At 37.1% G+C, this 71,647-nt stretch overlaps 7 protein-coding genes and 2 non-coding genes across 11 annotated transcripts; 4 read left to right on the top strand and 5 right to left on the bottom strand.

Annotated features, from left to right (window-relative positions):
• Positions 1–14,635: 14,635 nt before the first annotated feature.
• Positions 14,636–14,709, bottom strand: TRNAI-AAU (transfer RNA isoleucine (anticodon AAU)). The gene has a single exon. It is a non-coding gene; the product is annotated as a tRNA-Ile (tRNA).
• A 737-nt stretch (positions 14,710–15,446) lies between these two features.
• TRNAI-AAU (transfer RNA isoleucine (anticodon AAU)) lies at positions 15,447–15,520 on the bottom strand. The gene has a single exon. It is a non-coding gene; the product is annotated as a tRNA-Ile (tRNA).
• Positions 15,521–19,548: 4,028 nt separating this feature from the next.
• On the top strand, positions 19,549–23,050 carry LOC141601569 (isoaspartyl peptidase/L-asparaginase 1). The gene is made up of 4 exons (XM_074421868.1): positions 19,549–20,019; positions 21,102–21,335; positions 21,510–21,596; positions 22,324–23,050. Exons 1-4 carry the CDS (start codon positions 19,849–19,851, stop codon positions 22,795–22,797), a joined length of 966 nt encoding a protein of 321 aa, XP_074277969.1. The 5' UTR covers positions 19,549–19,848; the 3' UTR covers positions 22,798–23,050.
• Positions 23,051–25,865: 2,815 nt separating this feature from the next.
• Positions 25,866–33,440, bottom strand: LOC141601554 (hexosyltransferase GAUT11-like). Of its 3 annotated transcripts, none has more exons than XM_074421856.1 (3): positions 32,721–33,440; positions 28,101–29,553; positions 25,866–26,787 (listed from the first exon to the last, which is right to left on the bottom strand). In XM_074421856.1, exons 1-2 carry the CDS (start codon positions 32,871–32,873, stop codon positions 28,105–28,107), a joined length of 1,602 nt encoding a protein of 533 aa, XP_074277957.1. In that variant the 5' UTR covers positions 32,874–33,440; the 3' UTR covers positions 25,866–26,787; positions 28,101–28,104. The 3 variants fall into 3 exon arrangements, with proteins under 3 accessions (XP_074277957.1, XP_074277960.1, XP_074277951.1); XM_074421859.1 differs by lacking the exon at positions 25,866–26,787 and adding an exon at positions 26,835–27,868 and having other exon boundaries at positions 32,721–33,343; XM_074421850.1 differs by lacking the exon at positions 25,866–26,787 and having other exon boundaries at positions 27,874–29,553; positions 32,721–33,342.
• LOC141601565 (trifunctional UDP-glucose 4,6-dehydratase/UDP-4-keto-6-deoxy-D-glucose 3,5-epimerase/UDP-4-keto-L-rhamnose-reductase RHM1-like) lies at positions 26,307–27,687 on the top strand. The gene has a single exon (XM_074421862.1). The coding sequence runs from the start codon at positions 26,307–26,309 to the stop codon at positions 27,444–27,446; it is 1,140 nt and encodes a 379-aa protein (XP_074277963.1). The 3' UTR covers positions 27,447–27,687.
• Positions 33,441–35,307: 1,867 nt separating the features above from the next.
• LOC141656644 (uncharacterized) lies at positions 35,308–36,343 on the bottom strand. The gene is made up of 3 exons (XM_074463643.1): positions 35,938–36,343; positions 35,782–35,867; positions 35,308–35,678 (listed from the first exon to the last, which is right to left on the bottom strand). Exons 1-3 carry the CDS (start codon positions 36,266–36,268, stop codon positions 35,391–35,393), a joined length of 705 nt encoding a protein of 234 aa, XP_074319744.1. The 5' UTR covers positions 36,269–36,343; the 3' UTR covers positions 35,308–35,390.
• Positions 36,344–54,248: 17,905 nt separating this feature from the next.
• On the top strand, positions 54,249–55,565 carry LOC141601551 (protein C2-DOMAIN ABA-RELATED 7-like). The gene is made up of 3 exons (XM_074421847.1): positions 54,249–54,591; positions 54,867–54,965; positions 55,048–55,565. Exons 1-3 carry the CDS (start codon positions 54,484–54,486, stop codon positions 55,345–55,347), a joined length of 507 nt encoding a protein of 168 aa, XP_074277948.1. The 5' UTR covers positions 54,249–54,483; the 3' UTR covers positions 55,348–55,565.
• A 429-nt stretch (positions 55,566–55,994) lies between these two features.
• On the bottom strand, positions 55,995–59,287 carry LOC141601546 (putative UDP-arabinopyranose mutase 2). The gene is made up of 4 exons (XM_074421841.1): positions 58,819–59,287; positions 57,355–57,605; positions 57,049–57,217; positions 55,995–56,639 (listed from the first exon to the last, which is right to left on the bottom strand). The coding sequence occupies exons 1-4, from the start codon at positions 59,143–59,145 to the stop codon at positions 56,307–56,309; spliced, it is 1,080 nt and encodes a 359-aa protein (XP_074277942.1). The 5' UTR covers positions 59,146–59,287; the 3' UTR covers positions 55,995–56,306.
• Positions 59,288–60,887: 1,600 nt separating this feature from the next.
• LOC141642244 (uncharacterized) lies at positions 60,888–61,385 on the top strand. Its single transcript, XM_074450973.1, has one exon. The coding sequence runs from the start codon at positions 60,888–60,890 to the stop codon at positions 61,383–61,385; it is 498 nt and encodes a 165-aa protein (XP_074307074.1).
• The last annotated feature ends 10,262 nt before the right edge of the window (positions 61,386–71,647 follow it).

Genomic DNA, 71,647 nt, shown 5'->3' with positions numbered 1-71,647 from the left:
TTACATTTACACTCGTATATCTTTACATTTACACTCGTTAAAATTATATAGATTTGCACTCATATTTTTTGTGGATATGAGTTGGTGGTGAAGGACGACAGTGGTGGTGTTTTTTGGTAGTCGGACTAAAGTTTTACTCGTAAAGGACAAAAGTGACACTTATAAAGGACCAAAGTTACACTCAAAGGACCAATTTACTCTTAAAATACTACATTTACACTCTTAAAATGTTACATTTACACTCGTAAAACTTCACATTTACACTTGTAAAATGTTAAAATTATATAAATTCAAAATTTCCGTCACAAAATATCAAATTTACACTCTTAAAAATGTTGCATTTACACTAGTAAAACATCACATTTACACTTGTAAAATGTTAAAATTATATAAATTCAAAATTTCCGTCACAAAAAATCAAACTTACACTCTTAAAAATGTTACATTTACACTCGTAAAACTTCACATTTACACTTGTAAAATGTTAAAATTATATAAATTCAAAATTTCCGTCACAAAAAAATCAAATTTACAATCTTAAAAATGTTACATTTACACTCGTAAAACATCACATTTACACTTGTAAAATGTTAAAATTATATAAATTTAAAATTTCCGTCACAAAAAATCAAATTTACACTCTTAAAAATGTTACATTTACACTCGTAAAACTTCACATTTACACTTGTAAAATGTTAAAATTATATAAATTCAAAATTTCCGTCACAAAAAATCAAATTTACACTCTTAAAAATGTTACATTTACACTCGTAAAACCTCACATTTACACTTGTAAAATGTTAAAATTATATAAATTCAAAATTTCCGTCACAAAAAATCAAATTTACACTTTTAAAATGTTACATTTACACTCGTAAAACCTCACATTTACACTTGTAAAATGTTAAAATTATATTTCCGTCACATTTACATTTACACTTGTAAAACTCATACAACATTACATTTACACTTCAAATCTAAAACTCAAAACCGATTAATTAGGGGCTAGAGAGAGAAAGAAAAATTAATTAGTGTGTAGAAATTTGATTAGTGGTAATTTTTTTTGGTAATTTTCAATCTCAACCATCCATCTCAATCCAACCATCCACATTTTTTTCCTTTTCTTTTTTAATGGCCTTTAATCAAATTCATCCCAACCTTCCATTTAGTCCATCCAATGGCCCTTAGAGGGACTTATGGACTCAATGGAAGTGGTGGACTCATTAGATCTTACCTATATATATATATATATATATATATATATATATATATATATATATATATATATATATATATATATATATATATATATATAGTGTAAAGATCATGTAAGTCCACCTCTTACATTTGAGTCCATAAGTCTTCCTTAGAGCCATTGGATGAGGAAGATGAAGGGTTGAGATTGGAAGCAAAAAAAGGAGGATTAATGCCTAATAAAACACTCCCCCTCTCTACTTTACTAATCCATACTAATCAAATATTAATCCACTATATAACCTTTATTTTTCCACCAACTTCTCTCTCATTCACACAATTCACTTCTCTACTCCCTCTCTAAAACCCAAATTAATTCAAAACCCAAATAATTCTCTCATCCTAACAAATCCAAAAAATACCAAATTAATTTAGCAAAAAAAGGAGGATTAATGCTCTATATAGTGTAAAGATCATGTAAGTCCACTCGTAAAATGCTAAATTACAATAACTTGTGATAAAATGACAAAAATTCAAAATATTATTCGTTAAAATCACTCGGAAAAGATTGAAGTTAAACTTGTAAAATATTTTGAATTTTTGTCATTTTATCACAAGTTATTGTAATTTAGCATTTTACGAGTGTTATTTTAATGACAAAAAGTGTTATTTTATTCCAGGTAAGTATAATTTCAGTCCAATGAGATTGTTATTTTGAGTCAAGGAGAATGTAATTTTAGTCCAGCAAAGTGTAATTTTAATCCAGAAAAATATAATTCCAGTCCACTGAGAATATAATTTTAGTCCATTGAGAGTGTAACATTAGTCCAATGAGAATATGAGAATATGACCAAGTCCATGGAGAGTGTAACATTAGTCCAATAGAGGTAAGTGTAATTCTAACCGAAAAAAGTGTAATTCTAACAACAAAAAGTGTAATTCTAACAACAAAAAGTGTAATTTTAGCCGAGAAAAGTGTTATTCTAGCAAAAAAAAGTGTAATTTTAACAGAAAAAAGTGTAATTCTAACAACAAAAAAGTGTAATTTTACCCAAACAAAGTGTTATTCAAGCAAAAAAAAGTGTAATTTTAACAGAAAAAAGTGTAATTTTAACAACAAAAAGTGTAATTTTAGCCGAAAAAAGTGTTATTCTAGCAAAAAAAATGTATAATTTTAACAGAAAAAAGTGTAATTCTAACAACAAAAAGTGTAATTTTAGCCGAATAAAGTGTTATTCTAGCAAATAACAACAAAAAGTGTAATTTTAGCCGAAAAAAGTGTTATTCTAGCAAAAAAATGTATAATTTTAACAGGAAAAAATGTAATTTTAATGGAGAAAAGTGTGATTTTAACAGAAAAAGGTGTAATTCTAACAACAACAAAAAATGTAATTTTAGCAGACAAAGTGTAATTTTAGTCGAAAAAAGTGTTATTCTAGCAGAAAAAAGTGTTATTCTAGCCGAAAAAAGTGTTATTCTAGCAAAAGAAAGTGTAATTTTAATAAAAAAAAGTGTAATTTTAATGGAAAAAGTATAATACCTTAAAAATAAGACTATATTTTAAATATATCTAAGATTAAAATCAACAAATAATCTTAGATCTATTTTGTACATCTAAAACTAAAATAAAAATATCTCACAAAATAAAAATAAGAACTAAGAAAAAAAATATAAAGAAAATATTTCATATTTAGTAGATTTAATATTAAAATCAAAATATAATTTATAATAACACCACCAAAACTGAAAAACAAAAAAAAATACAAAAAAAAAAATGAAACGAGATCTGAAAAAAGGAGTTCACCCACAACACCCGTACCACCACCGACATCCAACAACACCAACATTACCGACAAAAAAAATGAGAAAAAGAGAGAAGAAAACCATGAACACAAAAAAAAACAAAAACAAACAATGTGACCAAACCAAACACATGAACACAACACCCAGCCTACTAATTCTTTTAAAAAAAAAAAAAAGTAAAAAGGTACATCTGACAGCCGAGAGATGAAAAAAAAAAAAAAAAAAAAAAAAAAAAACGAGAAAGAGGAATACAATGAACACAAAAAAACAAAACACAAACAATGTTTGACCAAATCAAACATAACACCCCAGCTCACTAATTTAAAAAAAAAAAAAAAAAAATGGCAGATCTGGAATCGAAAAAGGAGAAGAAAGGGTAGAGGAAGGCAATGGTTGGTGGGTGTAGTGGCAGGGAAATGGTGTGGCGTGTCGGTGGCGGCAGGAGGAAGTAGTGGTGGTGTGGGTGGCGGTTATGGGGTACCGTGGTGGTGTTATGGGTGGCGTTGGGTCGGACGACAATGGAGGTGAGACGCGGGTGGTGGTGGGTGGGCGTAAGTGGTGCGTGGGGTGGTGGGGCGTGGGGTAGGTGGTGCGTCGGGAGGTGGTGGCCGGTGGTGGTGGTGGTGCAAGGTAGTGTGGGTGATAAATTAATTTGGTATTTTTTGGATTTGTTAGGATGAGAGAATTATTTGGATTTTGAATTAATTTGGGTTTTAGAGAGGGAGTAGAGAAGTGAATTGTGTGAATGAGAGAGAAGTTGGTGGAAAAATAAAGGTTATATAGTGGATTAATATTTGATTAGTATGGATTAGTAAAGTAGAGAGGGGGAGTGTTTTATTAGGCATTAATCCTCCTTTTTTTGCTTCCAATCTCAACCCTCCATCTTCCTCATCCAATGGCTCTAAGGAAGACTTATGGACTCAAATGTAAGAGGTGGACTTACATGATCTTTACACTATATATATATATATATATATATATATATATATATATATATATATATATATATATATATATATATATATATATATATATAAAAGAGGCTTGTTTCAGGCAATCCTAGGGACTCTATGTTTTTTGAAACACTCTAATTATAATAATAATATTCTTTTGTGATAAGATTTATGTAGTATATTTATCATCACAATATAAAAGTCGTCAAATTGTTAATTATGCCAGCATATACTTCCTAGAGTTTGTATTTGAATTGGAAAAACCAATTGGTGGCTGTATAAAAAAAATGTTTCAAGCGTTCTATTTCTACGTGCTTGTGCTTGCCTACTTTAATTACTTTTTTTTCTTTGCTTATTGCTAACTATTATGATTATGATGATTATGATATGATATGATGTAAGCCTAGTAAGTTCTTACTTTCTTGCCTAATTTTTTTATTTCTAATATCTAATGATGATTTTTGTACAACTTTTCTAGGTATATGCTGAACCGTTTAGGTACAAGATTGTGCAGTCATCACACAAGTAGAATAACAAAGATTGTCTCTTGCCTTACGTGTAAGTAATTTCGATCTTTTTTATGATAAATTTACTTTGAACGGTGGAGATACTGTCTGAATTGGTTAAAACGTACTTTTATTTAGCTCACATATAGGTCATGCTACATAATTTCATGTGTACAAAAACCAGTAGAGATATGACAAAACATCAGTGTCAAAACAATATCTTTTAGGAATTCATTATTCTGTCTAATACAATATTGATGAATATATAAGAGTAGGTGTAATGGTGGGTTTTAGTCTCGAGTTTGTCAATAAGAACTTTAAAAATAAAGTTCTCAGCATTGTTTTTGTTTAAAAACCAAGTTCTTTGATAATTCTAAGAAAATTAAATAGTTTAATTAATGCACATAAAACAATTCGAATTGGTTTCCAAATAAGAACCAACAAAAAGTTCCTCCATTGCATTAAAAAGTTCTTAAACTTAGTAATTGACAAAAAATGACTTGGCATTGGAATAACTTTTGCACTTGCTCTAAGGGCATTAGCCCTTAGAGCAATATCTTTTAGGAATTCATTATTCTGTCTAATACAATATTGATGAATATATAAGAGTAGGTGTAATGGTGGGTTTTAGTCTCGAGTTTTTCAATAAGAACTTTAAAAATAAAGTTATCAGCATTGTTTTTGTTTAAAAACCAAGTTCTTTGATAATTCTAAGAAAATTAAATAGTTTAATTAATGCACATAAAACAATTCGAATTGGTTTCCAAATAAGAACCAACAAAAAGTTCCTCCATTGCATTAAAAAGTTCTTAAACTTAGTAATTGACAAAAAATGACTTGGCATTGGAATAACTTTTGCACTTGCTCTAAGGGCATTAGCAATAGAGGTTCATGAAGAGGTTTGTAGGATGACATGTCCATCTTTTTAGAGGTTTGTCTACAAACCTTCTATTGTTGGTGATGAGGGTTGAGGTTCATGGATGAAAGGGGTTACAAATTAGTATCCAAGTTTGCAAATGAGTTTGCATATTATCTTATGTGGCATGAGAACAAATTTATTGAAAGTTTGTCTATTGCTAATGCCCTAAGACTCTAGCAGTTGTAAAGTGACTAGGATACATTGGTTTGAGTAATTAGTCTGCATAGGAGATTAATTTCGAGTCTTTACTTTGAAAAGTTAGACAACTATTTAGTAAAAAAAAAAATCACCAAACAATTATCTTTTATATTTTCATGTTAGGCCTGTGCACATGCATTAATGAAATTGTAAAGGCTGAAGCTCGGGTCTTCACTTAGAAAAATGGGATAATTATGAGCATGCTAATAATCCAAATTTGTATCTTGATTCCGTATTATTACTGACGTCTAATTTATCGACCCTGTTTGCTAATAGTTGAACATGCGAGCGAACCAATTATATATTCTTGGTTAAAACTTAATACTATTATATTGACGACTTGGAGTACTTATTCCAAGAAAACTAATTAAAATATTGTATGCTCAATCGATCATGGATAATTCCGCATTATTCCTGCATACGGTGCCATGTATGTGTTAGTCTTCAAGTGTAAAGACTATAAACTAAAGAGTTTGACTCTATACAAGTCAAGTACATATACTGAATTATATAGTGAAATCAAATAGATAAGCATTTGTGATAATATGAGCTGTTAATGATTATGCTTATCACCAAAGTTCCAGAAGTTCTATCATGTTTGTTGGAGATAGTATCCTGCCTTCAAATTGATTCTCGACTTGATATATTATTTTAGTTATTTTTATCTTTATTTTTATTTTTTTATAGTTATTGTTGTTTAGCATTATTTATTTTATCGAGATGTTTTGCAAAAGTTGGAGATTTTAACATTGCTCGAAAAATCTTCCTTAAATTCCATCATAATGTAATGGTTCAATGGTGTATAAATGAAGTACGGAGTATTCTCTAATCTCTTTGGTGAAGCACATTGATACTTAGGCACTCAAGAAACGCGAGGAAAGTATCTTATTTTTGTCAATTATTCTCTACTCAGATAGATCATATGAAAATTAAAGCGACCAACTAATATAGTGTAAATGCATTGCTTAAAAATAGTAGTATAAATACTTGAGCAATAATGAGACGCCTTAGTTAAATTGAAGTTTGGGTGCAAAACAAGTTGTATGGACTAAGTTGATACTACAAGAATAATGATATTGTAAGAAGTTATCACGATAGGCCTCAAACCACGACGAAAACAACTTCAAAAACAATAACAATAATGATATTAATATCCATAATTTGTAGTTGTAATATACGGAGTTCATAAGTTAAAAAAAAAAAAAAAAAAAACACAAATATTGTTAAAACGACAAAAAGAAACGAGTCTTAGAATACACATTAACAATTGAATCTCTCTATTTCATAAACTACAACGTTCTCATAGTAGTTACGATAACCAATTATGTATTAATGTATACACCTTAAAAATATATTAAAGTTTGCTCTCTCTCCATGTTAGAGTCTCTAACTTTTATCAACTACTAATACTAATACTAATCCTAATACTAATATAATATATTTCGAACAAAACTACCGCTATCAGATATTAATTGAAAGACTTTAGGATATTCGTTGTACATAGTATACAATTAAATACAATATGGGTCATACTTAGAATTATCTTTCCATTTTAAAAGGGAAAAAACCAATTACTAAATGACAAGTGGAATAAATTAAGTGTGAATGATCAAATTACTCATCAAATTTATTCTTAAAATAGAAAGGACAACAAATGACTAAGACACCCCAAAATAAAAAAGGACAACAATTAACCGAGACAGAGGGAGTAGCATAGAGTATAAGTGTACAACTGCGTATTGCTTTGAGATATTTGAGGTGACCTCCACCATTTGGCATTGCATTATGTTGTGATTTTTTTTTATAAATAATAATAATTAGGGGTGAATACTTGATACATGTGGTTGGTTAGACTTGAATACTTATACATTAGGTTGGGTAATAAAAAAAAGTAATTTATTTATGTTAATATACGAAGATCACATCAATTAAGTTCCTGTTCTTTTGGACTCAAAGTTAATTACTTTAAGTTTAATTCAGCTTTTATAAACTCAATTCAGACCGTTAAACTTCTACTTCCTCAATTTCAATGAATTCTATATATTAGTTTTTTGGACACTATTCATGTGTGAGGAGAATCTCTGATATAACTTCTAAACTATAACATAAGTATTCAAATTTTATAAGTTAAGTTTATAAAAGTTAAGCTTCATTCATACTCATTTTCCTATAAGTCATTCAATTGATAAGTTTGATTCAACTCTTATAAGCTAAGTTCAGCTTCTATAAATTCACTTCAGAAACGTTAAGTTCTCATAGTTTCAGTTCGGCAAAATTAAGTAAAGAAAAACAGTTCCTAAACAAGTTTAAATACTTCTACGAATATATGAGTACATGAGGATAAAATTTTAGTACAACTCCTAATAATACTCGATACAACATCCCTCCAATTTTTTATGATCTTCCCTCTTTCTCTTTTCAAACAAGTTTGATTATCTTTCGTCTTTCCTTTTTTGATAAGTTTCATTCATTTTCTATTATAATACTTTATTTTTTCTTTTTTCCTCTCTTATTTTTTGTGCCAAAAAAAAAGGAGGAAGATAATAAGAAATTGGAGAAAGTACAATATTAATATTACAAAGTACATTATACATAATTTTGAAGTCATTAGTTACTTACGACAATATAATTACATTTTTCACAAATTCACCTTAAAAAAACAATTTTAGTAACCGTGCAACGTACGGGCACTAAATCTAGTACATCTGCAGACACCAAAATTTTATATTTTGGTATCTATTTATTTTATAATATCTTTAGTATTTTAGAGATAATTATCAAAAAATATTGTGATAATATCTTAGAATATTCTAGAATATGCCGTCTTGCCCTCCAAGCCACTCTACTATAAATACAACTATATATTTAGGGTTTTGAGGAGAGCAGAGATGGATTAAGTCAAACAAACGACTCCGTCTTCCTACTACCAAATTGTAGGTAGGATGGAATAAGTCACAAAAAGACCCCATCATCTCCCTACGGAATTAAGTCGATAAGACCCCGTAGTCACTATCAAAACCCTAAATACCTTACAGATGGAATCAAGAGAGTTACGGAAATTGTAACCCTAAATATTTCAATAATAAAATAAAATCTTGTTTTCCGTATTATTTGTTTTCTTTATTTATTATTGCAGGTATGAATTTTTATGGTTTACAAATTGGCACGCCCGGTGGGACGATTTTCGCTCTTCATCTCCATTCTCCAAGGGTCAAATTCTGTAGCAGATTCGAGACCAAGTTGCAACCGACATCAAAGTCTCTACAACCAGTCTCGAGGAGGCATTTGTAGACACCAAAATTTTATATTTTGGTATCTATTTATTTTATAATATCTTTAGTATTTTAGAGATAATTATCAAAAAATATTGTGATAATATCTTAGAATATTCTAGAATATGCCGTCTTGCCCTCCAAGCCACTCTACTATAAATACAACTATATATTTAGGGTTTTGAGGAGAGCAGAGATGGATTAAGTCAAACAAACGACTCCGTCTTCCTACTACCAAATTGTAGGTAGGATGAAATAAGTCACAAAAAGACCCCATCATCTCCCTACGGAATTAAGTCGATAAGACCCCGTAGTCACTATCAAAACCCTAAATACCTTACAGATGGAATCAAGAGAGTTACGGAAATTGTAACCCTAAATATTTCAATAATAAAATAAAATCTTGTTTTCCGTATTATTTGTTTTCTTTATTTATTATTGCAGGTATGAATTTTTATGGTTTACAACATCTTAAACTAGAGTAACATTCAATAAAATTATTTTTAGGCAAAATTACAATTTACCATCTATTATGTTCCCCTTTTTACAATTTACCACCTATTACACTACTACAAATCCAGGCAACTAGTCTATAACGCCCCTTTAACAACGCTTATTCACGAAAATCACAATAGACGTTGTAGAATGTATGGCGCGAATTTTACTAAAATTAATTACAACGGGTATGGTTATATAATCGTTGTTATAAGTTTTAACAACGGGTCAAACATGCACAACCGTTGTTAATAATTTGGCGCAAAATTGGCTTAAAGTTAGTGAAAAGTAATCACAGCGGTTATTTTTGAAACCCGTTATTAAAACTTATTTAACAACGGTTTTTGTTTTAAAACCGTTGTTAAAACGTTTTAACAACGGTTTTTGTTTAACAACCGTTGTCAATACTTTCCATACTATAAACCACACAAACACAGATCAGCTACAGCCACAAAACACAAACCTTAACACAAACACAAACACAAACACAAACACAAAACACACACTTTCTCATCGTCTCTTTTTCTCTTTCTCATCGTCGCTTTATCATCTCGCCGTCACTGTTGATTTCATCGTCTCTTACTTTCTCTAATTATCAGGTAAATCTCGCCGTCACTGTTGGTTTCATCGTCTTTCATCGTCATTATTTTCTTTTTCTAATTATTTCATTTGCATGTATGTGTTTTTATCGATCATCATGTTATTTTTCTAAGTATTATTCGCTTAATTAGCTAGTAAACAAATTAAATAAAATAAAACAAAGAAGAAGCAAGATGATAGAGAGGAATGCATGATAAACTTAATTAATATATATATATATATATATATATATATAAATACATAAATTAAAAAAAAATTACATTAATAAAAATGCAATTCTTATATTTTCATAGAGAGTCTTATTCTCTTCTATGATATCTGTCCTCTCCTCCTTAGCTATTTGGAGGTTCCGTTCAGCAGTTGATATATCGTCATATAGCTGCAACAACTGCTGCTCTGTCAAGCCATCTTTCTTGGCGTCCTTGAGTACGGATCGAGCATCCACAAGGTAGCTCCTAAAACTGTCCTCAATATGGAGCAACCGGCGGATGAAACTGTTGTTGTTCTCGATCATAGTAAGAGTCTTAAGGATGATATCATTCATTTTGTTGATGAAGTTTGGAGTTTGTTTGAAAGATTAATTAGGGTTTGGAGTTTGTTTTAACAGTTAGGGTTTGGAGATAGTGAGATAATGGAATGGTAGTTGAGATAATGCATGTATTTATACTAAGTAATGTGTGGTTTAAGTTGTTTTTTAATTAATATATGTTAGGAAGTTGTGTCATAATCATCATCATATCTCTCTCTGATGCTTCAAATCTTATTATAACCCTTCTCATTCCATATTGTCCATTCATATGCACAGGGATGGCAGTAATAATGCATGCATCGGAATTATAACGGGCCGTAATTATGCATGCATCTAGTAATATTTAATTTAATTTTTTTTATTTTTTAAAAACAAACAACAACGGTTATTGAGAAACAACCCGTTGTCTTTAGTTATAACAACGGTTTTGTATATTACAACCGTTGTTATAACTTTCCCACCAAAATTGAGTCACACTTTCCACAACGAGTTTTTATACTTAAAACCGTTGTTAATAGTTTTAACAACGGGTTCCTTAAGAAAACCAACCGTTGTTAAAACGTTTTACAACGGACGCTTTAACAACGTCCGCTTTTTTATATAACAACGGTTTTTAACCGTTGTTATAGCCTGTATCTGTAGTAGTGTTATGTTATACTTTACAAATAATCAGCTAACTTTCAACAAATTCCACACCATTCCCACTTATTTTATAGGGACATGCTAAATCCAACACACAAAATACTATATCCTACACACTTTTTTCATATTTTTCCGACTTTATCCCTCCCATTTCTCACCAGAAAAAATATATAAAAAAAAATTAACAAAAAATCCAAAACAGAAACCTACGGACTACGACTAACTCCCCACCTGCTGCCACACCGGTCATCCCGACGGCGACCGCCCTCCCCAATGGCCAGCGCCGACCAACCTTCCTCCTCGCTTACTCCCCCTAATGCAACCGTCCCTTACCTTCGCCTGCCACAACTGACGCCCTTCTCAAAACGGTTGGCTGCCGCTTTCTTAAAACCACAACTGCAATACAACCACCGCCTCAATCGTCTACCACCTACCACCGCTCTCCCTCGGACAGTACTTCGACCACCCTACCACCGACTAATTCGCAACCACTCACAACCGCCCTCTTCAACAATCCATCCAAACCCTAATTGTTTGAAAAACCCCTTTTTTTTTAAAAAAAAAAAAAAAAAAACTCATTCAATCGATTAAAAAATGCGTATTAATAAATTTGTTATTAAAACGAAGAAATTAATTGTGATATATGCGAATTACGGTTCATAATTGTCAAACTATTACAAATTGTGTAGGTGTTGAGAGGGAAGAGAGAAGATAAAGAATTTTTTTTTTACTTGGTACTTTTTTTATGTGGAGGGTAGTGATGGAAAAAGAAGGTAAAATGTGTAGCATAAAGTAAAACAGCGTGCGGGATTTAGCAATTGCGATTTTATATTCTTGTGACGGTTTTGTGTAATTATCGGCTCGAACACATTTTATCGTCTTGCGTGAATTTGCAATAACCAATATACCCTTATTAATTACTTATCCTCCCTAATTATTCCACACTCAATCACATTCATCCAATAAAAACAAACAAAACCCCCAAACAAAACCCAAAAATCCAATTGAAATCCAATCACATTCACAAAACCCCCAAACAACCTCTAATAAAGTGGGTAGGGGGGACAAGGTATAGACGGATACCATTCCCCTCACAAAATACCCATTTGTCATAAAGTGGGAAGCACATGGGGGTGCCCCACCTTGTCTCCCCTACCCATTTTATTAGAGGTCTTTACCGTCTGTTCGTCTCACCCGTCTATACCAAGACCTATTATTGAATTAGAGGGTATGTAATTAACAAGGGTATATTGGTCATTGCAAATTTACGCAAGACGATAAAATGAGTTCAAGTCAATAATTACACAAAACCGTCACAAGAATGTAAAATAAGCAGGAATTGTTTGGGTTTTGTTGAAAGTTAGGTGGTTATCGGTCAAGTATAACATAATAGGTGGGTTAATTGTAAAAAAAGGGAATATAATAGGTGGTAAATTGTAATTTTGTCTTGTTTTTACAATGGCACTCGATATTTTGAAACTACAAACTAACTTCGACAGTTACTAGAAAGCCAAGGAGTGCAAAGACTCGGAATCATATCATTCCCAATGGCCGCAGCTACATGCTTCGACTCCGCCTCTGTTTTCCCTTCTGGTACCTTGGACAGTTTGTACCCCAACCTGAGGTCGCCCGTGTATTTCTTGGATGGCGTTCCAATTCCATACATTTCCAAACCTACTCGGCCCATCTGTCTGTCGGTTGTGATAGATGATGACACGAGCTGAGACACACTAACATACAAAGTACCAAACCGCTTGTCAGCAAAGCACCAGCCGCCCTCATTAAAGATTTGAAAGCGCAGAAAATCAGATTCCAAATTCACGTGTTTGAAGTTCAAGAAGACGCTTCCTTTGGCATCAAGGCCTGTGATATGCTCCTCGGATGCTGAAGAATGGTCACGGAAGAGTGTTGTAATCATGTAGGATTTCTTCTTCATCCTTTTCAGATTTTTTTCTAATGTAACCACGCAATCTAGTGCAAGCTCATACGTGGTTATACACTCCATTATTATTTCTTTCTTCTTGTTGTTGTTGTTGTAATGAATTGAATAAATCCTTGAAGGGTTATCGTTGAGGGTATATATATTATGAAGGGTTTCGGAAGGCGAAACAAAGTAGGAATAGGAATTCTTAAGAGTCCTGCTCGAGCACAAATTATACAACTGGATTAACGTGTATAATGCAAATAGAGCATCCATTCAAGATCAGGCCAAGCTATTCTAGCTTCAAAAGTTCTACTGCTAACAGAATGCTACGCACTTCTGCAGCAGCATCCGCGGTCCAGTTGAGTCTAAGTCCGAATAACAGCCCTCAACTCTGTGCGATGATTCGAGCATGGTCTTCTATGACACTATCTACAATGGGCTCTTAAAAGACGAGATATATAACTGATTGAGGCCTAACATTATTGGTGATTGATTAGCTTACGAAGTACTTTGGTAGCAGCATCCACAGTGGCAAATATTAAAATAAATAAGAACAATAACTGATCGAGGCCTACCATTATACTCCTTGACTGTCGTGGATTCTGAAATAAAAAAGAACTCCTTGACAAGAGAACGCTTTAATGTAGCCCTTTTCTTGTATGTAAAACAACGCTTTAAGAACCTTCTAGAGTTCTATCTAGTTTTCGCTTCTATCGTTCATACTCCTTGACATATCATTAACTCCTCCAATTAATAGAAAGCAAAGGAGCACGAAGACTCGAAACCATATCATTCCCAATGGCCGTAGGTACATGCTTCGACTCCACGTCTGTCTTCTTTTCTTGTGTCTTAGACAGTTTGTACCACAACTTGAGGTTGCCCTTGTATTTCTTGGATTTCATCTTTCCAAATTCATACTTTTCTAAACCTACTTTGTTCACCTGTCTGTCGCTTGAGATGGATGATAACATGAGATCAGACACACGCACATAGAGATTACCAACTTGCTTGTCATCAAACAACCTGTTTTGATTGATAATTTGGAAGCGAAGAAAATCAGTTTCCTTATTCACGTCCTTGAACTTCAAGAAGGCGCTTCCTTTGGCATCAAGGTCTGTGCTACGCTGCTCGGCTGCTGAAACATGGTCATGGAAGAGTGTTGTAATCATGTAGGATTTCTTCTTCTTTTCCAACGAAACCACGCAATCTAGTGCAAGCTCATAGGCTGTATACTCCATTATTATTTCTTTGTTGTTTCTTTTTGCTTGTTTATTTTTTGCTGTACTGTTGCAAAGAATTGAATAAATTCTTGCCAAGGGTGATAGTTATAGGGCAGTTAGCAGTATGTCTGCAAGGTTTCGGAATCCGAAACAAAGTAGGAATAGGATTTCTTAAGAGTCATGCTTAAACTCAAATAGATCATCCATTGAAAATCAGATTGCTATTCATAGCTGAACCTTTTTATATTGATCTTTCCGTCTCTGTTGGCAGATGATTGAGGACACGAGCCCACGCAATTGAAGTTGAAGCACAAAAACATGAATTCATTATTGAAAAATTGAAGTTGAAGCACAAAAACATGAATTCATTATTGAAAAAATGGCCTATGCAGGTCTCGAACCTGCGACCTTCGCGTTATTAGCACGACGCTCTAACCAACTGAGCTAATAGGCCATGCAATTGTTAAGACAATTTGTTCTTATTTACTTATCTAAAAAGGGAAAATTAAAACTCAATCCATGAATATGAAAAAACTGAAATCTTCAAACGGCAATTAAACATGAAGTTCTAAGATTCATAAAATTAAGTCATTGATATATAACTTTGGATTAGTGTAATCTCATCTTTATCATAATACATTGATGGAAGGCTCATATTCTTTTTAGGGGCCATCTTGAATAAGCCTATGTCGTTCCCAATGGCCGCACCAAGGCGCTTGGACTCCGACTCTGGCTTCTCATATCTTGGATTAACTGCTGCCATATCTTTTCTATGCATATATAGGACAAGTTCAAGTGTTCAACTCAGCCTTATTCTGCTTCTTCGACAAATTTACCAGTTCATACACAGCTGAACCTTCTTCACTTCTTGATTGACCTTTCCGCAACTTTTGGCAGGTGATGAAACTAGCTCAGATACAAGAACCTTGAGAGTACCAACATGCATGCTTGTCTGGGAACAACATGCGACCATTGAATATCTGAAAGCGGAGATAACCAGAATTCACATTCACATCCTTGAAGTCCAAGTTAGATAGCGAAATCAAAGGAGTACGGAAACTAGGGACCATCTTAAATAACTCTAAAATGGCTGCAACAAAACTCTTGGACTTCACCTCTGGCTTCAGATACCTCGGAACCAAAATCATGCACACGTATTGACGCTGGAAAAAAGGAAAAAAATAAATGAAATGGCCTATGCAGGTCTCGAACCTGCGACCTTCGCGTTATTAGCACGACGCTCTAACCAACTGAGCTAATAGGCCAAGTTGTTTATGTTTGCAAGGTTGTCTTATATGAAATGAATTCCTCTCTTAAATACTGTATTTATTTCCGTGATGTGTATCTCAAGTACTTACTCCAGCAAATGATTCATGTCTATCAGTATATATGTAATCGTAATCGTTCAAAAGTAAGCAATGATTTGCCTTGTAAAATGGCTATATTGTTTTATTGTTAGACGGATTCATGATAACGTAAAACTGTTGGACATCAACCCAACAACAAAGTTTATATGCTAATAGTTTGATCATGGGTCACGAGTTTAGGTAAACTAATGACTTTACCACTTTCAAGAAATGAACATAATCTTAGGATTATTGATTGGGAATTTAAATCGAAGGACATTAGCCTCTACCATTTTAACTACTCGTAATTAGATGAATCATTTTGTAGCCTTTTACGTAACACTCCGATAAACTTTAGTGTTAATGATAATTTTGTTTGGTGAACATTTTACACAACCAAGACAATTTTGGTTGACGTTCACTTTGATTGTAAGTAGGCGCGTCTGACCCGACACATTTGACCCCTTTTTTTAGGGTCAAGACTCATAAAATTTCAACCACCGACCCCTTCACCCCGAACCTGAAATAATGAGCTAATTTATGGTCAAAACCCGACCCGTTGAGTCAAAAAAGATAAATCTAAAAGTTTATTAAAAATATTAATATTTATATATTATATTTAAAATAATAATTATAAAATAAGTAATTTTTCTACTATTAATCGTAAAAATAATTAAAAAACCAATATTATATACGAGTAATTTTTATAACCTTTAACAATAATAATATAATTATTAAAATAACTTGATTTCTATAATATTTAATATAACTAAATTTTTTTAAAAAATTTTCTCAATTTAAAAATGGTAGAAAAAATGCGGTAGACACTATTTTTTGACCCGTATTGTTACCCCACCCCGACCCATAACCTATATGCCCTGAACCTTATTTGACCAAACCCATATGACCCGACCCCCTATCCGCGGGGGTTAAATTTTTCGAACTTTTTAGTTAAAATTTTTGAATTTTTTAGAGTGTGCCGTTTATTATTACCCATCGGCTCCCCTTAAAAATTTTCGCTCCCTAAGCTCAAATCATGGTTCCGCCACTGCCTATACGCGAGCCAAGTATTCGACCCACCCGACCTGTTTGAGTGTTTACCCGGTCTCTAATTGTAAGGGAATTTCCTCCTAATTTAAGATGAAAGTATTTCCGGATAATTTGTCAAATGAAAATTGTCTGTCAAATAAAAAACGAAAAATACAATAAAGTTGGATTTAAAATATCACTATATTTAACGAGTCCGACCGAGTAAATCTCGATAACATCAACATGACAAAACTCGAAAATATTAAACCATAATCGACTCAAACCAACCCGATAATCTGATTAAGGTAATCCCGAAACCGAACCCAACCACCCGAGATGGCTCGTATCGCGAGTCATCCTGATACTTATTTCGACCTAATTCCAACTTGACCCTACTAGGCAGCTAACCCAACCCGAAGGATAAACCGAAATTGAACAGAGAGTTTACCCGATCTAAAAGATTACCCGACACTAGTAGAGGTTTATTTGTCATGTAGTCAACTGGTGTAGCCATCCCCTATTTACTAAATGAATAGATGAACTCACAAGTTTTTCCTCCAAAAAGCATCTTTTTAATTAAGGAAGCTATTGCTAATTTAATTGTATTCATTAAAATTAGGAAATTAATAATTATAATGTATTTTGCTATATATTTCTTTTCATTAAAATTAATCTTTCATCAATATATATAATTTTCACTAAATACTAATTTATAATATTTTAATTAAAGTATACACGATATAAAACTATAAACCATTAGTTTTTTTTTTTTTGGTTTCAACGGATAAACCATTAGTTTTGTGGTACAAAAAAACTTTTTAAAAATATATATATATATATTTAAGCACATTACTCAATTCACTTTTATTAATTTTCAGTTTAAAATTTTTTTTTTGCTCGAAACAAAATACAACGAGAAAAATGAACAACTAATGAGATACCACTATTATTTTACAGTTCAATATTACTCAATTTTCTTGAATAATTTTACGGTTCAATTTTTTTTTTTCTCATATCATAATATAATGACGCGAGATATGATTTTTTTTTGTACATAAATATAAAGAATTAATGAGGTGGGATTGCGCGGGATTACAGTTCAATATTACTTTAGAAAATTATACATAAGTTCAATTAAATATAAATTGGTTGTAATATTAGTCATTGTTTAATAACTACTAACATTAGTAACACAAAGGTTTGTTTGTGATGAAGTCAATTACTACTAGTCATTGTTTAACAAGTAACATTAGTAGAAGTTTGTTTGTGATGTAGTCAATTGCTAGTCTTTGTTTAATAAGTAATCATTAGCAAGTGTTTTAAACAAATATTCATTCATTTTCAAGTATTTTGAAGAATATTTATGAAAGTAATATGAAAAATTCGACTGTATAGATGAGTCAAAACAAATAAGTTGTGACCAAAACCCAACATAACCCGACAAATTATCACAAAAACATAACTCGATTATGTACCCTATAATGACCAGACTTAACAATGATCCTGCTTGATACAAACCTGACATGACCAAAATCTATCCAAATGACCTAATTTGACAACGACTCGACCCTGACCCTACTAAAACTCGAGCTAAAAATTGACCCAACTAACCAAAACTTGACCTGAATCAATCCAGATATAGTCACGGCTCAGGAGTCAATATGACACACAAATATGATATGATTCAATCCGACCTTACCCCACCCAATCCGAAGCATTGCTCATCTCATAATTTAATTATGAGGTCAGTTGGATCCCAACCGTCTTAAATGAAAACACGTTTTGACCAAACTACTTTTCGGGGAGTACAACGGTGAGGGAATTATTCATTTTTTTCGAGGGAATTCATGTTCACCAACTCAATTGTTTAGATTATCCAGTGAATGACAAGATTCAGAGTCAAGATTCCAACGTCAGCATAATTCCAATAAAAAAAATACACTAACAACTTTGTTACTTTACTGAGTTTATTCCTATAAATTAAGTTCATACTCCGTATTTCATAATAATGCATACTTCAACTTAAAGTAACTAGCCTTCAATTAATTAATCATAATACTCTAATTCATTAACTTTCAAGAAATTAATACGTTAATGGGTTGGTCAATTGCTTTACACGGCGGCGGCGGGGACATTCCGGTGAAATTTCCGCCGGAATTTCTTGAACGTCGTGAAGCTTCCCTTGCCGGCCTTCGCCACTGCCTCGACGTTGGTGTGGCCGCTCTCACTGATGGCCTCTCCGCACTTGACGCCGTTGAACTTGTGGTAATACATTATTGTACCGTGTGATACGGTCTTCTTATTAAGTATTTTTATATATAAAACGACTGTCTTATTGATATTGTTATTTTTTTTGTTACTCTAGTTTCTAAGGTTTATGATTTTAGATTTATTGTTATTGATCGTGGAATATGTTGTGATAATTAAGACCCGACCCAAACCCAACTTGACCGGATAAATTATCACAAAAAACCGACTCGATAATGAACCTGATAGTGACCCAACTCGAAAATACTCCCACTCCCACACAACAAAAGCTGATACAAACCCAAGCAGACCCGACAAATCAATTTAAATAACCTAGCACGACTCGACAATGATCCCCCATTCCCACCCAACTCTACTTGAACTCGGGCTAAGAATTGACCTAACTAACACAAACCTGACTTGAACCCAGCCCGGATATAATCATGACACAAATCTAATATGACTCAATCCAGCTTAACCCAACCCCGAATAAACCATCGATCTTATTCTTTAACCATGAGATGAGATACTCGATCCATCTCAACGGAAATGAAAAAAACACCTTGGTCGACCGTTTATATTTCAAGGGGGGCACACATCAAGGAGATTATTCACTATCGTCCATTGTAAACACTTCAATCTGTTTGTCTAAAAAAAAAAAACACTTCAATCTAACCCAAAAATTATTTGGGGATTAACCTAGTGCGCACTTCTAAACATATCAGCACCTCAATTTTTAAAATTATCCAATTAATGACAGGAATCTGAGTCAGGAATCCAGAATCAGAGCAACATCAACATCGACATCTTCATTCCCAATAAAAACATCAACATCAATAAACAAATGTAAAACGGTTTTATATAAGAATTGTTGTTCCCGTATAATATTCACATCATAATACCTACGTCCAATTAAACCAACCTTCAATCAATCATCATAATTCATTAATCTTGAAGAAATTAATACGTTGATGGGTTGGTCAATCGCTTTACACGGCGGCGCCGGCGATATTCCGGTTACCCTACCGCCCGAACTTATTGAACGCCGTGAAGCTTCCGTCGCCGGCCTTCGTCATTGCCTCGACGTTGGTGTTACTGCTCTCACCGATGGCCGGTCCGCCCTCGATGTCGTTGAACTTGTGGTAATTCATAGTCGTACGGTCGTACCGTGTAAAATGTTTTTATATATAATTATTATTATTATTATTATTATTATTATTATTATTATTATTACTCCCTCCCAGTCACTATAATGTTCCCTCTTTCCCAAAACGGATTATTCAAGTAATGTTCCCCTTTCTATTTTTAGAAACTTTTACTCTTATTTTATTCATTTCTCTCTCCTATCACCAAACCCACATAACTCTTTTACTCCTATTTTATTACCTTCCTTTATGTTTTGGCCCCACAATTCTTTATTTAACTACTAATAATTCATCCCTCTCTCCTACCACCAACCCCACACAACTCTTTTACTAATATTTTAATACTTTTCCTTAAGTATCGTGCCCATATCAAAGGGGAACATTATAACGACTGGGAGGGAGTATTATTTTGTTAGCTTCTAAGGTTTATGATTGCAGAATTATTGGTGAATTATTGTTGTTGATTGTGGAATGTGTTGTGTTGTGATAATTTTGTGTTTGTTGTTATTGTTGATGTTGATTACGGGAGAGGTTTCGTAATGAAATTAGCGTGGGATCGTCTGATCATTTCATATGAGAATTAGTGTAGTAGAATAGTAGACGTCAATCAATTGCCTATCTTTTTTTATTCTTTGTGAGTGGTATTTTGATCAAAAGATTCAAAAGATAAACAAATGAATGGTACGGAAGGAAAATATGTTTGGATCGTAATAGGTGGACGCAATGGTCTGGTCGGATTTGATGACATTATAATGTTATCATTTGTTTAAGAAACAAATGTTATTTTTCTTGGCCAAGGGAACAAAAGTATTTCTGACCATTTCATCGTCCTCATTAGACTTTGGTGTTCAGAGAGACGAATGTTATTTACCTTCTCCACGCTAATTAAACTTGGACAACCGCTGTGCATTTATTATATCTATAGTTCTATACAATTGCTGTTGTTTGATTTTCAAAATGTCACTAGAGATAATTTATAAACACAGAAGTAATCCTGCAATGGAAACAGAAGTTTATGAAAAAGCAGGAAAGGATTTTTCTGTTTGTTGGAAAACTGAGAACTTTAGTTATTTGAACAGGTACGTGAACTGGAAAACCATCCTCGCTTCAATGCTGGCCGAGGCTCTGTTCTGACCAGTGCAGGCACCGTAGAAATGGAAGCGTGTATCATGGACGGTATGACTAAGAATTGTGGAGCTGTTTCTGGTTTGAAAACAGTAGTAAATGCCATTTCTCTTGCAAGGTTGGTGATGGAGAAAACGCCTCATATATATCTTGGGTTCGATGGGGCTGAGGCATTTGCTAAGGAACAGGTCAGCTGTCTCCTTTTCTATGTAAACTTTTCATGTGCTTTTGCAAAACCCAAGCATGCTGTGGTCTAATTTCTTCTGGGATGGCGGAATTCTATGTTTTGAAAAGAAACTTGGCATACTAGCAAATAGCAATTGACTGTAGTTCTGTACACTGATGTGGGTTATATTCTGCAGGGCGTTGAGACGTTAGAGCCGAGTGATTTTATCACTCCAGAGAACATTGAAAGGTTGAAACTAGCAAAAGAAGCAGACAGGGTGCAGGTATGAATTACAGCAGCCTGTGATCAGTCATTAAATAAACTGAACATACGAAAGTATTGTTATAAAATGACGGCTTTTATATATGGGTCATTGTAACCTGCAACTCTGTGTTGCCGACTTCCTTACTGCTTTACCCGACTCCCTTACTTCCTTACCCTGCCATTCAGGAGAATCCTTAAGGCTCGAGGAATTGAGTTACTGTTGTATTTCAAAGAAAAAGCTTCTTATTGAAGTTTTATTTTCAGTATTTAGTCATACTGTCTACCTCCTAGATTATTATATACTCATCTAGTTTGATGTTGTGATAAACCCATGAATTTTGCCCAAAATCTACCAAAAGGTAGTAAAAAATAGAGAAATTCGCAACATCTTTCAATTCTACTAGTTGGGAATGGGAAAGAATCCTCACGGAAGGCGGCCCTGTTTTAGCCTAAATTGTGGTTTTGCCTTCCATGGATTATGATGCCAGAACCTAGTAAAATTGACTCGACTCAATCAAAAACGACTTAAAATGACTGATAACAAAAACCTCAACAGTTGTGACTTAGGACCAAAATTCCAAAACGATCTAAGCCATAAAGTACTTGGAACTCAACTGTATTCAAAATGACATGGTAACAGCACGCCCAAATGTCTCAAACCTTGAATGACCCGACAAGTTATCCATGTTCTATAATTAGTTGTGCCACTTTCATATTTAACTCATAGTATCGTTTTCTCCTGACAGCTTGACTACACAGCTCCGGAGCAAAAACAAGTGCTACAAGAAACACACACAGCTAACGAGGACCCGGACAGCAAATTAGGCACTGTAGGATGTGTGGCAATAGACAGTGAAGGGAACTTGGCTGCTGCCACCTCGACAGGCGGCCTAGTAAACAAAATGGTTGGTCGGATTGGGGACACCCCGATTGTGGGGTCAGGCACCTACGCCAACTCTTACTGTGCCGTCTCTGCAACTGGGAGAGGGGAACACATCATTCGAGGGACCATTGCACGAGAAGTTGCCGCCCTAATGGAATACAAAGATCTGCCCTTGAAGGAAGCTGCTGCGTATGTGATCGAAAAGTGTGCACCAAGAGGCACAGTGGGGCTCGTTGCTGTTTCTGCCAAAGGAGAGATTACTATGCCTTTTAATACTACAGGCATGTATCGAGCTTGTGCTACTCAAGATGGCTATTCTGAAATTGGCATACTTTGAGTTGTCACAAGTCGTATTAGTTAAACCTGGTAATCGGTAAGTCTTATATGAGACCATCTCATTATACGACAAGCTTAGATACATGCGCATTCCTTTTTCAGTAATTTGGACTAGTGGCCGTTCTCTTCTAAAGATACAGGCTCATATAAGAATTTGTGTTTCATCAATTTGATGGTGATTCGCAAATTCGTTGTGCCAACAATCATTATTCTCTTTGACTTGGTAATAAGATTCAAACGTATTTTGAGTACAATTGTCGGATTCCTTCTTCCTCATTTGTTTTAGAAGAAGTTTGCGTTAGTCTTACGAGTTAATTGAACACTAATTGTCCTTAGGTTAGTTGATTGTTTTCACCCGAAACAGCTTGTATATATGCAGCGCAATCATAGGCAGTCCTGACCTGCAAGGTCAGTCTCGACTCCTGAACGCCGTGAAAATCCGAGGCCCAACATAAATTCAGAATTTTTCATAGAACTTTCCTCTACTGAAACCTGCTTATTAAAGAATTGCTGGTGAAATCAATCAAAATCATAACTATTTCATCTCGTCTTATGATTTCCATTTGACTTTGGTGTCATCCCCCTTATACTAAAAGAATAAGAGTTCTCAGAATTTTCCCGCCTAAATTAATTTGGCTATAATTGGGCTTTTATTATAACATATTTGTTATTAGACTTTCATTATATTATATCTACATCTGGATTATCATGAACTTTCCTTTTCCACCGATTAATACAAAATATTAATTATAATAAATTTACAATTAAATTTCAAATTGAGTTAAATATCATTTTTATTATTATTATTTTCTTTAATGTTTCTATCTAAAATACCGCGCATTCACGCGGAATCTATACTAGTTTATATCAACTTAAACCCTACTTTATCTCAAATGTGCATTAGTCATAATGTTTTAGATAATGTTTTTATAGAATATATAGAATAGTTTTCTAGTTTCTATATAAATAATATTCTCTTCGTCCTGGTCATTTTTGGAGGTCTCAATCAATTGTTTACCTTTCTATTTTAGGAATGTCTTTAATGGACAATTTGATCAACACTCAATTTGGTCAACTTTTCATATAATAATTGACATTCTTCTCTTTCTTCAGTTTTTGTACCAAAATCAAATGTATACAAATGACCAAAACGGAGGAACTATATTTTAGTAGTTATATAAAACAATTTTATATAATAATTATTGGTGCAAGATAAGTAATGTTATGTTATGGGCTAATGGCGTTATGGTCACTTGTTTTATCCATCAATGCGTGGCCTTTTTATGCATGGGATTTTTAAAAGCATTCCAACACGCGTGCCCCTCGTGGATCCAAGTTCAGTTCATTGAGAGAGCCTAACATAGAAAAATTCTTCTGTTTTTCGGGAGCACCATACTATCAACTTAGATTTCAGTTCATTGAGAGCCTAACATCTCAGCTATTGTTTGGTTCATTATGGAAATATAGAATTCTCATGAAGTAATTAAATTCATATGAAGTTGAAAATCATGTGAATTGTATAAATCTTGTTTGGTTGGATGTGAGAACTTGAATTCATATGGAAACTCTCACTTACCTAAGGATACTAGGTAATTGACTTCCTACATTATGTATGAATTGAAATTTCATATGAAGTTCTACTTCCCTTGAATTAGGCAACCAAACAACAGTGCAGATCATCTGTCCCATTTTGTGTTCCATCTTGTATCTCATCACTTCTCCTTTTGACACATAAGCACTATGATATATACTATTACCATTTTTAATATCTTATGTGTGATGTGTTAAAATTGTCAGGTATTGGGACACAAGATAAGACCTAAAAGTAGGACAGTTGATCTCAATTGACCAAACAAACCTTCATTTAGCTACTTCCGGTGATTTTCCAATTCCTATTAATTTGAAAGGCAACTAAACGGTGTCGTTTGGTTGGCCCATTAAAAGTGGGGGAATTGGAAATTCATGTGAATTGGAAAAATGAAGGTTGTTTGTTTGCCCAAAATCACGTGAATTGCATTTTTCTAGGAGTTCTCAATTCCTCCATTATGGAGGAGTTTAATTACCTACCCTCCCTAGGTAATTGGAAACTCCCGCATGAATCCAACTCCAAGATGTCAACCGAACAAGTTTTTGGCAATTCACGTGTTTTATAAAATCATGGAAAATTAATTCCCATATGATAACCAAACGAGGCTTAAAAATTGCTTTTAAATGTAAAAATGACGGTTCCCAAGTAACACAAGAATATCATATACTCCGTATATCAACTTAACAAGTGATTATCATAATCAGGCTAGATTTCTGTGTAATAAGTAATATAAGACTAATGTGCAATAATATCATATCAAGTGACATAAATAATTAAAACTGAATTTTACCGAGGCTTGTCCAACCTCATTTAGTAAATTGCCTTTAGATGTAAACTGACATATTCCAAAAAAAAACAAAGCCAATTATGCCCCAAGTAACTTAACAATTTAAATTGATTTGACTCGAATTGATAGAGACCTGGACAGAGATAGACTCGATTTTGATAAAATTGTTCGTACTTATTTGGGTAAATTTACATAAAATTTGATATAAAACCGAATCTGAAAGAAAAGTTACTTGTATTATACTGTAGTGATTAACCGATCCAATAATAACTCGACTTGGCTCCCACCCAATTTGATATTGACAGCTTATATGAATAATAAGTTGAACTTTTGTCTTGTGAAAAAAAAAAGTTGGAAGTTTTAAATATCTCGTGTTCCTTTAGCAAAAACATGGAACATGAATTTGTTAGTATGGTACTCATTTCGACCGAGCTTAAGTACTACCTCTCACCTATTATACTATTACTACTATACATTAAAATTAAAATGATGGATCGTACTATTGGAGTATTGGTACGACAGTCCTATATGTGACGTGTAGCATTGTTAAAAAAAACCTTAAATTGATCATAGTATGTGCAACAATTGATCTCCCTTAAATTGGTCGTATACTCGTATCCGTGTATTAAGTGCACAAAATAATTGTGTTGACAACAATGCTCCTCCGTAGAATGGAAAAAGACAATAAACAAAGTGGGCTAACCCTCGTGCCTCACGCTGTCAACATTATTCACTATTCATTCTTGTATAAATCAGCAATGCTTTCTCTCTAAAATTCCAAGCTAACAAATTTGAGACCATTGTTCATATTTGGTTACAATCCACACATATTTTCTTAAGCCAAGGAGCACATTGCAGGTACATTTGTCTTCCTTTCTCGTAATTCCGACCTTGCATCGAAATTTTTTGTCTTGCTTTACTGGTTAATTCTCGTAATGTTACATCGTGAACAGTGGTGGAGCGAGGGGAGAGGGGGGCTACCCGGGGTGCTCGTCCCCGTTGGCGTTGAAAATTTCAAAAATTTTAGTTTAAATTTTCGTATTTTTCAAGGTTATCTTATACTGTATTACCTTTTAGCCCCCGCTGATATTATTTTCCGTGTTTTCTGCAGGGTAGAAACTATAAGAATCAGGAAATGGGGCAGTACACACCAAAGAACATTCTCATAACGGGAGCTGCCGGTTTCATAGCGTCTCATGTCGCTAACAGACTTGTTAGGAACTACCCGGATTACAAGATAGTCGTTCTGGACAAACTCGACTACTGCTCCAATCTCAAGAATCTCAGCCCTTCGCGTTCCTCTTCCAAGTTCAAGTTCATTAAGGGTGACATTGCGAGTGCTGATCTTGTCAACTTCATCCTCACCACCGAGGAAATAGACACTATCATGCACTTCGCTGCTCAAACCCATGTCGACAACTCGTTTGGCAACAGTTTTGAGTTCACCAAGAACAACATCTATGGGACTCATGTCCTTCTTGAAGCTTGCAAGGTCACTGGTAAACAGATAAAGAGGTTCATCCATGTCAGCACTGACGAGGTTTATGGAGAGACCGATGAGGACGCTGCTGTAGGCAACCATGAGACATCTCAGCTCCTTCCGACAAACCCTTACTCTGCAACAAAAGCAGGGGCGGAAATGTTAGTCATGGCCTATGGCAGATCCTACGGACTACCCGTGATAACAACAAGAGGTAACAATGTGTACGGGCCAAACCAGTTCCCCGAGAAGATGATTCCCAAGTTCATATTGCTAGCCATGAGAGGAATGCCTCTCCCTATCCATGGGGATGGATCGAATGTGAGAAGTTACTTGTACTGTGAAGACGTAGCTGAAGCTTTTGAGACGATCCTTCACAAAGGGGAAGTCGGTCATGTCTATAACATCGGCACTCTTAAAGAGAGAAGGGTCATTGATGTGGCCAAGGAAATATGCAAGTTGTTTTCTAGGAATCCTGATAAAACAATCAAGTTTGTCGAGAACAGACCGTTCAATGATCAGAGGTATTTCTTAGACGACCAAAAGCTGAAGAAATTAGGTTGGTCCGAGAGAACGAGCTGGGAAGAAGGTTTGAGAAAGACCATGGATTGGTATGTCAACAATCCCGATTGGTGGGGAGATGTTTCAGGTGCCCTAGTTCCACATCCTCGGATGCTAATGATGCCTGGTGGCGGTAATGGTGGTAATGGTGGTACAGATGTGCGTATCAATGGCAACGGAACCTGCATTTCTTCAAACGGAACTACAACTCCTGATCAAGAGCTACTGAGTTAGCATTGGAGTAGTTTCTCATGTTCCACAATAAATACATTGACCTGGATTTACTACGGGTCAACAATGCATCGTCGTTGTTGCTCCATGGAGTTGCAGTGAGCCGAATAACGAATCCCGGGGATCTAGGAGTCCCTAATCAAACCCTAATATGTGTAGGAAATGCTTGATGATAAGTTTTATTTGGTGTAGTAATAAGATTTAGAATTACGTTCAGTACAGTTCGTGGTTTTCGTCTTTCTCATTTCTTTTGATTCGCAAACATAATGTGCCAACAGAATCTCAATGGTCTCTGAGGGCTACATTGGTGCAAACAGGTCTCGAACCTGGGACATAAATCCCAGTCTTCGGGGGATGAAGCAAAATAAGAGTACCGCTTTCATATCAATTACGGAGTTACCTTGGCAGGCATTATAATCACCTATCTGGATAAAATTACAAATGAGATTCAAAATTCCTAGGAGATTATTACACAAAATGGTACAAGAATAAATAAGATTCTATAACTATATGAAAATGCCAAAAAAGATGTAGCACCACCTGTTTTCCCTGGTACTAAGTAAATGGCCAAAAAATCCCCTCTCTGGTTCTACAATTGACTCAACAATTTCAGTAAACAGAATAAGTTTCCATTAAAACGCGAAAAATCGAGAATACCTCATCAGTTTGTGAGGCATTGCTGAAGGTGTGTATTGCTCTGATCGATATACCGATCCCATAAAGGTTTATAACGGGCAATAGCTAATTTTAACCACGGCTTCATGTTCCCGTTGTAGTGAATAACGGCAGCGCTGTCTATCAATCGGTTATCAATATTCAGATCGTAACCCAAACCAAGAACATGCCATCTTCGGTCAAGTGGCTCTATTAATCCATAGAAACTAAGAAGTCCGGGAGGAAGAGTACCGAGCTTCCACAGTGTCCGATCACCATTTTGCTCCATCCAATAATGATAACGGCCGGTCACATTCTCTTTCCTCCATGAAACCAAATCAAAAATGTTCATGCCAAATGCCCATCCACAAGCTTGAGGATCAAATTTCGAGCTTATAGCTGGATTTGAAAAATTGAGATACTTGTAAAACCGATGAAATGCTTCGAGGCAAGTTTCAACAGCGCCATTCACATTTCCATGCAATTCCAATGAGAAAAGAGGGGTCAAATCCTTCTGAACAACCACGTCATCATCTAGAAAAACTACCTTCTCTAGCTCAGGGTAAATGTCCGGTATATAGAACCGGAGATGGTTCAAAAGTGACAAATACTTGGGGTTCCGAAACTTGAGCTCAGAAGCAAAATCCTGTGACCCACTGAAGTAGTAAGCTCGTGAGTCCGGGTCAAGAAGCTGTCTCACGACAGGAGAATATGTAGCATTTAGCCAGGTAAATTCTTCAATGTTCTGGACTTCAATAGTTGCACCTTTGAAGTCGTTAGTGAGAAACCACGTCTCCATGGCACCATATGTGACATTGTTGGTAACAATATGGAAGACGAGCTGCTTTGGATGGTCGGCATTCGAAACAGTAGAATTCACAACTACCGAGACACCAATAAGGTTATCTGAAAATATGCAGAAATGATACAAATTGTTGTCCACGAGTCGGAGAGAGTTTTTATTCTCCTCAGCTAGCTTTTGCAACTTTGGTTGTCCCAACCAATCTGAGGTCAGTTTAATGTTCAGACAATGGAGGCTTTTCGGTAATGCTTCAGAAGCTAACTGCCCGAAAACTGTGCTCTGTACTGTTGCGGCATGTGCACGCTCTTCAAGAGCTTGTATGTGAGATTTCATAGTCATTAGTGTGGTAGCTATGTCATAATGTGCATCTTGTGCCTTGAAAATGAGCAATGACAGGCTTTTTAGAGTCGACTCGGCTTCTTCCAGTGAAATAGGCTCTTCTCTCATAGCAGCTTTTGAAAGTAGAAGCTGGCAACTTCTGATTCTTGAGCTAAGTTCCCATGCAAGCTGAAGGTTGTTTTGCTCTTTCGCGATGACCACATATGCCTTGGCAAGGGTCATTTGATCAGCTAACTGCCTAGCAACTGAGCCAGGTCTTAGCAACTCTTCTGTTATATTTGATCGTAAGTGAACAGAATTTACATCATCTTTTTCCTGCCACAAATAATCTAGATATGTCAAGAACTAAGCAAACCTGCAAATCAAGACCCAATACACAAACAACCTGTAAATCAAATTATAACTAGGAAGGGAGACGATTTATGTGCCATAACTCTCAAGGGCTCCTCAAGATCGAAGGGTGGGAAGATCTGCGTGCTAACAATATTTTTATTTCCACAGCAGTACAAAAATCATCTAATTAATCAACATCACAGAGTATTAAAGAACCTGGGGAATAAGTTTGAAGTAACTGACTCACAAAATTCGAGAACTTTTTGAAGTTCAAAATCAAATTTAAATTGCTTAGTCAAGGTCAAGATATACTTCCTCCATTCAACTCCACTCTACCTATTTCACTTTTGTACACTATTCACAATTGTGTATTCAATTTCGATTTTCTCTCGATACGTAAGTAGAAATATATTCATGTGGGATCTTGTTTGATTCGTCTTTACGAGTACATTAAAAATATCTAACTCTTATAATTTTTGCGAATACGTATTTAACGATATTTAGCGCGTAAAACACGCGTGGGCAAACGTTGAAAAAGGAAAGTGGTAGAGTGGAGTTGAATGGAGGAAGTAAGAAATAACACTGCTCATCAATCCTTCTTTGCTTCTCTATATCTCCTGAACAAAATGGTCATTTCTTTTGGTTAAGCATCATGAAGAAAACTCAGAAAAGACCTCTTCCCGTATACTGAGGACCACATATGCTCGAACACCTTACCTCGATTGTAGGAGTCTCACAATAGATTGATAAAGAGAATGACAAGTGTTGAAGCTAATAAAAAACATGACACCAGACAACCTAATCGGGGTAACACCTTTGGCATTTAGTTGGTTGCAAAAAAAAATGGAGCTTTTCAGATATTTAAAGGCAGCACAGCATCAAAAATAGCAAACCCATCCTATGCAGACATGTTTTAGCGAAGTGTTTCAGCCTAAGGTAAGTACTGGAGTAATTACAGAATTCTGAGGTTGTGCTACCTATGCTCCAAAAGATAGTCCACATTTGTGTATCGAAGCATAATTGAAAGATAAGCAAGCAACTTTTACGTGTTCATAGCTTATTTAGTGACTTCGTTTAGAAAGTTCAAGCTATCAAAGATGAATGCTTGATATATATTTTGAGGCTTATGACCTCAATCTTTTCACAAAAAAATGTGATAAATATTAAATACTACTGCTATCACACGTACAGTTTATGCACAAATAACACGGGGTAAAAATATGGAGTTCTGCAGCATGATTATTATCATTGTAATTGCTCAATGCCTAGAAAGAAGTTCTCGTGCCTAGTGAAGTAAAGAGGTCAGATGTATGCATCCTTAAAAAAAGAGGTTGTTGATCAACTACTTGAAAAAGGGGAGCACGAAGGTCCTACAATTTCGACTTACCCCATTACTTCTATATCCTAAAGCCAAGGGATAATACTATGTATGTGTTTAGCCTCGTCCGAAATAGATGGACACATTCATAGGAGTACATTGATAAGAAATAAATTAAGATAAGTTGAATCAAGGAAAAAAAAAACTAAGATAACTTGAATCATTTAAATAAAGCTTTCAAATGAGCTCATCCGCTTATTTGTTAATCTGCCAATAGTGAGATCAAAACTAAAAAAAGGAAATGGTAATATCCTATTAAATAATACATTCAAGGCCTAAGTGAGCCTCCACACCCCAAAACAATTGGGGCAAGAAGGGGTCAGCAGTCAAACTTCTCCTACGAATCTTGCGAACATGAGTGTCCAAGAATATGTTAACGACTAACGTGATGCATATCTGAACAAGGATCCAAAGTCAGCTAGATCAAAGAGAGATTGATCTTTTCAAAGTGTCAAGTTTTCATATCGCATCCATGTGATTGAAGGTCTGTGCATAACTGCATATTGTTTCAACGAAAATTTTGAGACGCGTATGTTAGAATTTGAGTATTCTACATGTATCCCTATCAGTATAGTTAACTCAAGAGGAAAGAACTCCATTAAACTCTAGCGCGAGAGACATCAAAACCACTAACAATAGCGTCAAACTAAAATATAATTGCCAGTAAATTTCTATACTAAGCAAAGAATTACAAAAGTCTCTCTTTGAGCTTCGTAAAAAATCAGTTCATGAAGTCACTAACAAAAGCCCAAACATCTCACAAAAACGTGTCTGAGATAGTCTTATAAATGAGACGAATCAATTACCAGATTATTAAATGAGGAACGATTAAGATCTAAAAATTCGGGTTGTTCTAACAGGTGAGACTATTTCATACAAGACTCACCATAAACATCTAGAGAAGAAAAGATTGAGGACAGAGTGATATCCTACGGAGTATTAGACGTGACATGTTAGTGATTTTCCGGAATCCCATATCACGAGACATGATGTAGAAGACCAAAAAAAAGACAATCTCCCTTATCTATCCGACACATAAAAGACCACTAGCCGGAGAAATAAATTTACACCAACTGAGTAAGAACTCTAGGGCTTGTAGTTTTGTACTTGAAGCAACAACGAAATCGTGCAGATGACGGAACAAATTATGAGATTACTCAAACAGACTCCGGTAAATCTAAATTATTTCCTCAAGATTGATTAGCACAAACACACTTCCACACCATAATCGAATTAATCAAGCTGAAACTCTGTTTACAATCCTAGTCCCTTTTCTCCAAGATAAATTGTAAACCTGTAAACCGAGTTTCGACATAGCCCAAGGGAGCAAATTTCAAACCAGTACCCCAAAATGTACAACTGCAAAGTATACCAACAAACTCATAGACAGCACAACCACCAAATAAAATCGACAACAAAAGAACGAAACTTTATACTCCCAAACTGATCAGTCACTTGTGACATCTTACCCACCTAGATGTGACCTACAAGCATGCACCAAATCCTTCATTCAATATATATACACCTGAAACTATAAATACTCTCTCCCACTCAACTGATTATTTACGTTTTTATTCTTCTGTGGCGAGTATTTTAATCAAAGGTATCAGTTAAGTCACACAAAATCCTTTATTCAATATTGTTAACTAAATTCACAAACAAACATCAAAAGTGCAAACATGATTTAAGCACAACAAATACTCCCTAACACTCAACTAACTATATATAGAGTCGGAGTATTTTAATCAAACGTAAAAGCATTTAAAATTACCAGTGTCGGCTGAGAAACATGATCTTGATCATAATTATGTTGAACAAGAAACAACAAAAACCCAACACAAAAGAACAATCCAATAAGTGCCCAGATCCAATTAGGAATCCGTTTACGAACCGGGCGCCGGAATTCGGCAGCCCGTCGCCTCATCTTTCAACCCTTCAAAATTGAATTCAATCAACCATTAAATTACACAAAAGAACACAACTTTTTTGCAATTTCAAAACCAACCCACTTAATAATTTGGTGTATATGATTGAAATTGACTGAAACCCAATTGAAATTTTGGGTAAAAATTGGTGCCCAAGTGATTGAATTGGCAAGTTAGCAAGTATAGTATACAGTAAATATATGAATGTGATCAAAAGGGATTTGTTTCCTTATGATAATAGTAGGTAAAAAAGTTGGTGATTTGAGTGAAGTATTCAAGTGAGATTTTAGCAAATGGAGAGGTAGAAATTACAAGGACTTGGAGATTGATTGTAAATTTGGAAGCGAAATAGTAATAAAATCAAGATTTGATTTTTATGCGTTATTCGAGAAAGGGTAGATCATGTGCCAAAGGACAAATTTTGCTCACACTCAGGTCATACTGTCAGGCTGGTGGTAGCCGGTGGTGGGTACGTATATCTCCTACTTCGTACTTTTTTTTACTCATTAAAAAGGTTAAAACATTTGGTCTTCTTTGAGACGGTTGTTGATTATCGATCTTAAAACGGGTTGAATATTACCTTATAATGGGACAAGAGATTAATAGGTGATCATTCACTAGACAATGTGTTTTTTATCCTACTCATCTAATTGATTTGTTTTATTGTTTAAAATGGATATGTCCATTTAAAACATAATAATAATAATAATAATAATAATAATAATAATAATAAAATAGTTTTCTAGGATGCACTCGGTAGTTTTTCGAATTGTTACAATAGAATAAGTGGAGTTTATGCTCTGTTCTTTTCGGCTGAAAAGAGGTGAATTGAACTAAACTGAATTTAATGGAATTAAACTGAACTGAAGTAAGGCTATGTTCTTTTCTGCTGAAAGGAGCTGAATTGAAGAACTGAAATTAATAGAGCTAAACAGAATTGAAGTAAGAGTTAATTTGTGACGATTGACAAGATTAACTGAACTAAAATGATTAAAGGTGAATTAAACTAAACTTAACGGAGTTAAGTTGAACTGAAATTAAGTCCAAACAAGAATGAAATGATATTTATGACTTATACTTTTTGAAACTTCAAGCCTATCAATGTAGAGGTTTTCGTCATCATAGAAAACGGATCGATAAAAATGAAATGGTATCACTCATTCACTCATGTGATATATATCCATTCACAATTTCTTTTTTAAGAGGTAAGAAGACAATTCTCACAATCTCACCTCCAATTGAATTAGAGGTGAAAATAAAAGGAGGTTGTGAGAAGTTTTAAATTAAGACGATTGTAGTAGACCAACTGATATCCATTATACTTGGTATTTCTGAAGTTCATTTTCTGCCGGCGTTCTTCCTCTCCTAATTAATTGGCAAATGGCAATCCTTCACAATATACTAAAGAAAAGTAAGATCATATTTCACAAAAGCTGAAAATGTAACCATTAGTCAGTAGACAACAAATATTGCGTTTTGGACTGCCGACAGATTGATAGTCAAGTTAATGCTACTAAACTAAAGTGAATTACGTAAAAAAAAAAAAAAAAAAAAAAAAAAAAAAAAAAAAAAAGCCATCTTTATCCACCTTAGTTTAATTAGCGGGACGAATAATCTTAGCGGATAATTAGGAATATAATAAGATAAATAAAAATTTAACTAAAAATTTAATTTTTCAATGTTGAGCGGAGGCGAGGCTCTTTGCCCCTTAGTTCCACCACTGCGAATGTTGTCCATGATTTCCATGCCCAGGTCTTTCTTTTTTTTTTATCAAAAATGCATTTTTATGATGGATTTTTGTTCAAGTTTGTATCTTTGCGCGTATTGTATTTGATGTATGTGTTGGTTATCATGGTTGTGAATAATAATGTTGTCTTTGAGAAAAGTTGTAAAATGAAACTCCAATTCTTGTGTAAGACCGCTTTACACAAAAGTTCAGGAGGATAGTCACATGTTCACTTGGTTTTTGACTGTATAGGATGGGTATTGTGACTGAAACATATTGATAGTAGTTTGCTTTCAACTTGGAATAGGTTCTTACAGCATGCTTTAAATTGCCTAATAGCCCACTTAGTTACGCCACTGCGAATCATCCTAGTTTAGTTATGGCCTTAGTGATAATCCTAGCTCTGGCTGCATGCTCGACCTTAGGAAAATGAAAACTGTCTAAGAGTACACCATAGCATTTGCAGTTTGCATTTTTCTGATGCTCTTAAGACAGTCTGCATTTTCCGAATGTTCTTAAAGTCTGAAATGACTTTCACCGTTTTAGCCAATTCATAGACTTGCCATCTTCTTTTTGGGTTAACCTTAAGTTACAAAATTGTTCTCTTGAATTATTGACTCGTTATTGAAGTGAGAAGGTCATTCCGAACCAGGTGAGTCTGAGATATACAGACCGAGCGTCTTGATACAGTCATACAGTTTCTGAATGTACAATAATAAATACATCTGCTATTGTTAACAAAATCCTATCTTTTGAACATACTACATTTCTGTGTTTGATAATCAACAACCTAGGCTAAGAGCCAGAAATTCTTGTGACGCTTAGTAGTAATTAAATAGCCACCGAGTTTCTTGCTCTTCCTTCTAACAGCGATTGTCATGCAATCAGCATTTTGAATGCAATAATCCACCACACCGTGACTGCTCCTATTTCTCCCTGCCCACCTCATCAAAAACCTCCACGCTATAGACCGTCTTCTATGGCCAAGTACTAGTAAGGATGCCTTTTGTTCCTTTGCTTGCTCTACTATTATCGGACCTTTATCCTTTCCTGACAGCGCGACTACTTCCACGTGTACCTGTGTAACATAATATAATACACCCTGTTGTCATTAGAAAAAAAGGCTCCTACATGGTGTGTTGGTAGATAATGATATGATGAAAATGATAGTTCTGACATACCCCGGGCTTTTTGCTTTGACAGACACCTTTCAAGGAGTAGAGCAGTCCATAAGCTTTGGGATTGATGCCGCCCTCGAATTTAAGACCTGTATTTATGAAATGCTCCTGATTAAACCCTTGTTATCCTTACATAAAGAAGAGTTGATTGTATGTTACCTCTACTTGATGGGTTAGCTAGGTGAAGAAGAAGAATAGTATCCTCTTTCTGAACAGTATGGGAAAGTGCCCATTGCAGAGCACCTTTCGCCTCCTGAGTTGCATCAACCACAACCATGATCCTATTACCGTTGTTAGATTCGGTTTTTTCCGAGTTGTCATCACAACTCCTAAAACTCGAGCTGCTACAATCATCATAGTACTCATTCTTGTGGGTAAACTTGATGGAATTGTACACTGGGTTCGTTTGCAACCATGGCAAACGTACTCTAATCCAAGCTTTTCTTATTCTGAAGCAAAACCCCGGCATTTTCGTAGCGACTTTCGCCATCTCACTTGTTATTCAGCTCAAATTGTAACTGTATTTGCTTTCTGGAGTGTATATATTAATAACAGAAGAAATGTATAAAAGAAGACAACTTTGATTATATATAGTTGTTACTTACATGTGACACATACAAGAACATAAGGGACAGTTTAGAATGCAATTAATTAACGAGTAGGACACCAGATTCCTTTTAAAATTAAAACGGGTTAAAAGCATCTCACTTGCATAGATGAGACAACTTTTTGCTAATCTCAACAAATGGGTTAATCGGGTTAGGTTGATTCGGGTTTTGGTTGTTCGGGTTTGCAACCATTCAGGCCTAGTCGGGTCATTTTCGAGTGGGTAATTATCAAGTTAACAACCAGTATGCGATAATACACATTCAGATCGGGTCAGTTTTGTCATGTATAATCTCAACTCTCAAGGCATTCTGCTTTAGTGCTTTTACCTTATTTATGTAATTTGATCTGTTTTAAATTTAACAAAAGTTTGTGTTAATATTTGGCTTAAGCAAAAGGTGATTTTTTTGGTTGGTAATCTTTGTTTCTTTCTACAGTTTTTCTTATTGTGGGATTGGGACATATCCCTAAACGTGCTCTCCAGTCACCATTAAGATGATTAGTTGTCGCGATATTACACTTTACAACCAGTTTACGTCTTCATAACACTACATTACGATAGAGTCAAAAGGGTTTTGAAGGTTAGCAATTTCCTCGACCACATTTTAAGGTCGCATTTGTTGTATGTATAATTACATTCTAAACAGTCAATAAAGACAGTATGAAAAAAAATGGATCTCAATAATTTAATGAGATATCGTCTCTCAAAAGTCTATGTATTTAATTAAAAATTGCTAAGTTAATGTATTTGTTTAATTTATTTGGTAAGTCTACCTCATTGACAGTTGAAGATGACGATGATTAACATGAATAGTCGGCCAAGAAACAAGGACAAAAAGTAGGTGTGAGCTTGAATCATACTCAATTATTCAGGATTCATGGGTTTGATTATTATTTTTTCAAATTTCAACATCAAACCATGTCATCCTAATTCCTAACTGCACTTATATAAGTCAACTATAGAAAGCCGTCTTGCTTGGACTCAATCTATGCATATACTCTTCCACGATTATGGCTTATGGTGCGACCAGTTACAAAGTGACATGTTAAAATGTACTCCATCATCAATTTTGTTAATTATAAAATGATTATTTTTTAACATAAAAGATTAGACTTGGTAAACGGGTCAATCGGGTTGGGTTCGGGTCGAGTCAGTTCTGATCGGATTAAATATTATGAAATTATTTATGGATAATAATCAATATGCAACAAAAATATTCGGGTATGGTTATATTGAGTCGGGTCAATTTAGGTTCGGGTCAAGCGGCTTAAGTCTTGATTTTGGATGTGGGGTCAAGTAGCTTAAGTCTTGATTTTAGATCTCGGGTCATTTGCACCGCGTCAATTTTATCAGGTCTACAATGAATCACGGTTATGTAAAGTGGCCACGTATCAGTTTTAGTGATATAACAATCGTACACAATAACTAATACAAGTAATTAAGACCATTCAGTATGTGTATACCGATTTTGCCTCTCATTTTCACACCAGTAAGTCTCATGAGAGACCGTCTCCCACTAATTTAGTGGGAGACATAATAAGGAAAAAAGAAATTTAATGAGTCTCTCATCTCATCATATAAGAGGTCTCTCAATAACGCTATTGAGATACCGTTTTTCCGGAATTTTTGTGTTTTCCATTAAGTTGTTCACTCCATTAGACTAGTCGTTTTTCTAGTTTTATATGGTGAATGATTGTGAAACGTATTTATTGTTTGACTGTTTGTTCACTTGCAACTGTAGCCGCAAGTGTGGCAAGACCGGCAACCAAAGATAAATGTTCATATTGATAGCTTGTTGCGAGATGGCCTTAATTATGTAAAGTGAAACTCATTTAATGAGAGAACTTCCAACATTTGCAATTTTCGACCTATTATTGATGCAATGACAATCTTTTATCTTTTATAAAATTATTCTTCGTAACTATCTCAGATATGAGTTGACTTTATCATAATTTTATCATAAAACCGTCTCATAATAATCTTATTATAAACCTGTTAAGAGGTTCTTATTACGTAACTAGTTTGAATGCCCGTGCGTTGCAACGGGGTAATTAGCTTATTTATAAAGCAAAAAAAAATGTTATAAGTGTGTAATGTTTACATTATATGTCTAATAATTTGTTTACATATTATTAAAATATCTCTTTCAAAAAAATAAAAGTTTAATATATATGTGGGTTAACACTTATTTATAATCATATAATCACCTCACCTTATACTAATCTTTCGATGTGGGACAATTCTACTATTTATAAGTAATATATTCACAAAAATTGGATTTTTTTTCCTGATGTGGGACAATTCTAATATTTATACGTAATATATATTTATCAAACCTGCATTATTTTTCAATGTGGGACAAATAACATACTCAGAATTACACCATGTTTTTTGCACTTAGTTCGACATCCAACCAGATCTCGAATACCGAATACAGACAATTGGTACTCATTATATCTAATAGTTATATGATCAAATACTCTCCATTAATATTTGTACCATTGTTTTTTTTCAAAAAAAAAATTTAACATAATTGAGATACATAAATTTTCTGTGGTACCCCTTACTTTTGTTAGATTTTTCATGTTACCCCTACTTTTAAAAATCTGTCTATGGTACCCTTGAGGTTCCATTTTTTGCCCATGGTACTCCCTAATGTAAAGGTTGTTAAATGGACGTTAAGTTTGATGGCGTGGCAATAAAATAACAATTAAAAATAATACCCCTTTATTGTTTTATTGGTACGGATATCTCTCTTTTAAATACAAATTTAATTAACTATATCATTATAATATTGGAAATTTCTCATGGTAACCTTGAACTTTGATAGATTACACATGCTACCATGGACGTTTGTTTTCTATTTTTTTTTTTTATCATATTTAAAATGTGCAAATGATAGGAACCTATACTCTAATGATAGAATATTTTTTAACACAATTCTAATTATATTATTTAAACATAGTATATTTACTACACCTACATTATTTTTCAATATGAGTCATATAAAATCTATAGGTAGAAAATATAATGATAAAAATTTTAAGAGCTCTCCAAGACAATACTTAAGCGACTCAAAAGATTTTGGGTTGATGCCTAAGTTCCAAGGATGCTCATAGAATCACCCATCTTATGCTATATTTCGATGTGGGAAAATTCTATTTTTTATATGTAGTATATTTATCACACCTATATTATTTTTCAATGTGGGAGATATAACATACTATGAAACACCATCTTTAATATGTGCAAATTATATGAAATCTATATATACTCTAATGATAGCATTTCTTACCATAAATCTAATAATATTATTTTCATAATTTTTTTACCGACATTATTTTGTCAAATGAAATTTAAAAGTTTTTATATAAAAATTAGAAACATCACTTGAATATAAAATAAGAAATACATAGTATATATTATAATAACTAAAAGATTTTCCAAACATTAACTTAGGTTAGAAATTATTATTGTAGAGACAGTAATACAAACTCTTTTAAGACTTATCTCTGACAATACTTAATGGAATCAAAAGATATTGGGTTATGACTTCTATTTATAATCATAAGATCACCATGCCTTATGGTAATCTTCCGATGTGGGACAATTCTAATATTTATACATAGTATATTCACCACACTTACGTTACTTTTCAATGCAGGACAAATAACATACTAAGTACACCATTTTTTTTGCACCTACTTTGACATCAATCCTATTTAATAATAAGACAATACAATACAATACAATATACACTCTAATGATAACATTTTTTTGACACAATCTAATTATATAATTTTCATACGATACTTTTTTTTTCAAATGAAATATAAAGTTTTTATATCAAAATTATAAACATCACTTTAATATAATATAGAAAATGTATATATATGGGACATTTCTATTATTTATACATAATATATTCACAACACCTACATTATTTTTCAATGTAGAACATATAACATACTAAAAAGTCTATATCTTTTATATCAAAAATTTAAAATTTTGGGTGGATACATAAGTTCCAAATATGCATCCTATTTATAATCATAGGATCACATCACCTTATACTAATCTTTCGATGTGGGACAATTTTACTATTTATATGTAGTATATTCACCACACCTACTTATTTTCCAATGTGGGACAAAACATACTAAAAAGTACACAATTTTACGTATTAAGAAATACACCATCTTTAATATGTGCAAATAATATGAAATTTATACTCTAATGATAGCATTTTTTAACACAAAGCTAATTGGGTTATTTAATGTAAATACTCTAGATTATAGGTGGTGTTCTCAAAATACTATGAACTTCAATAAATCTCAAAATAAACCCAACTTTTAATACTCTCTTCTCAAAATGATATCAGGTGACCGACTACCTGATAAACAAGTTGATGGGGCATATTCTGCACCGCTGACCAAGTCAACATATTAAGCAAAGTCAAAGGTATCCACAGCAGAGTCAACGATTTAGACAGCCTAGCCGATACATCCCATCGGCCTGTCACCTGGGTCTCGGCCTGACAACCCGCCAGCCGGGACACATGCCCGCGTACTCATATCCAAGACCCCTCAGCCAGCCTGCCACAGGTCCATCGGCCGAGGGTAGAACGGTCTTTCCGCCTGCCAAGCCACTTGGCCACTTGGCCACTACGTGACAAAAGGTGAAAGTCTATAAATACTCCTCAAACTTCATTGAGGAAAGGATCCACAAAAATTGACCTAATAACCACTATTCATATGGTAATATCTTCCTTAACTCTCTACAATACACTCTTAGCCAAGTTATAACAACTTCTCTCTAAGTTTACTGACTTGAGCGTCGGAGTGAGTACGCTCGGCCAAAGCCGAGCCCTCAGTTTGTTCATCGTTTCAGGAGACCATAAGGAGAATTCAAGCAAGGACATCATTCTGCGAGCTACGAGTGGTAACAAATATCTGCTCTAGAATTACACCCGGAACAATTGGCGCCGTCTGTGGGGAAAGAACACTAGAAGCTAGTCACATTCATTCCCAAACAACAAAAACAAAAAACACAAAAAAACCCACCCAAAAAGCTAAGAGGATGTCAAAACAACAAGAGGTGTTCGTTAATGACGAAACCGAGCCACACCAAGATGATACATTTCACCACTCCGGAGTCGTGCAGCCCTCCACCGGCGGAGTAATCCAACCGGAATTCGGAATGCCGACAATACCAGACACGCCGTCGCCCGCCAACCAGGTCACCATCATGGGACAGGTGGTTGACGTAGCAAAACTGAAGACGCTCCTGGACCTAGTTGGGAGTGCGCCAGCTCACACTGTCACGCCGACAAGAGCGGCGGAAACCGTCCAGGAGACCAGGGCCCAAAACGTGACTCCGAGAAACTTGAACGGAGCGCTGGGAGAAGCCGACCCTATCAAGACGCCGGAGGAGCCCAAGGTGGTCGTGGTAAACATAAGTCCTTCTCGCACTCGGGAGAGGACAGCGTCGCCGCAGCACCGACGCGGCACACCCCGGAGGAACCAGAGAAGCCCGACTCAGGAGAGTCGGAGAAGAAGCCCAAGTCGGAGAAGGAGTCCTTCCCGCTACGAGGAGCGAAGCCGGACTAGGAATGCGAGGAGTCGGTCGCCGCGTGTCATTCGACACGTGGTCAGCAGACCACTCGGTGATTATGTCCTTGACACCGCCGTGCCAACTAAGTCGAAGTTGCGGCGTTCACGTACAAAGGAGATAGCGACCCAACCGACCACGCCGAGGCCTTCGAGTCTTACATGTCGGTATGGGAGCAGCCCGACGAGGTGCAGTGCCGAGTCTTCCCGACAACTCGCATGGGATGGCTCGGGGTGGTACAAGGGGCTCCCCGACGGTTCGGTATACTGTTTCGCCGACCTAAAGGACGCCTTCTTAGCCCAGTACTCTTGCAACAAGAGGAAGGCCGTGGAGACATCGGACCTCCTAACTATCAAACAGGAGGAGGGCGAGTCCCTGCGAAGCTATGTGAAGAGGTTCGACGGCAGGGTACAGCAGATTCGGGAGATCAACCCCGAACTAGCAGCTTTCGCACTGATGAAGGGCCTCCCAAAGGGAACCTTAAAAGACGAGCTCATCAAGCACGGGGGCCTTGGCCTAGACGCCGCTAGGAAGATGGCCGACCAGGCCATCAAGGTGGAAGACTATCACAAGACCTGGTTAGGCCCCAGCGAGGCTGAGCCCTCAGAAACAAAAAACCGCCGGGATGATAACCCGGATGAGAGACGCCGTGACAATAACGGGTCACGGTCCGATAATAAACGCCGTGACAATAACAGGTCACGGTCTGATAGATCCGCCAGGAAACAGGACTCGACGGGCGCCGGGGGGAGTTCGGGAATGTTTTAGCAAAGGCATTACAATGATAAAACCCCTCTGATCGCATCGGCCGCCGAAGTCTTCGCCCTGAGCAGGAACGAGGGCCAGAAATGGGAACGGCCTCCCAAGCCGAAAGGAGACGGTGACACGAGCCAGTACTGCGAGTATCACGGTTGCGCCGATCACCTCACTGACAACTGCCGGCATCTGAAGAATGCCATTGAAGAGCTAATCCGGAAGGGAAGCCTCGACAAGTATGTGGCCAAAGGCCAGAAGACTGACGCCAGCGGCTCAGATAAGAAATCTGTTTTTCAACGGATAGGAGTGATCCATGTGGTCATCGGGGGAAACGAAAACGGTGGGTCAGCTCATGGGCACAAACGGCACCTGAACGAGCTGTATCAGGCCATCAACTTTGTGCCCAACACAGCGATCGACCCTGACATTCCCGACATGACTATTGGGAGGAAGGACTACGAGGGAGTCATCGCCCCTCACAGCGACCCGCTTGTCGTCAACTTGGACATATCCAACCACCTGGTGAAGAGGTGCCTGATTGACACAGGCGCCTACACAAACATCATGTTCAGGGAGTGCTTCCACAGCCTCGGCCTGAGAATCAAGGACTTGGGCCCCTGCACCCATCCATTATACAGCTTCTCCGGGGCTGGCCTGGTGCCCCTGGGTTCAATCAAACTACCGGTGATGTTCGGCGAGGGGAATGCGGCCAAGAATGTCCTAGCTGAGTTCGTAGTCATCGACGGCTCGTCAGCCTACAACGTTCTCATAGGCCGAGTCACTCTGAGCGAGGCCGACGCGGTAATGTCCATCCGGGCTCTTACACTTTTGTATGTCTCGGACCGGGGGGAAGCGCAAAAGCTCGTCTCCAAGGACGAGAAGGACGAGGTGGTCAACGTCCAGATATCTGCCAGAGGATGCAACATGCAATCCCTCAAAGTGGTAAAACAGTCAGAGAGGGGAAAAGCCCCATCCTTACAACAGGAAGGCGACCTCATGGATGCAACTGACGTCTGACGAGGGGGGTGAGCCTTTAGCAAGCCCTTAGGACACTGGCGATCTTGCGAAAACTTTGTATAGCGGCGGAGGTGTCCAAAACAGTTGTGGGCACCCCGACGCATGTTTGTATCTAATGTAGAATAATCTAAGTTTTCCCATCAAAGTGCTCATTTTTCCCGCGGTCATTATGAAGAAGCAGACGCCGTCTCATACTGTCAATTAGACAAGAGCGGTGGTCTCTGCCAAGAAGCCGACGCCACCTCACATTGTCCTTCCGACAAGAGCGGCGGTCGTTATGAAGAAGCAGACGCCGTCTCATACTGTCAATTAGACAAGAGCGGTGGTCTCTACCAAGAAGCAGACGCCGTCTCATACTGTCAATTAGACAAGAGCGGTGGTCTCTGCCAAGAAGCCGACGCCAGCTCACACTGTCCTTCCGACAAGAGCGGCGGTCGTTATGAAGAAGCAGACGCCGTCTCATACTGTCAATTAGACAAGAGCGGTGGTCTCTACCAAGAAGCCGACGCCAGCTCATACTGTCAATTGGACAAGAGCGGTGGTCTCTATGAAGAAACGTAGCGCTGTGGCAGTCACCCCAAATAGTAGACGCTTCGGCAGTCACTTAAAGTGGTAGACGCCGCGTAACACGCTATCCATTAACAAACGCCGGCTCACACTGTCATAGACAAGAGCGGTGGTCTCCATGAAGAAATGTAGCGCTGTGGCAGTCACCCCAAATAGTAGACGCTTCGGCAGTCACTTAAAGTGGTAGACGCCGCGTAACACGCTATCCGTGCAATGACGCGACTCATACTTGTCATGACCGACAAGAGCGGCAGTCTCCATCAGAAAGAAGACGTCGCGACAGTCGCGGCCGGCACGGTGGATAAACAATCAAAATGGATTGAAAGCGTTAAATACAGTTGAGATACACACTCTAAACTACCTCGGTCAAGCCAGGGCGGAAACCAAAAGAAACACTCAATTAATAACGTGAGAGGGCAACTCAGACAAAAACGAGTAAAGGCCTCGGCCATGCCAAGGGCAAAAGAAACAAACTCTTGTTAATAATAACAGGTTACAGGTGAAAAAGAATGGAGATGACAGCCGTCCCCATTGGGATAAGACAAAACTCAGCCTACCAAAGTTGTACAAAATACAAGGAAAGAAAAGCAAAAGCTACAAATATGTCATTTAAAACACCAAGGTTGGCAGGGAGAAAGGGCTTCATAATTGGCTCCCGAACAATCAAGCAGACGGATCTCTTTGTAGACTTATTCTCATCAAGCAAAGACATGGTAGTATGTGAGGAGTCAAGCGGATCATTTGTAGAACTTGTTCTCCTATGCCTATTCTTGCTCGCCACCGGCGAAGAAGCGCATCTTCTTCAACAGCAACCCCGGCGAGCTTTCCTAGCAGCCTCAGCCTTGGCTTCGGCAGCATCAGCTGCCTTCATCCTCTCGGCTTCCTCCTTGGCCGCCTTAGCTTTCTCAGCAAGAGCTGCTTTCTCCGCAGCCGCCTCTTTCTCCATCTTCGCCCTCGCCGCCTCCTTGGCCTTCTCCGCCACGGCTTTCTCCTTAGCCTCGAGCTTGTCATCAAGCAGCTCGTCAAACTTGCCCCACGGAAAGGAACCATCAAGAGGGAAAAGCTCCCCGATCACCTCCCTGGCAGCTCCCTCGGCCAAGTCCCGGAATTCAGCGCACAGATTGGGAAGCATGACGGTTTGGAGCATCTCAATGTCCTCCTCCTTTTGCTTGATGACGGCCTCTTTACTCCGAATCACCTCCGCTTGGGCCTTAAACAGGTCCCTGGATTCGTTCCTCTGCTGGAGATAAAGGTCGGCATGCCTCTGAACGAGGTTACATTTCTCCAGCAGCTTCGCAGCTTCGGCTGCCGCAACCTCGGCCTTGGCTCTCTCAGCAAGGACCTCCTTCTCAGCGTTCTCCCTGAGTTTTCTCACCAAGAGCGCCTTCTCAAAGAACTCCCCTAAGCCTCTCGCTCGTTGAGGAGATCCGGCTTCGCCGACGCGACGACCACCGCTTAGTGGCATTGCGCTCATAAACGGCCCGAGCCACGGCCTTCTCTCTGCTCCATGAGACGAGCACCGGTAACCACGTTCCACCTCGCCGCCTCCCTAATTAGCTTCGTGCCTTCCTCCATAACCGGGAGACGGAAACCTTCGGGATGAAGGGACGGTGGTGACGTTTTGACGGACGACGCGGGCCGGGGAGAGGGAAGCCTTCTGGGATGAAGGGTTGACGGAGGCGCCTTGATCACCAACCTGCGCAGAGGTCCCCTCCGCCTGCTGCCCAATGAGAGCGAAAGCCGACAGAGGCTGGTCTGCAAAATGTTAATAAAGGCATCAGTATCAACATGTATCGACATACCAGAAAGCCTGGCTAAAATTGAGCCACAGGATAGATAGGTACCATGTTTGGCCTTCTTGGCCGGAGTAGGCACCCCCTCGCCAGCGGCAGAGGCTGTCTTTTTCCTCTTACGAATAAGGGGAGATCCCTCCGCATCAAAGTCCCCCTCATCGGGAATATCAACAATCTCCACCTTCTTAGGGGGGGGGGGGGGATGGGAGGTGGAACCGGTGTCGACGCCGTCGCCGCTGAAGACTTTGTTTTCCGCGTCCGACGCACTACGCCGCTAACCACCCTCGCCTGGGCCTCCTCCCTACTCAGACCCTTCAGCCGTTGCTCCATAAGGTCATTCGGCGACACCCTGCGGTCGTGGGCTAGAGCCTTGGGATGCAAGTTAGCAACGGTCTTATCTTTGTGCAGCCCCATTCTCCGGAGAATATCCTCAGACAGGTCCGTTCCAAAGTGGTCTGTGAAAGAAACAAAGCAAGAGTTAAGTAGAGGAAGTAAACCGAAGTTCGAAAAACAGGAACATTGAGAGCGGTGATGGGCCTCACACCGACCCCACTCACCCTGTGCCAGGGCCGGTATGAGGCCGACATAGCAGAGCGGCTCATCCTGAAGAATGATCTGCGTCGGGGGAATCCATCTTTTCGGCACACCGCTCTTGTCCACCTCAAAGAGCCTCATTGCCAGCCTCTCATCCTCCTTGAGATAGACACTGCTGGCATCCATTTTGAGCTTCGTCCGGGTGACCCATCTGTCGTGCTCCGCCTTAGTCTCACACCGCAAATTAACTCGTTCTTTGGAAGGAGCGGGGCGGCGGATAGTCATCCAAGCACCTTGACGTATACCCACCGATCTTGCCAACCCTTGCAAGAAGAAAGTTTGTCAACAGAGACATAACCCCGCTCCATTTTGCACACTTTGTACCATCCGACGCGGCCGAGATTGATGGCTTGAGGTGGTGAAGCCGGCGGAATAAATTCACCGTCGGGGCCTCTCCCTTGAAGAGACAAAGCCAGACAAAACCAATTATGGTCCTCATAGCCAACGGGTGCAGTTGGGCAACGGCAACGTTCATGGCTCTAATTATGGCCATAACGTATCCATTCAGCGGAAACCGGAGCCCGTACTCCAAATGCCGCATGTATACGCCGATATGGCCTGGTGGAGGGCAACAGACGGCCTGGCCCTCCTCAGGGATGACGATTTTGTATCCCCTACCAAAGAAGAAATGGCCCCGAAAAGTTTTCGCCGGAACAACGGGCGAGCTTATCGATCCCAAGTACGGTCAAGACGGATCTTACAGGACGTAGCCGTGATCCATAACGCATCGCCTCCCTCACTAGGACGAGGCCTTTCCACCTCATCACCAAAATCATCACCAAAATCACCACAGGAATCATCATCCTCCCATTCCTCCAGAATTCGAGGATCAACTTCAGGAGAAGGGGACCTGGGGCCCCCCGACGCAGGTTCACTAGGTCCAGCACCAGCAGAAGACATATTCACAACAAATACTAACAAAATAGAAGAAAATTTGTTTGTTTACCTCGAAGAAAAACACTCGCCGGATCGAAGACTAAAGATTGGAAGAAAAAGCAGCCCTTGAAAGTTTGGAGAAATGAGGATTTTGGGAGAAAATTTAAGAAAATTTAAGGAAATGAAAGAAATGGCCAAAATCACGAGAAAACTGCCCTATTTATAGGGAAAAGCCCATGGAAAAGGACCAATCAGAGCACAGCCCATAAAGCGTCAACCAATCAGCGAACAGACACGTGTCAGACATGCAACCACGGAATGTCAATCGTTGCAACAGTTGAACGTCAATCAATGCAACAGTAACCAAGCGTCTCCAACACGCCCATTCACATCTCTTCGCCCATTCACCTTCCTCAACATATTCCCAAGTACCTGCTCTCCGCCGGCCACCTGATCAACAAAGCTAGGAAGCACCGGCCGGGGGCAATCAAAAACAACCGACACTCCCAGCCCTGGTCTCGGCCAGCGTCACATTCTTTTCCACATCGGATGCCCTTTACGCATCCATGTGGAGGGGGGATATGGTACGGCCTAACAAGAACCACGCCGACACATCAGAAGAAGCCGATGCAGAAAAATTTTGCAAAAATACTTGCGCGGAATATACGCTCAACATACATCGGAGCCCATACCACGGCATAGACTACGCTGGGGGCAAATTGATGGGGCATATTCTGCACCGCTGACCAAGTCAACATATTAAGCAAAGTCAAAGGTATCCACAGCAGAGTCAACGATTTAGACAGCCTAGCCGATACATCCCATCGGCCTGTCACCTGGGTCTCGGCCTGACAACCCGCCAGCCGGGACACATGCCCGCGTACTCATATCCAAGACCCCTCGGCCAGCCTGCCACAGGTCCATCGGCCGAGGGTAGAACGGTCTTTCCGCCTGCCAAGCCACTTGGCCACTTGGCCACTACGTGACAAAAGGTGAAAGTCTATAAATACTCCTCAAACTTCATTGAGGAAAGGATCCACAAAAATTGACCTAATAACCACTATTCATATGGTAATATCTTCCTTAACTCTCTACAATACACTCTTAGCCAAGTTATAACAACTTCTCTCTAAGTTTACTGACTTGAGCGTCGGAGTGAGTACGCTCGGCCAAAGCCGAGCCCTCAGTTTGTTCATCGTTTCAGGAGACCATAAGGAGAATTCAAGCAAGGACATCATTCTGCGAGCTACGAGTGGTAACAAATATCTGCTCTGGAATTACACCCGGAACACAAGTCATTGTCGATTTTTATTCATTACCTTCCTTCATCTTCATCCTTTACCTTAGTTATCTTCATCCCCTACCTTAAACCACCTATACCATCCACAACCCTTCAACGCCTCAATTCACCACTAAAATCCACCACTGAAACCCTAACATAACCGCATGTCACTCTCCCCGATCTGCCACCGACCAACGCAAGCTCATCGTCGCCACAAGCACTGCCCTCTTTACTTCCCCTTTTAATCTTGAAGGTCTGATACTATAAAACATCAAAATAATCAATTAAACCAACTTTCCACCAATAAACAACACAAAAAATCGACAACAAAGACTTGGCCTACGCAAATTCCAAAGATCTCGCCTTCTTCAATTTCAATTTCTTTCAACTATTTGTCGATCTCCTTTTTTCCAATTACAAATTCTTTCAACTAATTAAATTAACAACTTCTCAAGTTCACAAACTCATAAGCATCTAAATTTACATTACCACGCAGGAGCATCAATTTCACGAGTCTGCAATTGAGCTCCGTATATATCATACGGTTTCTCATACGGTTTAGGTTTCGATTTCGGAGTTGGTTTGAGGTTCTGAAATCCGGGTGTTTTGGGTGGATTCATAGGTTATTGGGTCTGAATTTGAGGTGGTTGTTGCTATACATTTGATGATTGTGAATTTTGAGAAGTGAGGTTTGTAAGGAAGATCGAATTTGGAAGTGCAACACTCACGTTAAGCCGCCAACGCCGCCACCCGCATCCGTTGTGCACCATCATCAAACAAAGCTCATAGCACATTCATCAACACCAACCTGACACCATCTTCAACTATCAAGCACATTTACGTCTTGAACCGCCCTGAACCGCCATTTCAATTTTAAAACCCTAGATCCCCATTTCAATTTGGGGGTAAATTTCAATTTGATACAACTAACAATAAAATTTGCAGAAATGTTGGGAGAGGTCTTAATATTTTTGAGCACGATAAAAGCTCTTTCTAATTTGTTTTCAAGGTAGCTGTTGTGATTCACTCATTTGGTATTGTAGGTTTGTACTATCATATATTTAATTAGTCAATTAATGTTTGCTTTGTGTTTTTGATTGATTTTTTTTTTTTTTTTTTTTTTTTTTGCAATTTAAAGTGAGTTTTCCAGATTTTTTAGTATAGGGAGGAGAAGATGATGAAGATCATCTATGATGACAAATGTGAGACCTTTTTACTTGTTATTATAGGTTAACAAAGGGTCAATTCTATTATAAGCGAAAGAGTGTAATAGTTGATTGTATTGGTAGTTAAATTATAGTTTGGAGTATTTTGAGAAGCACCCTAATAGTTTGGAGTATTCTCATTAAATACCCGAAGCTAATTATATTATTTTCATACTTTTTTTAACGATATTTTTTTTTGCCAAATGAAATGTAAAAGTTTGATATAAAAATTGGAAATATCACTTGAATATAATTTAGGAAATATACATATTATAATAATTAAAAGATTTTCCACTTTATTTTTTACATCAAAAATTATACTTTCCTAAATTGATTTTTGATGATGTGGACGCTCTCAGATCGCTCGAAAAAACTCTCTTTTATATATATACTAGATTTACCACACTTACATTCTAGAGTATTCTACATTAGGGGTGGTCACTGGCTGGTTCCGCACTCGGTTGGCTAGGCGGACCCAGAACTGGCCTAGGGTAGGGGACGGGTCAACACGAGTCGGGTCGGGCATGATGGAGGTGGATCTGGAACCGGTCCCGACCGAGTCAAGGGCAGGTGATCTGGGCTGGCCGGGTCATCCGGTTCAGCATTATTTTCAAATACTATCAAACTAGGTTTGGTGCCTGGCTACGCCCGGGCTACCTTTATTTACCATTTAAATTTTATTTTCTATAAAATATGATTAGCTAAATTTAGTTAACACATATATTTACAATTTATATCTTGGTATTATGCTTAGATGTAAAATTAATCAACAAATTATGAGACACGTTCACCTCTCCCGCTGTTAATATTATTACTTTCACTACATCCCCTGTGAATACTATTACGTTCACTACTTATTCGGATACAATTGTTTCTTTAATTACTCCTGCTATTTTTTACGATTAATCCGTTTGTTTTATCAAACTCTAAATATTTAAATAAATTAATATTTTCCTAAAATCGAATTGTTAGTTAATTTTTCATACTCTCTCCATTGTTTCTACTGTTACTTTCATTACATGTGTTCTAAGTCTTCTAACGACTATTACTTTCACTTCTCCCGCCGTCATTATTTTTTCTTTCACTACTCCTGCATTTTTTATTGTTAATTTCACTATCCTGTTAGTGCTAGTATGACTTTCACTACTCTCATTGCTATTAGTCTATTACTGTTGCTTTTACTACTCACATAGGTGGTTACTATCATATTATTATCTAGTTGTGTTAGAGTTATATATTAAAATAAATCTGAAATATTAGATTAGAATATTATTTAAGAGCAATTTACTAATTAAATAACAAATCTAATGAATTATGGAATATTATATTTTTTAGAAATCTAGATTGATTTATTTACCTTTTAATAGGTTTCAAAATATAATATACTTATATTATACTTATATTATAGTCCTATTTGTGTAAGTTAAATAATTAACATATTTATACTAATTAATACCATAAGTAAGCCATGTTTATATTATGGAGACTCGCCATATTCTGGTGTTCTCTAAATTTATACTTCAACTAAAACTATATAATATTTATATAGAAGTCCCTTGTTCAGGTCCATCACATAGCGCTACGATTAAAAATTGTATAGTATAATTAATTTGAATAGATCTATTTAATTACTTAAAAGTCCCTTGGTTTATATATATATATATATATATATATATATATATATATATATATATATATATATATATATATATATATATATATATATATATATATATATATATATATATATATATATATATATATATATATATATAGTACTAGGTTTGGTGTCCGGCTTTGCCCGGGCTACCTCTATTTACCGTTAAATTTTATTTTCAATTAAATAAACTATGTTGGAGGTGTGTTTAACTCACACGCTTACTATTTGTAATATATTTTTCTACGGCATATCTTGTAATTATGATGAAATGTAAAATTTATTTTTCAAATTATGAGACACGTTCACTACCCGCTATTAATATTATTATATTCACGACATTCTTTCTTAATATCATTACGTTCACTACTCACGTGGTTACTATTGTTTCTTTTACTAATTCCTCTAATTTTTTTTTGTTAAATTCATTATTCCCGTTAATATTATCCGGCCTATATTTAAATAAATAAAATATTTCCTTTTGTCGATTGGTTATTTAATTATTCATACTTTTTCTCATTGTTACCACTGTTACTTTCACTACATTCGTAGTTACTTTCGCTACTCCCACTATCATTTTTATAACTGTCAGTACTCCCACATTAATACCGTTAGTTTTATTACTCTCGTTGTTGCTACTATTACTTTTACTACATTTAATTTAGTGTATAATTCTATGATGATACTAATTAATTCCATAAGAGGGGCATGTTAATTTTAAGGAAAATCACTATATTTTTGTGCTTTCTAAATTTAATTACTTTAATTTAATGTAATTCCATAAATATTCTTCATCAAGGCATACCGGGTGTACAAGATTATCGTACACCCTAACCAATGATAAATCTTTAACCATATTTCATTTAGATTTTACTTTATTATTTATGGAAAATGTGGGTAATTCTAATGATCTTGTTGGCTCGGGTGTACGATGATGTGGTACACCCGGTGTACCCAAGAATTTTTCTCTTTGTATTATACTTTTAACCAAAACTATATAATAAATACATTGAGATCCCTTTATCAGGTCCATCACACGGTGCTATCGATTTAAAACTATAGTATAATTAATTTGTATAGATTTCTTTAATTACATCAAAGTTCCTTGGTTTCTGGAATTAATATATAGTATTGATTGATTGATTATATAAATAAAATTAGTCAGGTTGGGTCCACAATCAGGTCGGGTTGGATTTGTTTGAGTCAGGCCCGACCCTAGTTATCGGCGGGCCGAGCTACTCACGGGTAACATGACTTAAAGAGTTGGTCAGGTCCGGGCGGGCCGGGTAAATCCGAATGTTTGACTAGGGCTATTCTACATTGACTAGAAAATTGAGTTCACTACTTTGACAAAATGAGCTTATTAGCAAGTTCAATGGTGTAGCTTAGGGACTTGCTTGCAATTTCTTAAATTTGCAAGCTAGTTGCTACACCATTGGAGATGGTCATGTAGCTTGGCTTAGCTCAAGCAACTAGCTTAATGAAGCTAGTTGCTTAAATGATCCCACTTTTACAAATCAATCAATAGAAAATTAACTAAATAAATGTAAGTTTCATTTATTCTTAATTTTTGATTTATTTGCCAAAATCAAAGCTAGAAAGTTATAGCTTACCATTGGAATGGTTTAGTAGCTTAAAAATGTCGAAGCTTAGAATATCATATGGAATTGGCAAGCTAGAAAGTTATAGCTTGCCATTGGACTTGCTCTTATGGTTATGGAGTTACGGGCAATTAATTGACTATATGGGTGGTGCGGGGTTCCGTTGATTAATCAGTATTTACAATCGATTGTTTTTCATATACATTATGTTTTTGTCTTATTCATATAACTTGACCCAATTCAACTTAAGCCTAAGACGGATATATTTATCTTAAATAAGAATTTGTGTTATCGTAATAGTTGGTTTCTTGTCACATCCGTTTTAATTGTAAAACAGGTCAAATGTTATTTTACATAGGTGAATAAGGCAAAAATTTGTCATTTCCTAATCATTGTACGGACTTTTTATCCCATTCATCTATTTGACTCTTTTATTCTTTAACATGGATATATGTTCCGTAATAACATTATTATTTAAGCAGATTGTTACTTGACATTATAATGTAAATGTTATTCGATCACTCTAACTTAGGCTCCCAAATCCTGACTTAGATATTGAATAACAATCAAATCACTACAATATCGCTAGTTTTGTGTAAGGCGGCTTTACATTAATATAATTATAAAAAAATTCAAATACAATCTTATTAATGAGTAGAAATGAATACTAGAAAATTCCATTTTACATTAAATTTGTATAAAATTGTTTTACACAGAAATTTGTTTTTTTTTTGGTACGATTTACACAGAAATTTGTGCCATTACAAATCCCGCATAAACTTGGAACATGGAACGAACGCATTTGGTGGATCTGCTAATCACGTCTAAGGTCTAACAAATCATAAATGGTAGACGAAGTCACATACCTACCTTTCAATTTACTCTTAATAAACAATACTAGCTACCATGATCACAACCAAAGTAAACGATCTAATACTCTTTTCGTCTCAATTATTTATATCTTTCATATTATTCATGAGAATATTTTATTTAACTGCGGTTGATAAATAATTGGGACGAGTGTTATATTCTTCACATAAATGCACTTTGAAAGGTCTTATACATATGCAAATTATCAAAGTACAACAAGGTTAATAAAGGAAAGACATAAAGAAGAAAGAGAACAGAGCAAGGAAGAAGATGAGTCAATTGGGCGCCATTAAGATCACCGTGAAGAAAGGCGTTGATCTTAAAGTTTGCGACTCCCTTTCAAGTGATCCTTATGTTGTTATTACGTCTGGCTCACAAGTACCACTCCTCATCCTTTAATCTTGGTTTTTGTTCAATATATGATACACTATATATGTCAATGCTTATTTTGTTTTGTGTAATTCAATATGATTAAATCATTAATCCTCTTTATAAAAGCGACAAGTACTGCAATACCGCCCTTAAATTCCTGAGTCCGCCACTGGCTCAAACCCGTTGTATGATTTAACAGAGATGGGTTACAGATAGAGATTTTCGCTTGGTAGCACAAATACAGACGAATATAAATCTGTGTGACTCGTTACATTCTACAGAAACAAAAGACTCGGGTGATAAAAAATAACGCTGATGATCCCGTGTGGAATGATGTGCTAACTCTTTCGGTGACTGATCCTAACCAGCCAATCAACCTCGTAAGTAAATCGCGCTTGAAATATCACCTTCTTTGGACATTTCGGGTAAATGACAATGCTATCGTCTTTCCTGTGTTTTCAGGCGATATTTGATAAAGATACATTTACAGAAGATGATAAAATGGGAGATGCCACAATTGATATTAAACCTTACATAGAGTGTTTACAGATGGGGTTGGGCGAGCTCCCTATTGGAACCGCGGTAAAGAAAATACAGCCAAATGATCACAACTGCCTAGCTGATGAAAGTCAGGTTATTTGGACTGGTAGAGGGAGAATGGTCCAAGACATGGTTCTAAAACTGCGAAATGTAGACACTGGCAAACTGCAGATACAGCTCGAGTGGCTTGATCTTCCCGGCTGTAAAGGATTTCGTTCTTGATCACTTGTTTGCCATGTTTCATATGTGACTTTTTTCCATTTTTACTTCAGTTAGTCTCTCTTAAGACGCTTTATGTGAGACTTCCCATTTTCCCGAGCTTGAGGCTTTGTGATCGCTTTATAACATATGTGCTTCCCTGTCACAAAAGGTCTTTAATTTGAGAACAAATACAGTTTATATTGGTGAAAATGTTTGCTGTTTTGGGCTTTCTTGAAAAATTGAAGGTAATGTCAAAAGGAGAGAAATATACTCCCTCTATTCCATCAGATTCTTTATCTTCGTTCAAATTTTTCATCACATGAAAAAAAGTCCGAAACAATTCAATCGGCCTCATAGTTAAAAGAAAGAACTTGGATATCTAATCAGTCTTAGAAATTTTTTCAAATAATGCTCAAATAGACAAAAATTATGAAAATGGAGTTCATTTGAATGTAATTATAGAAAATGGGTTCGCATAGGAACGTTCCCTAAAGTGAAGATTCACTACGGAGTTTCTAAGGGAAGCCGCGTATATCATTCTCGCAGCTTTATCGACTATCTCATACTGTACAAATTTAGACAACCTTTTCACAATGTTTGATAATAGTATTTGCAGTTTGGCTAAATTTGTACAGTATGAGAATTCAATTTTAGCATTTGTCTGGGTGTAACGAAATTTTGGTAAATATTTATCACAAAAAGAGTCGCAACACATTTCATGTTCCCAAAGTCTAATTTGTAAATTTACCAATAGCAAAATAAAATTAGCTCGACACATAACGAGGCTACTATGTCTCAGACTATAATAGAAAGAAATAGAACACACTAAAAAAATAAATACCAGCAATAAATTAAACCCTATAGTCTTTCCTGCAAAAATAAATAAGCCTCAGCCATTTATCAACAATGCTCGGAAGCAGAGCTGACAAATGACGGTACAAGGGCTTGAATGTCGTTCAACTCGCTTGATGTATACTCCCTTACTTAGCTTTGCCATCAGCGGCAGCATGAGGGGCTGAGTTAAGCTCGTCCCAAGCCTCGATCCAAGTGACCATAGCATCGGCAAGCTTGACAAAGTACTCATCGACCTTTCCAAGCTTCTCTTTGACTTGCTTGGAGAGTTCAATGTAGCATTGTTGGACACTGGTGCATTCCTTTGGAAGGGTTGCGTTTTGGAAGAATGGGATGCATTCTTCTTGCCAATAAATACCTTTGTATTCCTTCTTAAGGTTTACAAACGGATTGCTTGCTTTGCTGTGGTATATGTATGGCAGTCCAGTCTTTACTCCCCAACCAAGGTGATCGCATATAACCTAATACATTAATCAGGCCAAAAAGTCACAATAAGTCCAAATTCTTGTTAACAGATTGTGTATAATAGGTTCATTGTTAGAAGTATTAGAACAGCCTACATACTCATTTAATCAAGTGATTTCATAATTGTATAAATACGTATCTGTTTGGCCGACTTTAATTTTACACAAATAAGACAACCCTACCGGTAATTGTGGAGTTTGAGTTCTATATTTAGGTCCAAGGAATCGGAGCATTTCCACCAAATCAATGCAATTGCAAATACCAGAATTAGAAGATAATATAAATGTACTTTGTATCAATCATACCATTATATTCCGTATATGAACATTCTATTAACATGATCTTGCGTTGTTGAAAGAATATTCTGAAACTGCATTGAAGCAAAGAAAAAAGGCAGTATGATACCTTAATACACCAGCCGGCCCACATGTCGTCGTAGCGGCCGATGGGCTGACCATCGCCCATGAGTCCAAAGTACATAGCTGGTCCTATGAGCTCACGGTCAAAAGCCAAGTTCATACCGCACATGGGAAAGAGGGTTCCCTTGGGTATGGTCAAGACAGCGTCAACATATCTGGCAAGCACCCACAAAAAATTAGACATAATAAACATTATCACGCTCTAAATCAAAATCGACTATGTCCATTTCTCATTAAAATAATTGTCTAGCATGTAAAACCACCTCGTATACAAATTCTTAAAATTTCATACCTAGTGTTCCTTTCACGGGGCTTGACAAGTTGGGTGGGGGCATCATAATCAGGGATGTTGAGCCACAGACCATGAGAAACAGCAGTAGGGACACCTTCACGAAGACTGAAAGGATATCCACGGACGAAATCAGCACCCTCCCTGTATGGATCGTAGAGGGTGTTGAAAAAGAGTGGGGTTGATGGGCACAAAAGGTTCTTGATGTGCTGTTCAAGAGCATTGATGTCTTTTCCAGTTGGATCTTTTGCAACCTAAATGTGTGAACAAGGACGATATAAGATCTATTCTAATCACATTCCACATTGCACATTAAAGCTTCCTAGAATTCTCGCAATGAAGAGAGATAAACTTATGTCCCTTCTCACATCGACCACTAAGCTACCCAAATTTGCTATGGAGTACATTCCAATACTTTTGAGATATTACATCTTCTAAAAATAAGCTAGAAATACAGCTAAATAAACATCAATCATGCAAACTGGTAAATTGAAGGAATCCAAGAGTCTATCAAGCAAATGTTGTCGAACCAACAAGGCCGCAAAGACTTGGAAGTTTGGAAAATGAATGCAGATTACAGGACATGACATTCTCAAACTATAAGGTCATAGTATGATGGATCATATATTATTGAGGAAGGCAATCGTCAAAACAAAACAAAACAAAACAAAAAACATCATTATTACAGCAACATTACCCCCACTGCCTCAAGAGCTTCAGAGAATTGCAGGGGAAGGGGGTCGGATGTATACAGCCTTACCCCTAAGTTAGCAACACAAGAGATTCCGGACGACCCAAAATAACAATTGTATCCAGCATTGCAAAACCTCACTAAATTATTTAAATATTTGACTCAATTAAAACTCGTTCAAATCGCTCAAATTCTGTTCATTTTTCAATCATAAGTAGTGTACTATCATAATCAATATGCAAAAAGCAGATCATCAAAGAGCATGACATGATCAAAAAGCTTTTAGTCAAATCTCAAAAAAGTAGTATTCAGAAAGTGGATGACCAAACAATGTGACAGATCAAAGTGCAAAACCAATCAAAAGTTCAAAATTCAAAGCCACATCTACAACATTCAAATCAAACATCTACAACAACAATTGGTCCTGCTTCATTGGGTGTTAGAGTCACCTCTATTTTAATCGGGTGTTAGAGTCGTTTAAGTTAAGACGGTCTTAAACAAGAATTGGTGCTACAACAAACATTTAATACAATTCAAGCAAAAAACATCAAAGATCTCAACTTTAACATAACAAAAACCCAATTTTCATATAACAAATCCAGATCCAATTCCAATTCAATAAAAGATCAAATCTTAAGCATCAAAATCACAATTTAAAATCAACCCACATAACAAAATCAAAAATTTCACAAAACCCAGTTATCAAAATCAAAACTTTCATAAAATTTAATCTTCTGCACAAAAAAAATCAAAAAAAAATTGAGAAGAAAACTTACAAAGCAATCATCATCAATGGTGTAAATATACTTCTTCTTAGAAACCATATACCCAAAACATCTACAAGCAGAATCCTTAAAGGAAATACAAGAAGCTTTAGGACCAAGAATTCGATTAATATCGTTACGATTATACAATTCATAATCAAAACCTTGAGGAACATTGATAGTTTTATTAGGATCACCATCTTGAACAATGATCAAATGGTATGGTTGGAAAAAAGGGCGCCACATTTCGAGGAAATCAAGGTTTCTAATTGTTGGTATGACTATGTCTAGTTCATCTTTGAGCAATGGTGTTGGTGTGATTGATGATGTTCCTGCCATTGTTGTTGTTGGGATTGGAGATGGGAAGAGGGGTGTTTGAAGGTTTGTGTGAGGGGAAGGTGTGGTTTGTGTGAGTATTTATGTATGGAGATTAGGAGGGTAATTGGGGGAATGATGGGTTGATGGTGGTTTAGCACATGTTAAAAGTAGAGGGTGTTTTTGAACTTTCCACTTTGTGATATTATTCCAATTTGGAAAGGAATCAAATTCACATTGTGCTATTGTTGGAAGGGAATCAACTTTTTAGTAGGAGACAGAGAGTGTAGGAGTATGATATTTGGTACTTGGTAGATCGGGTAAACAGATTAATTATGTAGGTTTGGGTTATGTTAGTTCGGTCGGATTAATTTTGGTTTTTGAAGAGTATCGGTCAGATCGGTTCGAACCAAGTCTTTTCGAGTCAATTATAATTAAGTTATTTAAAAATGATCGGCTTGTCACAATTAACATTTGGATCGGTGTATATTTAGTCTGGTTAATTCGGGTTTGAGTCACACTTGGGTCTTGAGTTCGATTGTCGGTCGGGTATGCGTCATGTATTGGCAAGAAAGCGGGTTGTTGGACGATCTTTAACGATGAAGAAATTTAATTATTTTAGTGTACAAAGTCTTAAATTAAATGGTTGTATATTTGACTTATTTACCAATAATAGTAAGACGAATTCCGCATTGATGCTGCCTTATTTGTTATCCTCTTCCACCTCAACAAGAATTAAAACTTCAAACTAACCATTTAGCCTCTTTCCTCTCTTCCTCCATCACTTTTACCTAGCCTCTTATCGTCGGGGATTTCGAACACTTTGATGGAGCATTATCAATCCCCTCGACGAAGGAATATTGCTTTAACATTGAAGGACCAATCCTTCTTCATAGCTTTCTACACGCATTCCTTCTTCTCCCCTCACTGACACTTTATATTTATCCACCCTTGTGACGATCAGACAAACTCTATATAACCACAAGCTCACGCCAGTAATATACCCTGCTACCGCCATTACCACTCTTGTTATACCTTCTCATCAAAAAGTATATATAAGTATATTTTTCCTCTTATGACATCTTTTGACAATAAAAAATGATGAATCTCTTGAATACAATGCATGTGCTCTAATAAATATTAGCTATAAATGTCCATGAACCTGTTAAGTTAACGCCAAGGGAGTGGTAACAATTCAAACCTCTATTCTTCCCTCACTATCAAAGTTAACCTTATGATTACTATGTGATGAGGCACACAAATTAGGCCAAAATGATTGGGTTCATGTGAGAATGAGGTTATACAAGGTGTGGGTTAATGTCAGCCAATCAGAAGTGAGCACACGGATAGATGACTTGGCACATATTAGTTAGAATTGTACATTTGTATATAAAGAAGAAACACAGTTTGTAACTAATTATTTCATTCAATACAATTCCAGTTTATTTACTCTCTCTCTACAAACAACATCTCACTACATAATTCTTCATCTCCATTATCAAGCTCTTCTAAGCTTCATCAATGGCTTCTCATTTCATGTTTTCACATGGTATCAGAGCAGGTTAATCCTGTCGCTTGATCCGCATCTTCAATTATGTACGATCTATTCAATTTGTGATCAAATTCGTTTTTTTTTAGATTTCGCGATCAAATTCGTAATTTTTTTTTTTCCAAATATTTCAGAAAATCACAAAAAATTGTTCTTACTTTCATACTAATCCAACAAAATCGCAAAAACAAGTCAATTTTTCAATCAAATTTTCAAAATGCCTAATTCTGAATCCGTCGATCAATCGCCTTATCGTAATCCTTACGATGAGCCGCTATTTTTGTCTCCGTCTGATAATCCTTCCATGTCGATGGTTAATTCGCCGTTTAATGGAAAAGATTTTATCAATTGGACAAGAGGAGTTATTCTTGCACTTGGATCGAAGAATAAAGAAGGTTTTATCAATGGCGTTATTGCAGAGCCTGAGATTACGTCTGATAAGTATAAGGCGTGGAAGTGTTGTGATTATATGATACGGTGCTGGATTCTTAGCTCTATGACTCCTGAAGTCAAGAGCGGTTTTCTGTCTGCGAAATCTGCGAAGGAGTTGTGGAGTGATATTCAGGAAAGATATGGTCAGTCTAATGCGCCTCTTTTATTTCAATTGAAGAAGGAATTGCGCAATTTAGGTCAGGACACTAATTATGTTGTTGAGTATTATAATAAGCTCAAGCGTCGTTGGGATGAAATTGAGGAAATAGAAGGAATACCTTAATGCACTTGTGGTAAATGCACTTGTAATGTTTTGAAGAAGATTGTTGATGCTGGATCATGTGAGAAGGTGTTGATGTTTCTAATGGGATTGAATAACACATTTGACACTTTGAAGACTAATATTCTGTCAATGGACCCTCTCCCTACTGTCAATAAAGTCTATTCATTTGTTCAACAAGTAGAGAGTCAAAAATCGCTTTCTATTCTGACTCAACCAGCACAAGATGTTGGAGCCGGTGTCCTCCAGTTAGTGCGGATAACGTTATTGCACGTACACTTGTACGGACAAGTGGGAGCTTGTTGGGGCTGGTGTCCTCCACAGTTAGTGCAATGACATATAAATCTCTAAAAGGATTAAAGGGTATACTTTTGTATTATTATCAGTTGGTCCACGTTTATCAATAACGGTTGGCTTGCTAGATAAGTTTGACGTTATTGTCATACAGATGGCGGTGATCAACTGGTCCCTAAAAGTCACACCTATAGGATACGTTTGAGAGATGTGACGGTATGAAAATACAGTCATGTTGATGCCTAATATGACTAAGCGGTTAGTCGGAGTTATTGACTAATAATTAGTCAAACGCGATGTTGAGATAATTATTTAATACGGATTAAATAATACTGGCTAAGGCGAATTAAGCGGTTAATTCGTAAATTAAATATAAACGGTTATATTTAATTAATGTATATTGAATTGATTAATTATACAATATTGTCATTGTCGGACAAGTATTAACATGTCGACTGATTCATGTTATTAGTCGATATTTTAATATCCGATAACGGATGACGATTTATAATAAAAACCCGTCATATACATTTAGCAAAACGAGTCGGACCACGAGTTAAATAAGGAGAAAGTGGAAAGCCCACTCCCTCCATGGGCAACCGTTCGGTCGACCAAGTGAAACAAAAGGAGAGTCCTTCTCTCCTTTTGACCTAATTCATTCTCATTTGAAGAAAAATTAGGGTTTTGGAGCTTTTTCTCTGAAATTCTAGATCTCACATCAGAAAACTCACAAAAGCTCTCTCAATATTGCAAGGCAATCAGAGAGCAATTTCTAGCACAAGGGGCATAGTCTCAGACGATCTTGGGTGCAACAATTAGGAGGAAATCTACGTTGATTTCTGTTCTTAGGCCGATTTGCACAGGACCCGAGGTTGATTCTTATTCTTTTATCGTTTCTCTTGTTTTTCGTTTATGACCATTAATCACATGATAAATTACGTTATAGTCCTTAATTTTAAGGGGTTTTATACGGATATTACCCTACAAGTGGTATCAGAGCGAGGCCACGTAAATTTTTCATCGTGATTTTCATAAAACGATTTGAATCGATATTTTTTTTGCCTTGAAAACCGTGACTTGCATGCTCACGGCTGATCAGTCGATCGGGGACTTTTCTGTCTCGATCGACTGTTTTTGTTTTCGATTTGTTTTTGCATATTATTATTATAAACGATTATTATAGCAATATGTTTAAGGTTTTGTCAATTGTAGATTTAATTTTATACGAATTACGTCGAAATTGCAATTGGTTTAGTTTTGTCAAATCGATTTCACGAAAGCTATTCTGTTTGGCGAGACCACTCGATCGACTGGCTGTATCAGTCGATCGAGCCTTTTTTGTTCGTGCAGCGCTGAAAAGAAAAAAAAAATTTGTTTTATTTTTCCTTTTGGCCATAAAATGTACATTATACGGATTTTGTACACTCGCTTAATTGTGAAACGGTTCACACACGTACCATTTAGTTATTTTAAAGCGGTTTAAAGTAACGGATTGTAATGGATTAAAATTAAGTTGATAAAAGCGGTTTTGTCATATAATTTTAAGTGTTAAAAGGTGGTTTGGATAATTTTAACATAATTACGGAATTATGTCACGGATAATTTTTGTTTTAGTTGATGCATTTTTATTTATCGTTACTTTTGAATGCCATGAATGTTTTTATTACGTATTTAATTTTACAAACGGTTGTAACTTAGTGTGGCCTTAGTAGAACGTGTTACCGTAATGATGGAACACGGTCTTGGTTGTATTTTGAGATCTCGCATCTCCGTTTTGGATTTTTCCTTGTAATTACAGTTTTTATTTAGAATGTAAATAGGTTTATATTTTGTAAATTTTAAATTGTAATTTTGAGAAGACCAAAGTTGGAGATCGGATGCTCACTCCCGCTGCATGGATCAAGATGGAACATCAAGACAAGCTTCTCGGGTCCAACGGTGGATTGCAAAGTTGTATTATGTTTATCTTGCTAGGATAGGCCACACTAGGACTTTTATTTACGTTTTGTTTTTTTTTATGTTTTTCATCGTAACGATAGTTTGCATCATTTTCCGCCTAAAACCAAACCACCTAATATTTGCATGAAAACTGACTCATATAGAGGTTACGCTTAGTTTTCTATGACATACAGATGTCACACGGACTTAATAAGCCATCACCTAAGTTAATTCATTCACGTAATGCTAGATTTTCGTTCACTTTAAATGAATTAAAACTAAGTTGATGGGATCTTCCTCGTATAACCAAAAATTGAGAATAGTCTTTATAGGTCAAACTCCAATAAATTCCTTCTTCGTCGGTAGGCATAATATGACCCCTTCTACGTCGGGTAAGTTGGAACTGATTGACCTATTTTATCTCAACACTATGGTCACTCGTACGATCCTGTGATTATGGTGGACTAAAGATAGGATTTACGGAAATCTATCGACCAAGAGTTCTAACGGTAGAACTAGCCAAACAGTTGGCTTATCAATTTACGGAAATTGAGTCTTGGGATCATTTGTATAATACTTGAGGTAGATCGATTATACAAGTGCAATGAGTCTACACGTTAAAATGAATTTTAAATAGACTTAAATCACCTCGATGAGTTGCTTATTTCGTTTTGTTTTTCTTTCTTTTTCAGTGTAGAACACGATCATTTAAACGCTAATAACATAATGGTGGCCGTACGGACGACCCAATGCCAAGTGCCACATTGGACCGTGAGTCCGGCCGGATCTTCATGAATCAGATGAATCAGTCTACTCGACTGAAGAATGATGGATCAAACTTCGCGGACTGGGAGGCGGCATTACGGAATGCTGCCATTGCTGACGGGAAGCTCAAATATCTGATAGAGCCCATCCCGCCAAACCCAGGCCCCACGGCTGGAGCTAACGAGATCGCCACGTATAGCGATTTCGTCATGGAAGCGGGTGCGATAAAGAACGTACTCATTTTTGCAATGGAATCCAATTTGCAGAAATGCTTCATAGCCCAAGGTGCAAACAAGATTTTCACCACGCTCACTAAGGAATTCTCGAAAGCACCGAGAATCGTGACCTATGAGCATACCTGTCGCTTCTTTGAGGCGAAACTCCAGAAGGGTCAATCGGTTAGCCCACACATTCTCAGCATGATTGAGAATGTCGAGAAACTGGAGGCACTTGATTGTAAGATCAGCGAGAACATCGTGATTGACCGCATGCTTCATTCACTCCACGATGGTTTTGTGCTCTTTAGAGCCAATTACTATATGAATGATTTGAAGAAAAGTCCTCATGCACTACACTCTTCTCGTACAGACCGAGAAGGACATGAAGTTTAGTGGGAGCCTGAAACAGGATGTTCTCGTTGTGTCAAACAAGGGCAAGGGTAAGGGCAAAGCTCAGGCAGACCTAGCAGTAGGTAAGCCGAAGTTTAAAAAGTCGGGATCGGGTAAGAGTGGGCCTGGTGAATCGAGCACCTCACTAGGCGCGACAAAGAGTAAGATCGGTAACATGGAATGCCATCATTGCCACAAGACTGGGCATTGGAGGCGTACATGTCCTGTATACCATGAGGACATAAAAGCGGGTCGCGTTACTCCTGTTGGTATGTCTTCTTCTTCTTCTAATTTTGTTCATATGATTGAGATTAACCATGCAAGTTACGGAACTTGGGTACTAGATACTGGTTGTGGTTCTCATCTATGCAATCATGTGCAGGGCCTCCGAAACATCGAACCCCTCGTAAAGGGTGAGGTGGACCTGCGTGTCGGGAATGAAGCACGAGTGGCTGCCGTCTCGAGGGGAACATATGTGATCCAGCTTCCTAGCGGATTTGAGTTATTTTTATATAACTGCTATTATGTACCCAGTCTATCTAAAAACATTATTTCAGTTTCTGCACTTGACAAACTTGGTTTTTCATTTGTAATAGAGAATAATAGCTGCATTTTCTCATTACACGATATGATTTATGGCAAGGCAGTCTCCATGAATGGAATTTATGTTTTAGATCAGACCACTGAAATATTGCACGTAATGAATAAAAAGTTAAAGATTGGTGATAAAGATCAAACTTATCTATGGCACTGCCGTATGGGACACATTAATGAGAAACGCGTTAAACAGCTCATACAGAATGGAGCTATCTCGGCCTTTGATTTTCAATCATTTGGCACGTGTGAATCATGTCTCATTGGTAAGATGACTCGAATTTCCTTCAAAGGTGTTGGAATGCGCGCTGCTGACCTATTAGGACTCATACATACGGATGTGTGTGGACCTGTGTCAATCACCGCATGAGAAGGCTATAGGTATTTCATCACTTTCACGGACGATTTAAGTAGATATGGCTATGTCTACTTGATCAAGCATAAAAGTGAGTCCTTTGAGAAATTCAAAGAATACCAGAATCGGGTAAAGAACCAACTGGGTAGAAAAATTAAAACACTACGATCAGACCGTGGTGGCGAGTATCTTTCACACGAGTTTGATCAACACCTTAAGGACTGTGGGATTGTCTTACAGTTAACTCCACCTGGAACACCTCAGTTGAATAGTGTGTCCGAACGGACAAATCGAACACTACTTGATATGGTTCGATCCATGATGAGTCACACCGTATTGCCTGATTCATTGTGGGGTTATGCTCTTCTGTCAGCTGCTCTAATACTTAACCGAAGTCCGTCTAAAGCTGTTGACAAGACTCCATATGAACTATGGAAGGGAACGGTCCCCAACTTGTCCTTTATACGGGTTTGGGGCTGCGAGGCTTATGTCAAGTGGAGACACGAGGATAAGCTCGGCCCGCGATCGGTCAAGACATACTTTATAGGTTATCCTAAAGGAACATTTGGTCATTACTTCTATTCCCCAACCGAACAACGTGTATTTGTTGCGGCTAGTGCGACATTCTTAGAGAAGGAGTTTCTCGAGAACGCGAAGAGTAATAGAACCTTCGAGCTGTCGGAGATTCCGGAACCAAATGCCGAGCAACCATTGGAGGAACCAGTTCCTTCAATCCCGGCTGCGGTTAGTATTCCGGAGGAACCTAGGAGGTCGGGTAGAGTCTCTATTACTCCGGACAGATACATTGGTATGGTCGAGGAACATGACATAGATGACATTCTGCTCTTAACGAGTAGTGAACCCACAACCTATAAAGGTGCCATGACTAGTTCCGACTCAAAGCTATGGCTTGAGGCCATGCAATCTGAGATGGACTCCATGTATGAGAACAACGTATGGGATCTTGTTGACTTGCCTGCTAAGGTTCGTCCCCTTCAATGCAAATGGTTTTACAAGATAAAGCATTCTGTGGAAGGTCAACAAGATATCTATAAAGCACGACTAGTCGCTAAAGGTTTCACCCAAGTGCCAGGTTTGCACTACGATGAAATTTTTGCACCCGTGGTCATGCTGCGTTCCATTCGGATTATCTTAGCGATTGCCGCTTTTCATGACTATGAAATTTGGCAGATGGATGTGAAAACCGCCTTCTTAAACGGTTATTTGGAGGAAGAGTTGTACATGGTACAACCCGAAGGTTTCATCGATCCTGAACATCCTAAGAAAGTGTGCAAGCTTAAGCGATCCATTTATGGACTTAAGCAAGCTTCTCGGAGTTGGAATCATCGTTTCGACCAAGTGATAAAAGAAAATGGATTTACTCGATCGGTCGAGGAACCATGTCTATATATCAAGTCGAGTGGGAGCAAGATTCTCTTCCTAATATTGTATGTTGATGACATACTCCTGATTGGGAATGACATACCTCTCTTAACTTCGGTAAAAGTATGGTTGAAGAACCATTTCCAGATGAAAGATCTGGGTGAGGCACAAAGAATTTTGGGCATCCGTATCTATCGAGATAGATCACGTCGGATGTTATCTCTCAGTCAGGAGTCTTATATAGACAAGATTCTAGAGAGATTCAGCATGACTAACTCCAAAAAGGAGTTTCTTCCTATGGCTCCAGAGGTGCATTTGAGCAAGTCTCAGGCACCAGAGACACCGGAAGAGATAGAGCGCATGACCCGGATTCCTTATGCTTCGGCTATAGGATCAATCATGTATGCCATGATATGCACACGTCCGGACGTGGCATATGCATTGAGTAAGACAAGTCGATTCCAACAGCATCCAGGTGAATCACATTGGATGGCTGTCAAGAACATTCTTAAGTACCTACGGAGGACTAAATATTGGGCATTGACTTATGGAGGCGATCAAAAGCTATACGCAACCGGTTACGCAGATGCTAGCTTCCAAACGAATCGAGATGACTCGAAATCTCAGTCTGGATTCGTTTTTACTCTTAATGGCACTGCAGTCAGCTGGAAGAGTTCCAAACAAAGTGTTACAGCAGATTCTACGACTGAGTCCGAGTACTATGCCGCGTCCGAAGTCGCAAAGGAAGCGATATGGTGCGTCAATTCTTACAAGGACTATCTGTAGTGCCTAGTTCGAATGACCCGATCACCATCTATTGCGACAATAGAGGTGCCATCTTCCAGGCTAAGGAGCCTAAGTCTAGCAACAAGTCTAGACACGTACAACGGAAAGCTCATCTAATCCGAGATTACGTGGAGCAAAAGGAGGTAGTGATAGAAAAGATTGCTACAGATGATAATATAGCAGATCCTCTCACTAAACCATTACGACAAGATAAGCATGAAGGGCATGTTATTTCCATGGGAATTAAACGTGTTCTTGAGTTGTAGTACTCTTTTATGGATTAGATTCTTTTTCTGGTGTGCTCTATACGACATCATCGTTTTGATATTTATATATTTTGTTTTTCATGTGGAGTTTTACGACTATCTTGAACACCACAAAGTGAACTGAACAAACATTATATTTTTGGTCCTTAATTGCCCAAGTGAGCTGATAACTCTGGCAATTATTTTGTGACGTTGGTTGATGGTGGGTTCAACGAGCCATAAGTCAAACGGTTGACTGACCAATCACAGAGGCGAGTTATACGGATATCTCGTAGGACTCAATTGTGACAACGACGTGGAGTCCTAAATGTTTTATAACATTCGGTGCCAGGTCGTGGATAGGACCTCCATGGTGATCCTAAGAGTCGATCCTTTTGACTATCGACTGTCTCTTGAGATTAAGGCAGATTTTGGGTGACTTTAGTTTCTTTCTCACGGTCATCCGTAACAGGGGGCCAAGTAGATTTTTTCCGGGTCATTTCATCCGTGCTTAGATCGGCGGGAGTCGAGTTGAAGGAAATATTCAGCCTTTATCAGGTACTCGATATTTCTCGGGGCCACTCGAGGAGTCAGAATCGAAATGCATGGCCATGCTCGAATACGGATTCGTTTTATCAATTAAGTTACTCTCTAGTCGGGGAAACCACTCTTGATACAGATCGATTGTAAAATACGACCTTTGCGGATACGGATCTGCAAATTGTTTTACATTGAGTGGGAGAAATTTTAAATGGATATGAGAATCGGTTATCGCACATACACTTGTACGAACAAGTGGGAGTTTGTTGGAGCCGGTGTCCTCCAGTTAGTGCGGATAACGTTATTGCACGTACACTTGTACGGACAAGTGGGAGCTTGTTGGGGCTGGTGTCCTCCACAGTTAGTGCAATGACATATAAATCTCTAAAAGGATTAAAGGGTATACTTTTGTATTATTATCGGTTGGTCCACGTTTATCAATAACGGTTGGCTTGCTAGATAAGTTTGACGTTATTGTCATACAGATGGCGGTGATCAACTGGTCCCTAAAAGTCACACCTATAGGATACGTTTGAGAGATGTGACGGTATGAAAATACAGTCATGTTGATGCCTAATATGACTAAGCGGTTAGTCGGAGTTATTGACTAATAATTAGTCAAACGCGATGTTGAGATAATTATTTAATACGGATTAAATAATACTGGCTAAGGCGAATTAAGCGGTTAATTCGTAAATTAAATATAAACGGTTATATTTAATTAATGTATATTGAATTGATTAATTATACAATATTGTCATTGTCGGACAAGTATTAACATGTCGACTGATTCATGTTATTAGTCGATATTTTAATATCCGATAACGGATGACGATTTATAATAAAAACCCGTCATATACATTTAGCAAAACGAGTCGGACCACGAGTTAAATAAGGAGAAAGTGGAAAGCCCACTCCCTCCATGGGCAACCGTTCGGTCGACCAAGTGAAACAAAAGGAGAGTCCTTCTCTCCTTTTGACCTAATTCATTCTCATTTGAAGAAAAATTAGGGTTTTGGAGCTTTTTCTCTGAAATTCTAGATCTCACATCAGAAAACTCACAAAAGCTCTCTCAATATTGCAAGGCAATCAGAGAGCAATTTCTAGCACAAGGGGCATAGTCTCAGACGATCTTGGGTGCAACAATTAGGAGGAAATCTACGTTGATTTCTGTTCTTAGGCCGATTTGCACAGGACCCGAGGTTGATTCTTATTCTTTTATCGTTTCTCTTGTTTTTCGTTTATGACCATTAATCACATGATAAATTACGTTATAGTCCTTAATTTTAAGGGGTTTTATACGGATATTACCCTACACAAGATGCTAGTGCACTTGCTGTCAATATACCTGGTTTCAACAAAGGGAATTGGAATGTATGGAGGAGATGGAAAGAAGCCTAAATATGAGGAACATTGGTGTCCTCACCGCAAAAAGAAAGGACATACTTTTGATACTTTTTGGGACTTCAATGAAGATCAAAAGATGAGTTTCTTGGCCAGAAATGATGGTTTATCAGCAGGAGCCGGTGGAATGTCAAAATACAAGAAGCAAACGTCGTACAAAAATTATTCTGCTGCAAATAATGCTGAGATTCTTGAAGACATGCCTTTTGAGTTGGATCAGAAGCAAGGATCAGGGTCTATTAATCAACACAACAAGATTGACAAAGACTTGGTGAATGCAGTCTGTGATTAGGTTCTTAATGCTATGCAGGCCAGGTTCAGTGGATCAGTTGATCATACAACTGCTTCTGTCAATTTTGCAGGTAAAATCCTTGCCTCAAATGTTGTTAGTTTTCCTAAGCTAAACAGTAATGTCATTGAATGGATCTTAGATTCAAGGGCCTCGGATCATATGTCTTCTCAAGGTCATCTTTTTACCAATGTTAGGAAACTAGATGCACCTGTCATGGTTGGACTTCCTGATGGTTTAACTAAATTAGTTCACTTTATAGGGAACATCAAAATTAGTCTAAAATCATCCTGTCTGAAGTATTATAATACCAGACTTTAAGCATAATCTTCTTTCTATTGGAAAGTTGATCTCCCATGATGGTTTACTCATTCAATTCAATGCTATCACTTGTTTGATACAGGACCATGAAGACCACATCTTGGCTGTAGGGCACAAAGATGGAAGTCTATACAAGTTATAGCACAAGGCTATGCACCAATTTGTGCAGAATACTTCTTTACATAGTTTAAGGAATAATAAACACACTAGTATGTCTACTTCTAGTACTGCAGACAAGCAGCATAGTACTGTTAATTCCATGAGCAGTAATGTAGCTCAGTCTGAGTCTCATTGTATGCTTTGTAATAGTGAGGAAAGATATAAAGCACATAGTGTTGTTGAGCTTATGCATACTCGTTTGGGTCATACTTCATATGCAAAGATGAAACATATTACTGGAATAAAAGACTCGGATTTAAATACTTATTCATGTGATGTGTGTATTATGGCAAAGATGCATAAATTGCCATTTGAAAGAGATTATTCTAGAGCTCATGAGACATTTGGTTTGATCCACATAGACTTATGGGGACCCTATAAGGTTGCGTCTATCAGTAGAGTACACTATTTTTTGACCATTGTAGATGATCACTCTAGGGTGACATGGACTTTCTTATTGCAAGATAAAACCCAGGTTAGTAAGACTATAGATGGTTTCTTCAATCAAGTTCACACTCAGTTTGGGAAAGCCATTAAGCTAGTTAGGAGTGATAATGACACCGAGATCATTCAAGGTGCTTGTT

Source organism: Silene latifolia, chromosome 1, assembly GCF_048544455.1.
Source record: "Silene latifolia isolate original U9 population chromosome 1, ASM4854445v1, whole genome shotgun sequence".
NCBI lineage: Eukaryota > Viridiplantae > Streptophyta > Magnoliopsida > Caryophyllales > Caryophyllaceae > Silene > Silene latifolia.
This window is presented reverse-complemented; position numbering and strand designations above follow the sequence as displayed.

What these genes read in the sequence shown, in the direction of transcription:
- LOC141656644 (XM_074463643.1), bottom strand. Translation starts at nt 36,268, where the DNA reads ATGGCGAAAGTCGCTACGAAAATGCCGGGGTTTTGCTTCAGAATAAGA. An exon ending in AGCTAACCCATCAAGTAGAG is followed by an intron (nt 35,868 to 35,937) that starts GTAACATACAAT and finishes TCATAAATACAG; the next exon opens with GTCTTAAATTCGAGGGCGGC. An exon ending in GTCAAAGCAAAAAGCCCGGG is followed by an intron (nt 35,679 to 35,781) that starts GTATGTCAGAAC and finishes TATGTTACACAG; the next exon opens with GTACACGTGGAAGTAGTCGC.
- LOC141601565 (XM_074421862.1), top strand. Translation starts at nt 26,307, where the DNA reads ATGGGGCAGTACACACCAAAGAACATTCTCATAACGGGAGCTGCCGGT.
- LOC141601546 (XM_074421841.1), bottom strand. Translation starts at nt 59,145, where the DNA reads ATGGCAGGAACATCATCAATCACACCAACACCATTGCTCAAAGATGAA. An exon ending in CCATTGATGATGATTGCTTT is followed by an intron (nt 57,606 to 58,818) that starts GTAAGTTTTCTT and finishes TCACACATTTAG; the next exon opens with GTTGCAAAAGATCCAACTGG. An exon ending in GGGCCGGCTGGTGTATTAAG is followed by an intron (nt 56,640 to 57,048) that starts GTATCATACTGC and finishes TTAATGTATTAG; the next exon opens with GTTATATGCGATCACCTTGG.
- LOC141601554 (XM_074421856.1), bottom strand. Translation starts at nt 32,873, where the DNA reads ATGAGGCGACGGGCTGCCGAATTCCGGCGCCCGGTTCGTAAACGGATT. An exon ending in ATGTTTCTCAGCCGACACTG is followed by an intron (nt 29,554 to 32,720) that starts GTAATTTTAAAT and finishes TATTTGTGGCAG; the next exon opens with GAAAAAGATGATGTAAATTC.
- LOC141601551 (XM_074421847.1), top strand. Translation starts at nt 54,484, where the DNA reads ATGAGTCAATTGGGCGCCATTAAGATCACCGTGAAGAAAGGCGTTGAT. An exon ending in TTATTACGTCTGGCTCACAA is followed by an intron (nt 54,592 to 54,866) that starts GTACCACTCCTC and finishes TACATTCTACAG; the next exon opens with AAACAAAAGACTCGGGTGAT. An exon ending in CTAACCAGCCAATCAACCTC is followed by an intron (nt 54,966 to 55,047) that starts GTAAGTAAATCG and finishes CTGTGTTTTCAG; the next exon opens with GCGATATTTGATAAAGATAC.
- LOC141642244 (XM_074450973.1), top strand. Translation starts at nt 60,888, where the DNA reads ATGCCTAATTCTGAATCCGTCGATCAATCGCCTTATCGTAATCCTTAC.
- LOC141601569 (XM_074421868.1), top strand. Translation starts at nt 19,849, where the DNA reads ATGGGTTGGTCAATCGCTTTACACGGCGGCGCCGGCGATATTCCGGTT. An exon ending in TCGATGTCGTTGAACTTGTG is followed by an intron (nt 20,020 to 21,101) that starts GTAATTCATAGT and finishes TTATTTGAACAG; the next exon opens with GTACGTGAACTGGAAAACCA. An exon ending in AAGAAGCAGACAGGGTGCAG is followed by an intron (nt 21,597 to 22,323) that starts GTATGAATTACA and finishes TTCTCCTGACAG; the next exon opens with CTTGACTACACAGCTCCGGA.